The sequence below is a fragment of the Sodiomyces alkalinus genome (assembly GCF_003711515.1).
Source record: "Sodiomyces alkalinus F11 unplaced genomic scaffold SODALscaffold_8, whole genome shotgun sequence".
NCBI classification, from domain to species: domain Eukaryota; kingdom Fungi; phylum Ascomycota; class Sordariomycetes; order Glomerellales; family Plectosphaerellaceae; genus Sodiomyces; species Sodiomyces alkalinus.
The window spans coordinates 1,628,979-1,691,714 of NW_021167086.1; the positions used below are offsets into that span (position 1 = coordinate 1,628,979).

At 41.3% G+C, this 62,736-nt stretch overlaps 2 protein-coding genes across 2 annotated transcripts; both read left to right on the forward strand.

Moving 5' to 3' along the window:
* Window positions 1–38,258: 38,258 nt before the first annotated feature.
* SODALDRAFT_249991 (dolichyl-diphosphooligosaccharide-protein glycotransferase) lies at window positions 38,259–39,366 on the forward strand (the record flags this gene model as incomplete). Its single annotated transcript, XM_028607413.1, has 4 exons — window positions 38,259–38,555; window positions 38,618–38,718; window positions 38,775–39,130; window positions 39,182–39,366. Coding segments are annotated over 4 exons (939 nt in total), but the record flags the coding sequence as incomplete, so codon positions are not given.
* A 17,244-nt stretch (window positions 39,367–56,610) lies between these two features.
* SODALDRAFT_335251 (ribulose-phosphate 3-epimerase) lies at window positions 56,611–57,849 on the forward strand. The gene is made up of 3 exons (XM_028612405.1): window positions 56,611–56,739; window positions 56,841–57,216; window positions 57,323–57,849. Exons 1-3 carry the CDS (start codon window positions 56,624–56,626, stop codon window positions 57,587–57,589), a joined length of 759 nt encoding a protein of 252 aa, XP_028464841.1. The 5' UTR covers window positions 56,611–56,623; the 3' UTR covers window positions 57,590–57,849.
* The last annotated feature ends 4,887 nt before the right edge of the window (window positions 57,850–62,736 follow it).

A 62,736-nucleotide genomic window follows, 5' to 3' on the forward strand; every position in this document is an offset into this window, starting at 1 on the left:
ATTTTTCACTTAGAGGTTTTATTTTATTTTTCCTCTTATAATTAGTCCCAGTTAGTTAACTAGGGTTTCTGCGCTATAACTCTATAATATACATACTCGTTTAAGCTACTCCTTTTTATATAAGAACCAGCTTACGGAGGGGTGTTAATATTAATATCCTTAATATCCTTCGAGTATATCCTTCGTACTCAAAACAAAGGATATCTTCCCGGCAAGCCTAGACCGTTTCCTTTCGAGTCAGTTTATCTAATACGAGTCAGACAAAGGATATGAAGGATTACGATATTACTACGATATCGATCTATATTATAATACTATTTCGATATCGATCCTTTTATAAAGAATAAAGGATATTAACCCGTTCCCTCGGTTCATTTCTTTCCTTTCTTTATTCTTTGTTCTTTATTGCTTTTTTATAATCTATACGCGCGCAGAAATCCTATCTTACAATTCCATTATTACCTTTTATATTTTTCCACTGCTTTTCGTGACTTTTGTCCCTTCCGCTTGTCTAATATCGTCAGATATCTTCAAAAGATAATAGTAGTCCGGTTCTAGAATTCTTCTAGGGGTTTTCCGATATATCCTTATCTTATCCCTTAGTGCCCTTAGTGCCCTTACCGTTATTCTGGTTACGACTATATAAGGTGCTTAACTAGTTTTTCCGTTTATTAGTTCTCTTAGCTCGCTAATAGGCCGGTAATACTAAGCAGAGTTAGTTATCGTCCTTAGTATCCTAGATTAAGGCGACCTAGGCTTCGCGGGCGGCCATATAGAGTTCTTTCATAGACTTCGGCAGGCTTTTAGTGCGGATCTAGTCTTTAAGGGGCTTCCGGAGTATACTATAGACAGATCTTATCGTTAAGAATAATAGGAACTTCCGTGAGAAGCCTATTTATAAAGTCTAGGAATCTATTATAGGACTAGTCGGGTTTCTATTATATACGGTCAAAGAATGGCTACTCCGTGACAGATATCTCTCGAGTACTATCGTCGACTAATAGACTAACAAGAATTTCTGTATATCTTCCTAAATAACGCCTCCTTCCCGGTTTATATAGCCGAAGGTAGTCCTTTAAGACTAATACTCTAATAACTTTATAGTCTACGGGAGACTATTTAATGTATAGCAAAATTTAGGGAGTTTGGTACGAAAGTGATTAGGGTTTATAGCGATCCGGGACTTAATATCTTCGATAAAGATAAGGTATTTGTCGTAAAATACTTTATCCTACTTAGGGATATCTGTATTAATTTTAATACTAAGAAGAGCAGCGTCAAGCCAAAAGTGACCCTAAGGTGCCGTATTATCGATAAAACTAATTCTGATATCGGATTCGGATTCTACGCCCTTAAAAGCACCGGAGACCGATATCGTAGCGAGGCCATAAAGGGCGCGGTGGGTTATATACTATAGGGCGGCCTGTAAGGCTAACCGAACGCGATACTAGTATACTACCGTAGAGCGCCTTGAATACGATAACTAGCACTAATCCAGGGTGTATAGCCTTAGGGGAGACACTAAAATCCTAGGCACTCAGCGGGCTCCTGCTATAAAGCTAGCAGCGTAGGAGACACTACTAAGGGCGAGTCACGCCTCTTTAAGCTATATAGAATCCCGGCCTATATCCTTTTTTACCTTCTTTATAGTGCGTAGTTCTTTTACTTCCGCGCGTATTGCGGGGTTATATTGTAGAATCCGGTTAACGGTTATTTTAGTGTTCTCGTAGAGGGTCTAGCCGTTAAACGCTATCTCCGGAAGAATATAGTAATAGGCGTTAATATCGTGATATGGCGTAGCGTACACTTACTAGGGTTCCCCTCGTCGGAGGGCAGATTAACGTCTTTTAGAAGAAGAACAGTTAGTTAAAGTAGTAGAAGGTATCTCTATAAATACCGTGGTAGTGGGATTCTTAGCTTTATTCTTCCCACGGCCGCCCTTCTTATAAGGCGTAGCCGTGGTATCTAGGGTATCTTCGCCCTATTCGCTTCCGGTATGCAGTGCAGAGAATACTATAGCGCGGTGGCTACCGCGTTTTCCTTAGTCTTTAAGTCTGGTCTCGATATATCGTTAACTAAAGGTATAAAGGTCTTCCGGGAGTAGTTCTTTCTTATCTAAAACGCGTCTCTAGGCTTTAGTCTAATTACGACTAGCGATTAACCGTATACCCCTAAAGAAGTCTACTATCTAAATATACATTACGGGCCTCGATTATACCTCTTAAAGACGTACTAATAGCTCCTACTATCTAGATAACTACTCCTATAGCTGTTTTAGGGTTATTAGCGCTACGCGGATATATTTGTTATAGTCTTCGTAGGTCTTAACGCGGCGGGTGTTTATATAGAGAGCAGTATCTTTTCGAACGGCTTTAAATACGTTTTTAGGCGTTAGATTACGTAGTAGTAGCTTACGGTTATTATCGATAGTCTTAGTCTACTAGCTTAAAACGGCTTTAATACCCTTTATATACCTAGCGTAGTTATCGCTCTGTATTTTCTAGCGTTATATCGCCGAGTCGTAAGCGCGCTGCCTAATAGGTGTTAGATCTAACTACTACAAGAGCATAGTTTCTACTTATAGGGTTACGTGCGACGGCTAAAAGGTAGCGTAAGAGGGTAAAATAGGCTTTTAAGGAGGGGGAATAGAATCGTTAAGGCGTAGAAATTCCTAGACTTCGTTATTAACGGCTATAGCCTTATAGTACTTGCTCTAGAGCTCTAAATCGTGATGGGTTTTGTAGGTTATAGGCTTATATTCCGATATCTTAATGGTTATTTGTTACTAGACACGCTATATCGGCGCGGCTAGATAGCTTCTTAAATCGGTAGTCGTAAAGGTAATAGGGTAGGTAATTTACTTAGTAAGTAAAACTCTTAATTGTTAGATAAAGCCTAGTCAAAATCGTTATAAAAACGGTTAAAATTAATTAAGTTAGTTCTGTATTTATTATAACTATATCCGACCGTCAGAGAATTCCTGCCACCGTAATATTAGTAGTAAAGATTCTACGCGTCTACCCGGATTATAAGCTTAGTAATCCGGCCTATTACGTAACCGTAAATCCACTAATCCACGAACAGGCCATAGTCTATTCGACAAGATATCCGTATAAAGTATCATAAACTTCACTTAGATAAATATATATATAATTCCGCGTACCTTATTGTTGTTCTGATACCTGTAATAGGGCCGCGATTCACGCCCGTGGATTTCGGTCCTAAGGCCGTATCTTCTATCGCACGTCAAATAGCACTTATATAATCAACTTAGTAGAGTATAAATCTCGTGTATATGTATTATATTAAATTCTATCTGTGAGAGTCTCTTATACCCTTAATTTAGGTGGTGAAGACTCTGTTATGGGTACTATGTTATTTAGATCCTATGCGGTCTTTTCCGGTATCCGCCCCTATTATATCCTAATACCCGAGGTCCCCGATATCCGAAGCCCTTAGTTATAGCGTGGATCCCCCCTAGATCCCCTATAGACCACGTCGTGGTCCGTGTACCTATACGATACACCCCCTTAGTTAAGGTGGGTGGAGGTAAGGGAAAATACCTTCGTACAATGGATCTAAATCCGCCCTATTTAACAGTTTAATTTAATTCTATCTTAATTAGTTCCTCGATCCTGATTAGCCGGATCTACTTAATCGCATCTATATCTATCAGATCTGCTACGCCCCCGGGGGCCTTCGTCGTCGCTACGACCGCGGCTTTAGCGCGTTTAATCTCTTCGTGCAGTTACTTCGACTACTCGATACGATCCTTTTAATCCGTTAAATTAAGCTAGTATTATAGTCGTTTAATCCCCGCCTCCGGTAGTGCCTTTATTAAACTATCTGCTATTATATCCTTCGTGTTAATATATATAACCTTAAAAAGACCTTACTATACTAACTAGCGCGCCTACTAGTTATAAATATTGACGTGCCGTAGTCTTATTAGCAGGCGTTATACCTTCTTATTAATAAGGTTAATAGTCTGCTAATTATCGTAGTATAGCTATAATTATTATTAATCTAACTAAAGCTTTCGATCTCTTAATATCCGACTAATAAATAACGTCTGCTTAGCGGCCTCTATAAGAGCGAGTAGTTCCGACTCTATTAATAACGTCGTAACTATCGGTTACTTACCCGCCTTTTAGGTAATAGTACCGCGGACAAGCTTTATCGTGTATCCTTAGGAGCTCTTACGGTCTGGATTATCTCTAAAGGATGCATTAGTTATAGTCAGGAAGAGTCTATTCCCACCGAATTCTAGGTAGTAGTGCCTTATATAATATAAGAATAGCAGCACTTATTAAGCCCTTTTAAGGTAGTTAGAGGAGGGGTTAACGTTATATTAGGAAAGCTTCGAATAGGCGAAAGCGATATCGGGTCTTATTAAAATAGCGGTATATAGAATTAAACCTATTATACCCTAATACTAATAGACCTCGAGAATCGACACGCGTATACCGTCGCGTGGTATTAGCGGCTTTATAGATAATAGAATCTTTAGTGGTTTTCGGTAGAGGATATCTACGTAGTATTTAATCGTAATCTTCTCCACGTATAAGGATTATAATAGCTATAACCTATATATAGCTCTATCTCTTAAGACCTTAATTCCTAGGAAGTACCGGATTTCTTCGCCTCCCGATAACCTATAGCTTTATTTAAGGGCGGCCTCGAGGCTATTAGCGTTAGTCTCACGATCCCTATAGTAGGTAAGTCCGATATCGTTAACGTAGAAGAAAAGGATCCAACTATCGCGGATTATAATATATGGGTTATTAGGCATAGCCGTGAATTCTATCTTCTATAGCGTGCCGCTAAATTCCTCTTACTATAGTAGTGGCGATACCCTTAAGCCGAAGAGGGCTTTCTATAGTAGCAGGACCTTATCTAGCACTTCGTAGCCTTACGGTATCTTTATAAACACTTCCTCGTTAAGGCTAGAATAATAGCGTCGAACTACCTTATCTCTACAGTGAGTGAGCAAAAGTTTCGGGATAACCCAAAGTAGAATGATTCGAACCTTTTGGGGAACACTTTCTTCTATTAGGGCAAAGACCATGTTATGTTGCAAAAGTAACGAATCAGTGGATCTTTGAGATATACTGAAATTATTGCTCACCCACTGTAGATTAAATCGGGCGGTGATCGCTATTAGTATATAGAAGGACCGCGAGGCTAGCATAGTAGCGTAGTTATCTTTAGTTTCTAACCGTTTTATTAATCCCCTCGCACTATAAGGCGTGCCTTGTACTTAAGGAGGATACCCTCCTTATTAAATTTATAGGTGTATACCTATCTATAGGCGAGGACTTATTATTTATTAGCCTAATCACTGCTCACCTCCTACTAATAGCCTATTTATTAGTAACCCTCGAGGTATTTCCCCTTAGCCTATAACGACCGCTCCCGTAACGGGTAAAGGCGTATATCGCGGTAGTAATTTAGTAAAGGCGGGAAATCCTCGCGAGTTAGGCCCGATAGCGGCTAGAAGGCGTTAGAGGGAGAGGGATCTATAGCACCGATATCGCTATCGTTAATAGCTTACTTCCTTATACGTATAGGGTTATAAGTCCTTCTAGCGTTAAAGAACGCCTTCTAGGTATTATTATTCTATACCTTCTTAGTCGTATAGAGGCTTATAATAGTTCTCGTGATAGATAGGCGCGCGGGTAATAAGCGCGCGGCTAACAGGCACCCCCTAATAGTATCCACGGCTACCCGTTTATAGCTATCGTCTTCTTCTAACCTTACGCCCCGGAATACCGCTAGCACTATAAGAAACGCGCGTGCAGGATTTTCCGGGGATATTAGGGGCGTGGGAAACGGTTTAAACCTCGTAGTAATAAACCGTAGAGTATCCGTAACGAGAGCGGTATCCGTAGTAATAGCAGTACCCGTAAAAATAACGGAAGCTTCTTTTATAGTAATAGCAGTATAGTCTATAGTAATAGTAGTAGCCTCTCTTATAATAATAACGACGGTCTCGCCTTCGTCCGTAATAATAATAGCAGCGTCTAAGTCTTCTAAATTAAGATCTAATACGTCTACGGCTATACCCCTTAAGAGTAGCCTATTCGTAGTTATAATATCGTTTGATTAGATAATATAGATACATTATAGGCGTTCCCCGATTTCCTTAGCGGAAGCTATAGCTTATAGCGTTTTAATCCTGCTATGGAATATCTTATCTTAGTTAAAGATTATATCTTTTATAGTAATAATATCCGTTAGGTATAGTAGATAGACACGAAAACTATTCGACGATTAGTATCTAATATAATAACCGATCTATACCTTCGGTTCTAGCCTTTATAGGCGGTTCCTAGCGACTATTAGTATACTGGTAATAGGCCGCGCCTGTTCCCGTGGTGTTAGCGTAAGCTTCTATATTATCGGGGTAAGTGCCTAAACGCTTGCTATAACAAATGCAACTGCCCTACGTTAGCGCTGCGACACTACTCCGACGCTACCGAGGGCTATATACGGTATACCACGAACTATGCCGCGCTCCTAGCGGCGGTTATGGGTGTTAGTATTAGTGTTATTAGGAGATGATATCTGCGACTGTTAGCACGCTGCTACCGAGGCACCGCTACGCCACGAAGAGAACTTATATTATACTACTACTTTGGATTGCTTATTTATATATATGAATTAATGCTTTACTATCCAGTTAACCCGACGCCACCACGCTACCATAATACCACCTATAAAGCACTTATAGTTAAGTTATAAGGGAAAATAACGAGGAAAACTAGGGGGTTTACTATTAGTATAGAGCCGTAACGATAAGCCTACGGCACCGTAAGCGGGCATAGATCGGGAGGAAAACCTATAATAAACTCGTTAGCGTTATAGGAGGAAGAGAGAGGAAAAAAGAGGTACGAAGACCTTATAGGATATTAACTATCTAAATTTTATAATAGGGTAGAGCATTATTCTCCTTACCTGCCGCCGGATATAGCAGGAACCTACCTAGAGGAGGTAGGAGGCGCCTACCTCCTATATACTCTTTATTAACCGAATAGAAGGCATAAAGGGTATAATCCTCGGATATATAGGGAGGCCTAGGCTAAAGCGTCGTAGCCGCCGTACCGCGGAGGCGCGGCGGCACCCTTTTAGCCTTTACTCCGTCGCTAATAATTAGCTTAGGCTAATATATCTAACTACTACCCTGCTATACTTCCCGTTAGCCACTAGCCTAGAGGTGTGATCTAGATACGTAGCAGAGACGTACCGGGGCTATATCGGCCCCGTAGCGGCACCACTCCACCTCAGGAAGTGTATAGAGGTTTTCCCCGGGTCTTACCTGGGTTTTCCCCTCTATAGCCACCCGAGAAGGACCGTATAGCCTTGAAAGGCTCCTATTTATTTATTTATTTATTTATTTATTTATTTATTTATTTATTTATATATATAGATTAGTTAGGATAGCAGAGTAAGATCGATAATAATAATGATAATAGGCGGTTCCTTTTAGCTTAGGTATCACGCGTTTTTAGAAAGGCTTTATAGCCGTATACTTATAAGTATATAAGGTTAGGTTAACGGCGGCAAAGGCCTTTATATAGCGTCTTCTAGTCGTTAATATATCGTAGCGTTCTATTATATAGATATATAGTAGTCTTAAAGATCTTAGGGTAGATTAACGTAGGCAGATTAGCCCCGATCCTTATAGCCCTCGCCCTCCTTTTAACGATACCTCTGATCCGTTCTATAACGCCGTTTTAATTCTATAAAATAGTGCCGATGGCTAACCTATTACCCCCTTAGTAGCGAGGAAAGTAATAACTTCTAGGTGCTAAAATATCTTAGAATCGGCCTATAGGACGCGTGGCCTAATATTAAATTAAGTCTTAAGTAGGGCAAAAACGTCTTGTAACGCGTGTAGGATAAAGCCTTAGTCTCTTTTCTATAGGTAGTAATTCTACGTATAACCTATATATACGTCTATAACGAATATAATAGACTTATATAGGCCGCCTAGCGATTCCAACTCTATTAGATCGTGAAAATTAATAGCCAGGGCCTCTTCGGGCTTTAACGGGTAAAAGGATAGTATCCTCCGGATCTATGTAGACACTTACGATTACCTATACGCGTTATAGTCGGCGGTACACGGTCCTTTTATTCTTACCCCCTAAGTGACTTTAACGATCCTTATAAGGGTATCGGTGCCGTAATAGCCGAGGAGTTTAAACCACCGTTATACTATAGTCTTCCGCGGCTACCGCGGTTATCGTGATCTTCTATACGGGTTATTATAGGGGTACCGAGCCGAAACCGTAAACGCGGTAGCCGTGGCTTCCGCGCCTTCGATTATATATTAGCCGTGGATATCTAGTAGCTTATAGATAGGCCGGTTATCGGCAAAGCTGACGATAGTATCGTTTACAGTATCTTAGCGGTAGCCTTATAGGCGTAGCAAGCGTTCCGAGACGACATTAGTAATAAACTCCTTATAGTATACGATATCACGGAGGCGTAATAGCCTTTTCGTGCCTGATAGAGATTATACACGTAGCTAAACGTCTCCGTATCCGAGAATAGAAGCCTTATAAGTACCCACTTAAAGGGATACAGATAAAGTATTAATAGGTGGTCTAATAGCCGTAGAACGGCCTTAATTATTAAAGATATAGATTAGCGATCCTAAGTCTAGGATCGCGTAGTGTAGTAATGCTTTAGATTAGTTAATAGAGAGGGACGCTCCCTATTATAATCTTAATAGTATCGTCGTACCAGGGCGCGCTACCCCACCTTCTTAGAAGGGGTAGACGCCTAGCCGTATACTCGCGGTTACAGAAAGGTCTTTAAGAACTATACTTACGGGCTAGCCTAATAACCCCCTAATTTTATAGTTACGGTATAGTAGTTATAATAGATATAGTATTATAGAGTTAATCTTCCTAGACCTCTTGTATCTTATTAGCGGTGGCGGCCCCTAAGGCTTCCCGCCTTTTCTATATCGCGGTGTCTACGCGGCTTTTAAAACTATAGTTATATATTTTCTTTTCCATAACCTTTATAATATCTTCACGGCTATACTAGCTATAAGGGCGTATATCCGGCTATAGACAGCGGTAGTATAGGGGTTCTTGTATAGCTTATAGGGCCTCTTGGTTACGAGAGGGATAGCCTTTACGGACGTGTTACTATAAGGACGCTTCTTATTATCGTTATTATTAGTAGTAGTAGTATCCTTAGTATTAGGGAGGTTCCTAAGGGTATTAAAGATGCCTCTCCCGACTCTAGGCTTTACTACGGAGGATTATAGGCTCTTTATATTACTAAGAACCGTTCTTAAAGCCTTTACGAAGTCGTTAATTATTAGGTTATTTTCCGTAATCTTATTATAGTTATTAACTAGGTAGTTATTACTCTATTCCAAGGTAATAGGTCTAATAACTTTTAACGCGTCTTTCGCCTAATAGTCCGCGCTTAATAACTCTAAAGAAATACCGCGTGAGCTCGAGTATCGTTAAGCCGAAAGTGCCACTAAAGTGCCGTAGTATCGATAAAATCAATTCTGATATTGGATTCGGACTTTACGCCCTTAAAAGTACCGGAGACCGATATCGTAGCGAGACCGTAGAGGGCGCGGTGAGTTATATGCTATAGGGCGGCCTATAGGGCTAACCGAATATGATACCGGTATACTACTATAGAGCGCTTAGAATACAACGACTAGAACTAACCCGGGGCGCGTAGCCCCGGGAGAGCCCTAAAAGTCCTAGGCACTAAGCGGGCGTACCGAAGGCGTACTATATAAACTACGTACTTAATTTTCCGGACTACTAGCTAATGGGGTAAGCGCTAATAAGGCGCTAAAGCTAGTATAGAAGCTCCTTTAAATATAATACTACGAGACTATTATAGGGAAGCCGCTATGCTAATAACCCGGTAGCGATATACCCCCCCTTACGATTAAAGGGCTTACCAACACGATGTAATAAGCGATTAAGGGTATACTAACGGAACTACTCGGGGTAGTAGGACCTAAGACCTACGCCTAGGTAGTAGGGAGTATGCCTGTATAGTGTTAATATATCGAGATAGTACCGGTAATAGTTATACCTACCCGATACGCCTAAGAATTAATAGTCCGATACTATTATAGGTGTACTGTAAGGAGTAACAGGCCACTACAGAGCGATATAAGATTACTTAGGGACTAATAAGAACTAAGGAGGGGGTATCGTGATAAGATTATTCGTTAAGTCCTTCCGAGACTCTAGGAACTATAGAAGGCACTCCCCTCTCTATACCTACCTAAGGTCTTCTAACTAAGTGGGTAGTAAAAGGCCTCCTTAGGACTAAGTTCAGGCGTAAGCTAGTTCCTAAGCTAACCAGCTTACTAGATCTAAGCCAACTTCTAAGCTGACTAGCTTACTTAACCTTAACGCGTCGTATCTTTAACGGTCTAACCTAACTATAATCCCCCTATCTATATATAAGTCTAGTACTAGTCCTGTGGCAACGTATAAGCACTGCCTATTCTAATAATATACCCCTCTCCAAAAATACTCCTATCCTTAGGAGCGTAAGTACGGATAATTAAAGAGGGATTAGTTATCTAGTAAAGGGAACCTATATTATTACGAAACTCTTCAGGATAACTGTCTTTATTCAGACCGGGTTCTTTCTTCCCACTTCGAGTGCTTAAGGAAGACAATAAGCATTTATCCTTAAACCGCAGATATAGCTATATCTAACTAAGACGTTATTTAGGCATAAAGGTCCTAAGGGTAGTATAATTAGTTTAAAGAGCGAAGTACAAAGGAATCTATAAATAACTATCGTGTAAGTAAATAATATACCTAAATTATCCTTAAAGCAAGTATATAAAGAGATTACCTATAGTATTACCGTTAACTAGCACGGTTCTTATTATAGTAAGAATAAAAGGATATAGGAGGTCTAATAGTAGGTATAACGTGTTATCGTGGTAGATATAAGGAAGGCATACGCGGTTCTCTAGGGTTAGTTAACCTCTTACTATAATAGTAATAATAATATTAACTATTTTCTCATATAACCTGCCTCTAATTCTTTTCTTTCCTACTCTAAGTATATATTTATAGTTCTTATACTATAGGTAAGTGGTTCTGTATATTTCCCGTTAACGATTAATAAGTAATAAGGGGTAGACTTTATTTATAATACTAAATAATTTCTAATAATAACGCGCCGATAATTCTTACTATTATATCTAATAATATAACTAAAGATTAGCTAGCGCTTATTATAGACTATATAGAGAATTTACGCTAGGAGAATATAGTATTACGGCTAGTATTAGGCTAGTAAAATACTAATACTAATAATAATAATAACACTCTTACTACAGTAGTTAACTAAGGTAATAGCCCTGTTATTAAGCTATCGTTAGATAGCGACTACGCTCCTAATAAGTATAAAGAGAATAATAATAATAGTATTATTATAATTAACGACGATTCCTTTAAGGGGTTTTTTAAAGAAGAGGGTACTAAGGTGGTTATAGTAAACTATAGGGAGAAAAAGGAGGATAAGGACGATACTAACCCGGATATAGTTAATAATATCGATAAGGATAAGGATATAGCCGACGCCTATAAAGGCGATAATAAGCCGTAGGAGGATACTATATACACGGTTAAGGAGGATATAGAGGGCACCTACCCTCGCGCTCCTTATAACCGTTATACGTAGCACTTCCTCCGGCTTAAGCTAGACAGTAATCGCAACTATATTATCTTTAGCGCTTATAAGGAGGCGTATACTATTAATTCGTATAAATACGAGTATTACTAAGGTAATAGTTCGCGGAGTTATATAAAGGTAAGTGATTATAACTCCTTCCTAATAAGCTACTCCGTGGATTACTAATAGACTTATAGATAACTCTTAAGGCGGAGTTACTAAGTAAGCGTATATAATATCGCCTAATTAAGGCTAATAAGCGCGGCTACTATACTAACGCGTAGCTTATAAGTAAACCTTACCCCCTAAGAGAGTATATCTTACTAACTTAGTAATAGGCCGAACTTAAGGAGTTATAGATTTTACTAGGTAAGGCTAAAAGCGGGTATTAGGCCTAAAACTATCGGGGCTTTAATAAGGCTCCTATAGTCCGCCGCGCCGCTAAAGAGGCGGTTTAAGATACTCGGTCTTATTAGGAAACTATAAAGAGTACGCTACTACGTTTCGTAGCTATAGGTAAACGCTTATACGAGTATCTACTTAGTAAGCAGCCGTAGTAAGAGAAGGGACTAGGGTATAGGTGATAGATAGTTACCGAGGATTTATATTAGGGTATTAAGAATTTTACTTTGTTTTCCTACCCGGTATAATAGTAAGTCCTTACGGGGTAATAATTAATTTTCTAGACCCTAATTTAAGAGGTCTACGGGTTCGGTATATAAATTCCTGAAGTTCTGATATATAAGACGTTTCTTAAGCCTAGTATATTAGGATTATACTCCTAAGGCGCTCTAGGTATCTTCCTAGGGGGTGTATTAGGACCTCCTAGCGTGATACTCGCAAAAGAGCGATTCCGGGATATTTCGCGTGGGTTCCTAAGTGTTTTCCTCGTAGCTATAGCCTTCCCACTTAATTAGGTATTAGTAGCGGTTTCTATTATAACGGTAGGCTAGGATATCCTTAACTTCGTATTTATCGGACTCCTAAGGTTCTACCTCGACTTCTTAGGGGACCTAGACGCTATCTATATAAGGACTCTATAGCTTTAGGAGGGAAATAGGAAAAATATTATAAATTCTTATAGTTAATAAAAGCTTTAATTTATAGGCGAGGCTATAATTTCCTATAACTTCCTTAATCTTATAGGGTCCTAGGTACTTATATAAGAGCTTTTTACTAGGCCGTTTATACTTAATATTTTTAGCGGAAAGGAGGATATAGTCGCCTTTTTTAAACCTATAGGTAAGTTTATCGGTATTATAGTACTTCGTATATATATCCTAGGCCTTCTTAATAAGTTCCGTAAAGGCTCTCCTATTCGCTATTAGGTATTTAATATATCTATCGGCTAACACGGCGTAGAACTTATTAGCCTTAGGGAGCGTAATATTATTAGGTCCTTAGGGGGTATAGCCTATAAATACTATAGCGGGGGACTACTAAATTATAGTATACCACGCGGTATTATATGTAAATTAAGCTAATAAGAGCTTATCTACCTAGTTATCCTATTAGTAGGTGTAATAGGTCTATAGGTAGTACTCTAGGTTTTAATATTACCGCTTAGTTTAACTATCGGTCTACGGATAAAATGCTATCGAAAGTCGCCTCTTAAGTCCTAAGCGTCTATATAAGGTAAACTAAAATTTACTCGTGAATAAAGAACCACGGTTAGAAATAATACTATTTAGCAGGCTAAAGATAGAGAAGATACTTAACTATATAAGGTCCGCTAAGCCCTCTATAATTAAACTAGAGCTATACGGGATATATAGGGTAAATTTCGTATACCGGTATACGACGACGAGAATAGTGTCCTTTTTCCTAGTTCCGTGTATTACGGGCGGTAGGCCGGTAATAAAATCGACTAAAATTTCCTGGAACGGACGGCCCGGTATAGAGAGACTCTAAAGATACCCGTAAGGCTTATAATATCTAGGCTTAGTCCTCTAATAAATAGTGTAAGTAGGGATGAAAGTCTTAATATCTTATTTTGTATATTCCTAAAAGAAGGAGTCTATAATACGCCGGAGGGTCCTTATAATTCTATAGTGTTTAGCTATAGGGTAGTCGTGGAACGCCTATAGGATCTATTCCCGGAGACCGGAGTATTTCGGAATAAAAAGCCTATCGCGGAAAAAGACTAGGCCTTATTTATTATAAGACCACGGGTTAGTCGAGTTACCTTCTCGTAGCGACTTATAAAAGGGGTCCTTTTATTAGGCTTCTATAATATTATCCTTAAGACTAGGTAATAACGTTATTATATCCTTATAAGGGGCTAATTTAGGGGTAATAGCATAAACGGGTCCGACCGTAAACTTTTACGTGAACGCTTCTACTAGCTTCTATCGCTCTATACGAAGGTTAAGATTTCCTGCTACGTGCTAGGGCTTCCTTAAGAGGCTATTTATAGGGTGATTAATACCCGGTCGGTATCGGACAATAAAGTTATAAACTACGAATTCCTTAAGCTACCGGGCGTGCTAGGCCTTTACTTTAGGTTTTTCGAGAAGGTAATCGTGGTTTAAGTAGTCTATTAATACCTTTACGGGGGTTTACGCGTAGGCGATATAGTGTCTTTAATATCGAAAAGCCTCTATAATAGCTATAAGCTTAGTATCCGAGGTAGAGTAGTTTAACTTAGGACCTTATAGCTTCCTAGAGAAGAATACTATAGGTCTCTATTATCGGTCTATATTAAGTTAATTAATTACCGCTCCTAGGATAAAACTTAACAAATCCGGCTTAATCCGGTTTAGTAATATTAGGTTAAAATACCGAAGAACGGGCGCCTCCTAGAACTTCTAATATAATAGCCGAAAAGTATCCTACTCCCTAAAGGTTAATATAAAGACCCCTACTCTTCCCCCGTCTTTTAATAGGTTAGTTAGTAGTACTATAATCTTAGAGTAGGACTTAATAAACCGCCGGTAAAACCCCGTAAATCCTAAGAAAACCTAGATCTTCTTAATCGTGTCTGGCTCTTCCTAATCCCGGATAGCTTCTACCCGCTTAGGGTCTATAAAGACACCCTAAGGGCTATAGATAAACCCGGGGAACTCTACCTCTTAAATCTTAAAGATATATTTCTTCGGGTTAGTATATACGGACTATTCCCGTAGCCGTTATAGGATACTTCGTATATATTACCGATACGATACTATATCGGAGCTATAGATTAGGATATTATCTAGGTAGATAACGTAAATAGTGTCTATAAGTCCTCGTAAAGACTTATTAATATACCGTTAAAAGGAGGTTGGAGCGTTATAAAGACTAAAAGGTATTACTAGATACTTGTAGTAACCGTACTTAGTCCGGAATACGGTCTTCTATTTATCGCCTTCTCGGATCCGTAACCGGTAATAGGCGTCCTTAAGGTCTAACTTCGTATAAATTATCGAATAGGATAGGCGGTCTAAAATCTTATAAATTAGCGGGAGTAGTGTGCGGTCCTTCTTAGTTATCTTATTAAGTCCTTAGTAGTCTATATATAGTCTTAGTTTTCTACCCTTCTTCGGAATAAAAAGGATAGGGGCGCCTACTAAACTTAATAAAGGCCGGATCTATTATTTCGCTAAAGTATCTTTAATATACTCCCTTAAGACTACGAGTTTCTCTTCGGCTAAGGCGTAACTAGGACTAAAGGGGGGCGATTTACCTTCATTAAGTTTAATAGCGTAGTCCTACTTATAATACGGTAGGAGGCGACCGGCTTTAACCGTATTAAAAACGTTAGTAAAATCTCGGTATAGTTCAGGGAGGGTATCCTTATTAGGAGGGCTAAGGGGGTTCTAGATATATTCCTAGTAGTCTTAAGGAGGGTTCTGGGTAGTAGTTATAATCTAGCCTAGACGTATAGGATAGACGGCCGTGGTGGTCTATACTATTAAAGGGACTACCATGGTAGCGCGGTTAATAGCCTTCCATAGCTAATAAATCGTGGTAATAAGAGCTAATTCGGACTTCTAAAGACGAAAAGTCCACGTTTTATTCTTTTAGTGGATCCTAGGACTATAGGACTAGAGCTATAGAAGACTAAGGATAATCTAAACGCTATAGGGGTCTAAATCTATAATATGAAATATAATAGTCTCGGCTCGGGTCCTACCCTAACTATCTATAATCTGGCAGATTAATTTTATAATACTATAGGTCTTTACCTATTAACCTAGTACTAACTATAAGACGTCCTTCGTAGGTCCTAAGGGTTTATAACCGGGTAGGAGGCTAGCGTGGGTAATAACGTCTAAGTCCAAACCTAAGTCTATATAAATATATTAGGAGATCTATTCGCTATCTTAGTATATACCGCCTTATTATAAACTAAGTTATACCTTTAGGAGACTATAGGAAAGAGGTACCGATATAAACGGCGCGCGTTCCTATTATAAGAGTTCCTTATAAGGTATAACCTGCACTTAACCTACTATAGTATTTCTCTTAGGATCCACTAATACGGTATTAGTACTAGGCGTCTTATTATTAGTCTAAGGCCTATTAGTATTCTGATTTATCTTCCTAGGGTCCTTTAGGTATAAGGAGCGATAGTAGCCTTTCTCGTAATAGTAGAAATACTCGATTTCCTTAATAGTGGGTAGTAGGCTAATCCGGGGGTTCTTCGGGGGTTTATCCGACGTATCCTCGTCTTATCCTTTAATACCCTTAGTGTTATTCTAGTTACGACCACGTAAAGGGCTCGACTATCGCTTCCGCTTATTATTATGCTTAGCCCGTTAGTGGGTAGGTAGGGAAGAGCGAGGCTAGTGATTATCCTCGGTATCCTAAATCAAGGTAACCTAGGCTTAGCGGGCGGCTATATAGAGCACTTTAACTAACTTCGGTAATCCTCTAGCACAGATCCGGTCTTTAAGGGGCGTTCGTAATTTATTAAGAATTAACTGTATACGAATTTTATCGTTAAGAATAATAGGGACTTCCGTAAAAAGCCTATTTATAAAGTCTAAAAATCTATCGTAGGATTAGTCTAGTTTCTGTCGTATACGGTCAGAGAATAGTTATTCCGTAATAGATATTTCCCGGGTGTTATCGTTAATTAATAGACTAGTAAGGAACTTTTTTATATCTTCCTAAATAGCTCCTCCTTCACGATTTATATATCCGAAGGTAGTCCTTTAATGCGAACGCTATAGTGATTTAGTAGTCTATAGGAGACTATTAAAGGCGTAGAAGATTTTAGGTAGTTTGGTACAAAAATAATTAGGGTTTATAGCGATCCGGGACTTAATATCCTTAACGAATATAAGATATCTATCGTAAGATACTCTATCCTACTTAGGGATATCTATATTTATTTTAATTACCTTATTACCCTACATGGGTATACCTAAAAAGGACCGAGAGGGCTCTTAGGAGGTTATAGGGATAATAGTATCAGGGTCGATACCGCTATATAGAAGTTCGAGTTAGTAATTTCTTTTTTTTTTTAAAGACGTAATTCGAGATAACGAGTCTCTGCTATAAGCTCGGTATCTTAGAGGTTTATCGTAGGGAGACTTTAGAGATCTAAGTAAGCACGTTGTGTTACACGGTTATCCCCTTATTCTTTGGGGTTAGGAATATTAGGGTTAGGGGTACCGTCGGAGGGAGGAGGGGGCGAAAGGGAAGAGGATCCTTCCTCGTTATCGTCTATAGGCCCTATAGGAGGGGGAACTAGCAGATTAGTGTGTTAAGGTATAATAATCTTATAGTATTCTGCTAGGAACTAGTCGTTATAATTCTTATTAGTCGTTATACCCGTGTAGAAGGGGAGAACGAATAAAATATTATAGGTATACTATAAGGAGTAATAGGCTATTATAAAGCGATATAAGATTACTTAGGGACTAATAAGAATTAAGGAGGGGGTATTATGATAAGATTATTCGTTAAGTCCTTCCGAGACTCTAGGAATTATAGAAGGTATTCCCCTCTTTATACCTACCTAAGGTCTTCTAACTAAGTAGGTGGTAAGAGGCCTCCTTAGGATTAAGTTCAGGCGTAAGCTAGTTCCTAAGCTAACTAACTTATTAGATCTAAGCTGACTTCTAAGCTGACTAGCTTACTTAACCTTAACGCGTCGTATCTCTAACGGTCTGACCTGACTATAATCCCCCTATCTATATATAAGTCTGGTGCCAGTCCTGTAGTAACGTATAAGTACTGCCTGTTCTGATAGATATAGAGATGCCGAGACCGACCTTAAAAGCTGAACCCTATAAGAGATTATTAAGGCGGTTAATTAAGGTACCCGCCATGTAGATACAATAGCCGCGCGATAACTCTTAAGCGGTGATATGATTCTTACGTTTAAGAATAGGAACGAATAGTGGATAGCGAACGCGAATAATTAGGTTAAAGGCGTATTCGGTATAGGAGCTATAATACACGAGAAAACGCACTAATTTATAGTAAAAGGAATACTAACGGCGTAGCTACTAACTTACGACCCTAATACGGCGCTATAAGAACTTCGGCTATAGAATAACGTGGCGATTACCCGGATTAAGGCTAGGAAACCTAGGAATAATATATCGTGGACGGCGTTACTAATTATCGAGGTCGCCCGCTCTAAGGACGCGGAGTAACTAATAAAGGAGGGAGTCTTCTTTAATTACGGACACTATAATAACGAACCCTATAACCCCGAGATCTCCCTATAATAGTGCTTTAAGTGCCTCGATTTCGGATATAAAGCAGGTTAGTGCTAGGCGATAGAAGCGCTATACGGGTATTACGGCGGTATAGAGTTAGCGTATTAAGGGGGTTTCGCGGCGTACGAAGCTAAGATAGACCCGAAGAAAAGGCGTTACGCCGCCTATAAAGGGCTATATACGGTATTTAACGCTAAATACCTAAATAAAGTAAAGGAAAGGGCGCGGATTAAGGAGGTCTATACTAATAGGGTAAAGGGATTTAACCTTAGCTAACTCGAGAAATATAAGGCGGAGAGGGAGTATAGTGTTTTTACGGCGTTATTAGATATAATAATAGCCCTTAAACCGCCCGAGAAAAAGAGAAAATAGAAGGGACGCCCCCTAGGGTCGCGGAATATCCTCCTTAGATCGTGTACCGCCTTCTTTACGCTTACTTAGGATAATAATATTACGAGGTTCCTCGCCTCTAATATTACCTTCTAGCCCCTATAAAGCCTTACCCCTTACCCCCGGTCTATACCTAAGGCGTAATTATAGAGTGAAGTAAGCGTGGCATAGCCGCCCGAGATAAATAATTAGAATCGCTTACTAGAATATAGGGGGATAGCGGGATAGAGTATAGTAAGCGCTTTATAACCGTAGCGGGTATAATATAATAGCGGTAATAAAGCCCGGGTTAAATAAAAGGAAGAACCCGATTTACTTAAGAGGATATAATTATAGGATAGTATAGGGGAGTAGGCGCGCCCTGCTTTATATATATAAACGGTATAAGGCCGCTACGATTACGTGGTATACGGGTAAGAATTAGGCCTAGGCTATAATTAGAGTCGGGATATAATAGTAGGAGACGAATATATAGATAGTATACTTATTATACTATAAGGGAGGAGAGTAAAAGACCCTAATATATAATCTCGCGGCTGAACTAAAGCGGTAGCGTACCGTCTTAGTAGAAGACTTTAACCCAAAGAACCCCTTTTAGGACGGGTATAATAGATACGAAAGATAATCGGAAGACTTTATTACGCTCGCGTACTAATAGTAACTTAACCTTATAACCCCGAAAGGATATATTATTAGGACCTTAGCTAATACTAATCGATAGTATAGTATACTAGACCTTACTTAGGTTTTAGCGGACCTTATATACGTATACTAGGGGGATAATCTAGACCTAATGGGCTTAGACTATATAGCCTAGGTATTTAATATTAATATAGCGTAACCGTGCTAGCGTATGGCTAGTAAAGGATAGAGGTAGAGGAAGTTAGACTAGGAAGCGGCCTAGAGAGAGGCCTAGAGGCTAGACTATAGAGAAATACCCTTTACCCCGGAAGTAATCGATTAGGTAGTAAACTAGATATCATAGGACCTTATAAGTATCGCGGACGTTACGGCGTTACGCTATAAGTTAGCCGCCTTCCGTGATAGGCCGCTATAATAGATATAGGAGATAGTAAAGGCGAATAAAGAGGTAATAAGGCTAACGCGGCGTTATTATAGACGGAGGTTACGCGGTAGGTGGAATAAACTTACGGAGGTAGAAAAATATCGTGATATTTTAGTTAGAATAGTGAAGCGGAGGAGCTAGCGCGGCGCTATTAATACGATAGTAGTAGACTAGAAAAGCCTTTAGGTATTATAACGCTAGGCGTAGACGGTAAGCTACCTGCCCCTAGACCTCCTATTTATCCCGCCTTTATAGCGTAGCGTGGGCGGACCGGTCGTGATAATATATAACGGGAAAGCGATAATCCTTATAAAGAAGTTTATCTACTTATTATACCCTATAGAAAGTGGGCGTATTAGCGGCGCGCTAAGGATAGCGGTAATATTACTTACGTAAAAGGTTACGGAAAAAGAGGTTTAGTAGGTTATAAAATAAATAGTAAAGTAAAAGGTACCCGGGGAGGATAGCCTACTAAACAGATTCTTACTCGCCTATAGCTAATTACTTTATAGGCAATTAGTATAACTCTTCTCCGCGAGCCTTAAGGCCGTATATTTCCTATAATAATACCGTACTATAGAAGTAGTAATGCTTAAGAAACTAGGTAAACCGAAGGAAGCTTATATAATAGCCTTAGGGTAGTAACCGATATTACTCCTTAGCGTAACAGGGAAGCTCCTTAAGAAGATAATAGTAGGGAGAATTATAATTATAGCGGAGGAGTACTAACTCCTCCTTACCGGATAAATAGGTAATCGTAGATACCGCGATATAATAGTAGCGGTTAGGGCTATTATAAAGGGAGTATACGCCGTGTAGGAGCGTGGCGGGGCCGTAGCGTAATTAAAGCTTAATATCCAGGGCGCTTTTAATATAGTATTATACTAAAAACCCCTTAAAGTCCTTACTTAATATAGCTTCCCGGACTAGGTTACTAAATAGACTTAGTTATACCTTATAGCGTGTACGGCGCGCCTACGCTTTAATAGTAATACGGCGTATTAGGTAGAAATCTAGGTAGGAGTCTTTTAGAGATCCCCCTTCTCCCCGATTCTTTTTATACTATTTATTAGAATATTTTACTAAGAACTAATCCGGATACCGCGGGTCACGGTAGTCGGCTTTACCGATAACACGAATATTATAGCCTTTAGACGTAATAAGGCCGTATTACGGGCGTACTTTAAACGGGTATAGTAAGTCTACTAGACCTAGGTATAGAGGAATAGACTATAATTCGAGCCACGGAAGTATAAGCTCTTTTACTTTACGAGAAAATAAGAACCGTTACCGCTCCTACTACGCCTTAAGGGCGTACCGGCGCTATAAGTTAGAGAGATAAAGGTCTTAGGGGTTATCCTCGACTAGAAGCTTATATTCTGTCCCTATATTAAGAAACTTAAAGCTAAACTCCTTACCTAAAAATACGCCCTTACGCGCCTTATAGCGTTAGTATAGGGCTACTGTATCGGGGACGCGCGTAAACTATACTAAATAGTAGTCCGGAGCGTTATACTATACACGGCCCCGGCCTTCTATACGATACTAAGAAAAGGGGAGAAGCCGAGCGGAGTTTTTAAAGGATTAGCTAATAAGTAGGCGTAATACCTATATATTATTACTAGTATATATCAGGCTACTACTATAAAGGTAATTAAGATAGAGGCGGGGGTCCCCCCCTTTAACTTATACTATAACGCCCTAACCGTATAAGTAGTGCTATAGCTAAAGGATACTTAGATAGAGTAAGCGATACTTTAGATATAATAAGTAGCCGAAGCGGCTACGTAGCGTAGAAGACGCGGGGGAGGGGTTAGGCCTTACCTAAGGTTTTAGGGGGTATAAAAGTAGGAGGTTAAGTCCTAGCTCCTCGGGAGGTAATTAGCCTAACGCATTTAAGAGGAATAGGCGTATTAGTAGAAGCGTACCTTACTACGCTAATATAATAGTATAGCTATAGCGTGGATACCTTAATTTGACTACGCGGCGCATAGGAAATATAAAGGCCTTATAAAACTATAGAGTTTTATCCTTACTTAGATTCGAATAAAGAAAATAGGCCTTCGCTACTTCCTTTTTATAAAAGGCATGCTAAAAGCGGCGACGCCGCGTTACTAGTACGCTAATAAAGGGCCGGAGATTGCGGAATATATCGCGTTATAATACCGAGATATATTAGGGGAGATATAAGAGCGCCTCGCGGCCGATACGGGCGCGCGCCTACTAATAAAATAGGACTCGCTCCTAGCGCTCCGGAGTAAGGAGACCGCGGGGAAGGTCGCGAAGTAGTTCCTATAAACCGGGCGCCTCCTAGACTTCCGACTAACACGATAACTAGAAGCGGAGGCGTAGTAGAGCCCCCGTAGCATTAGAACCTCGGGTATAGATACGGAGAGGTAAAGACGACTACGAAGGGAGGTAAAGACGACTACGAAGGGAGGTAAAGACGATTATAAAGGGAATAAGTAAAGGGAGAGTAAGATATTTATTAATAGCCGCTATATAACCGCGTTATAGGCGCGCTACGTTTACTTCTTATTTATATACTTATCGGACTTATTATTATTATTATCGGAGCTAATCGCTTTACTATCTACTAGGATAACTTTATCCTTACCTTTACCTTTATCCTTAGTGGCTAAGGCTATAGGGTCTCCCGATAAAGGGACGGGGATACCCTGCGATACGCGTTAGTAACGAGGTTAGCGCGGGGTCGGCGCGGGGTAACTTATAAGGTAGGCGAGGATAAGCTTTAATATCTCGCTATTACGAGCGTAGCTATTACTATAACTTTACGGGGGCGTGGCGGCGGGGGCGGCGACTATACTAATACTACTAGCCTAGCGGAGGGCGGCGTGGTACGCCCGAAGGGCGTGAGTCTAGCGGGTAGCCGCCTATTAGTGCTTCCGGATATTCTATAATAGGATTAGTAATAAGGATATAGCGTATACAGTATAACGGAGAAGGGGAAAACCTATAAAAGGAGTCGGGGCGGCGTGGGCGGCGGCGGCGGCGGCGATAAGGGCGGTAGCGGCGTTATTATAGGGGGGGGGGAACCTAATAGGAGGATTAAAGGAGTAAAGACGTAGTAAGGGCGTAGCGGGGATAAACCGGGGCGTAATAGCTACTACTACGATTACTATTAATATATTTAATATAACGGGCGCCGGCTCCTAAGTCGGGTTAGTAAATACGGTATAGAGCGGGGGCGCTACGGGGGCGTAACGGGAACGCGATAGGACTATATACTAAGAGGGTTCTAGTAGGGTATAGCCTAGTAGTCTTATACTAAGGACACGACGCACGAGGTATAGGGCGATAAGCGGATAATAGGGGTAGCGGCGGACTATACCGGGTTAAAACACGAAGCGGGGGCGTAAAGGGGGCGTGATAATAATAGAACGAGGAATTTATAGTAGAAGGCTAAGGGGTAGCCGGCCTTTTACCCTTATAGGTGCCGGTATTAGCTCCCCCTTTAGTAATAGAGGTCTTATTACTAGGTATTTAAAGGGGTAGGAGAGTTAGATTAAGGCGGGCGTTACGGGAGCGGAGCGGGGGCGGTATAAAGATATCGTGACCCGGGACCCTATCGGATCCCCTACTATATAGCCGAATAGCACAGGGGATCCTGCACGGGAATTCTAGGGCCGTACCTATATCGTACCGACCACGTAAAACTTACCTTAAGAATAATAGCTTAAAGGAGGAAAAGAGGAAAAGAGAGGAAGAGAGGGAGGGGTATAAGAAAAAGGAGTAGTAGATTAGCCCTATAAGTCACCACGCCTTTAGGGAACGGTAGCTACGCCTAGCCTATACTATAGCGCTTACCCCGGAGAGCCTATATAGCGCGAGTAAGGGAGGTATATAACTAAATAAGGGCCACTATAAATAGCAGGTATATAAAGGAGGTTTTAGAATAAATAATAAATAAAGAAAGGAGTAAGGGAGGGGGTAGGCGTGCCCCCCCCTTATAGAAGGGAGGGGGGGTATAAAAGGTGCCGCGGTGAGGGAAGAATAACCTCGCCGGATCCGGAATAAAGGAAAAGACGGCGGCGAGGGACCGTGGCGATAACGTACTAAGGGCGTGTGCGACCGATATAGTACCTACTAAACAAACTAGCCGACCTCTATTAGCTACTAGCCCGGAGGTAAGATCCGGTTTTCGAATAGCGATAAAAACAGGGCCGTGGAGCGATACCGTAGCGGCTACGCACGATAAACCTACCTATATAATAGGAGTATAGGGGTTTTTATCTATTAACGGTTTCCCCTCGAGAATTAGAGAAGGACTATTACCTAGGTAGCTAGTCTAGCTTAGCTAAGCGAGAGCAGAGTAATAAATAAATAAATAAAATAATAGCTCTAAAACGCCTATATATTTATAGTATATTGTCGCTATTTTCTAGGTTATAACCTACCCGTCTATATTCTTAGGTATAGCCTTTATAGGCGTAGTATATCGTCGGTATAGGATAAGGGCTTCCTTATAGAGGTCTATAGGGGCTAGTCCTATATACGTATAGAGGAGAGTAATCTAGGCTTATAGGTTATTTACGGTGTTATCCTATAGCTAGGCGAGGAGGCTATACAATATAGTATAAGAAGTACCTTTAATATATAAGTATACCTCGTTAAACTCCTTCTACTACGCTTTATAGTCTGTCTTTTCCTCGCAGTATACGCGGCGATCTTATAGGTAGCGCGTACGCCCCTTTTTAGAGAGGTCGTCGATAAACGTAGGCGTCCTAGTTAGTAGTTCTTTTATTACGGCTATAGTCTTCCGGCGGACGGCCGTCTCCTTCTTACCGGCGGCCGTGGCCGCGGCCATAGTAGCGGCCGTAGTAGCTATAGTACCGGCGGCGTCCGTAGTATCGGTAGCCTTATCGCCCTTTAGCGTGATAGTGGAAGATAGGGTAGCCGTGGCCTGCTCCGTCGTGTTAGGGTTAACGATAAGGGCTTTGTATTTACGGATATTAGATAGTATAGGCTTAAGGAGCAGGTAGGCGTTAGCCTTCTTATCGCTTAGCTTTAGATTAAGGTAATTATCCCAGTAGGAGGCAGATTTACCGCGTATAGCGTGCTCCTATATCGCCTAATCCCTCTAGTTAATAAGGGTAATAGCGGCTACCTTTAATTCAGTGTTAGAGACGTTTGAAGTTATCTTTGCTTACTTATTAGTTAATTAATTAATTAATTACTCCAATTAGGTTAATAGTAGTTATTTAAGAGTGCTTATATAAACGTAATTACTTTTATAGTGGAATAGGGGTAGCCTTATTAATATCTATCGTTTAGGCGTTATAAACCAGGCTTATAACTATTAGATATTAAATAGTATTTAAATAATTAACTTAGTAGAGTAGGAATCTCGTGTATATGTATTTTATTAAGTTATATCTGTGTAAGTCTCTTTTACCCTGAATTTAGTTGGTGAAGAGTCTATTATAGATACTATGTTACTTAGATCCTATCCGGTCTTTTCCGGTATCCGCCCCTGTTATATCCTGATACCCGAGGTCCGAAGCCCTTAGTCAGGCATAGATCCCCTATAGACCACGTCGTGGTCCGTGTGCCTATGCGATAGTATCTGCCTGTCTGTTTATTTATATTGTTTATGTTATTATTGAAAGCTACGCCCGCGGGGACCGCGCGCCTAGCTTTAGGGCCGAAGATAGAGAGGAGAGAGTACACTCTCGACTATCTTTTAACAACACCCCCCCGCGGCCGATTTTCAGCCTCTTTTTTTATCTCTTTAGGTATTCCTCTTTTCTTTTTACTTCTATTAGCCTAATCAGAACAAGTACTATCGAACGAGGCCGTTTTTAAAGCCTTCTAGGCCGTTAGTTGTTTAGTTTTTGATACGTGGTTTTGTACGGCTATATCTCTGCTATCCTCTTTTTTAGCCTTCCAGTTTCTACCCCGTTTTTGCACGCCTTATTCCTATATGCCTCCGTGGCCTGTATTATTCCCGATTTTCTATATCTTCTATTCTTATTCTTTTTCTTCTATCTTTATTATTCTGCTTAAAGGAGTGCCGAGCCGCCTATCCTATCCTTCCTATTCTTCCTATTCTAGTGCCTTTAGTTCTTCGGGTATTCTTTCGGTTCCGACGATTCCTTCGAATCCTGCCACGGTATATAACGGTTAGCTTCTTCCGGAAAAGACTTCACGATTAGAGGAACGCGTGGAAGAGATTTAACCTGCCTGCCTGCCCGCTACTACCTTAAGGGGAACCGCGCACTAAGGATGCTGCTGCTGCGTTGCACGAAGACCGCCCGCCGGACCTCCTATATTAGTTACCCTACGTAGGAGAAACTGCTACGCGTGGAAGAGACGGCTAGGAGAGACGAGAGAAGGATACAGTGCTTTGAGGGGCCCTTAATCAGGGTAACGAAGATGTTATTTATGCTGAATTATTATTTGTGCTGGATCTGCGCGTTATTTTTAGAATTATCGTAGCCTTAAGGGCGAGGCGACGATAATTAGGGCTGTATTATAACCGCGCAGATCGGTTATTAGGGTTAGGATAACTAATTAGGTCGGCTGTACGTTTTCTGACTAATTAGGTTAGTGGTCCGAACCGGTTAATCGGGTTAAATAGGTGCACGTGACCGATCCGGATTATATAAGGAGCGTTTTATCCGATCTTCCTGTGTCTAGACTTTTACCTATTATCTATTATAATTTATATTATCTAGACGATCTAGTTTTGTGCTATTACGGCCCTGCTCTGTTATAATAATACTTAAGAAACCGGGTAAACTAAACAAAGCTTATACGATAGCCTCGGGGTAATAACCGATATTACTCCTTAGGGCTATAAGGAAAGTCCTTAAGAAGATATTAGCGGGGAGAATCACGATTACGGCGGAGGAGTACTAGCTCCTCCCCGTTAAGTAAATAAGTAATAGAAGATACCGCGACACGATAATAGCGGTTAGGGCTATTATAAAAGATGTATATACCGCGTAGGAGCGCGGTGGGGCCGTACCGTAGTTAAAGCTTAATATCCAGGGAGCCTTTAACACGGTACTATACTAAAAGCTCCTTAAGGTCCTTGTTTAGTATAGGTTCCTGGACTAAGTTATAAAATAGACTTAGTTATACCTTACAGCGCGCACGGCGCGCTTACGCTTTAATAGCGATATAGCGTATTAGGTAGATATCTAGGCGGGAGTCCCCTAGGGATTACTCCTTTCCCTAATCCTTTTCATACTATTTATCGGGACGCTTTACTAGAACTAATCCGGATACCCTAGGTTATAGTAGTCGGCTTTACTAATAATATAAATATCCTAGCCTTTAAATATAGCGAGGCTATACTACGAGCGTACCTTAAACGGGCGTGGGTAGTCTATTACAGCTATTTGTAAAGAAGCGGATTGTAATTTAAGTTACGGAAATATAAGCTTCTCTACTTTACGAGATGACATAACCCGCTATTACTCTAGTTACGCATTAAAAGCGTACCGGCACTATAAGTAAAAGAGATAAAGGTCTTAGGGGTTATCCTTAACTAGAAGCTTATATTCCGCCCCTATATCCGGAGACTTAAAGCTAAACTCCTTATCTAGAAATACGCCTTTATACGCCTTATAGTATTAGCGTAAGGCTAATATATCGGGGATACACGTAAGCTATACTAAATAATAGTCCGGAGCGCCGTACTCTATACAGCCCTAGCCTTTTATATAATAATAGGAAAAGGTAAGAAGCCGAGCAGAGTATTAAAAGTACTAGTTAATAAGTAAGCGTAATACCTATATATTATTACTAGTATATACCGGGCTACGGCTATGAAGGTAATAAAGATAAAGGCGAGGGTCCCCCTCCTTACCTTATACTATAACGCCCTAACCGCGCGAGTAATATTACGGGTAAAAAGCACTTAGATAAAGTAAATCATACTTTAAGTACGATAGATAGCCGAAGCGGCTATATAGTAAAGAAGATAAGGGAGAGGAGTTAAGCCTTACCCGAGATCCTAGGGGGCCTAAAAGCAGGAAGTTAAGTCTTAGCTCCTTAAGAGAGAGCTAGTATAGCGCCTTTTAGAAGAATAAACCTATTAGTAGAAGCGTACCTTACTATACTAGTATAGTAACGTAGCCGTACCGTGGACGCCTTGGTTTAACCACGTAGCGCTTAGGAAGTATAAGGGCCATATAAAGCTATAGAGTTCTATCTTTACCTGGATTCGAATAGAGAAGGTAGGCCTATATTACTTCCTTTTTTATAAAAGACATGCTAGATACGGTAATACCGCGCTATTAGTACGCTAGCGGAGGGCCGGAGATAGCGGAATATATCGCGTTATAGTGCCGAGATATATTAAGGGAGATATAAGAACGCCTTATAGTTAACGCGGGCACGCGCTTATTAATAAAACGGGATTAGCTCTTAGCGCTCCGGAGTAAAGAAGCCGCGGGAAAGGTCGCGAAGTGGTTCCTATAAACCGGACGCCTTCCGGACTTCTATCTAGCACGATAACTTAAATTAAAGGCGTAGTAAGGCCACTATAGCGTAGGAATCTCGGGTATATATACGGGGGGAGATAAGAGACGGATACGAAGAGGATAAATAAACGGCGAGTAAGACTTTATTAGTATAGCCGTGATACGGCCACGCTACGCGGTAGTTATTATTTACTCCTCCTCTATATACTTATCGGAGCTATTAAAGCCGTCGGAGCTAATTACACCCTTATCCACTATATTAACCTTATTGTTAAGCTTACCCTCCTCCTTAGTAGCAGAAATAGTAGGGTTACCGGCTAATAGAATACGAATTTTCTACGACGCGTATTAGTAATAGGGTTAATACGGGGGAGGGGCGGGGTAACCTATAAGATAAGTAAGGATAGCGTTTAATATCTCGCTATTATAAGCGTACTTATAGCATTATACCAGAGTAACGACTATACTAACACTACTAGCCTAGTATATATCCTTCTTACAACTCTCTTAGGGAGACCCACGTTTTACGCGCAAACGCTCTAAACCACTTACAAGCTATATCAATCGATAGCTCTTTTCAAGCTCTATACGCCTATCTATAGCCCCGTATCGCGCAGGCGCTATTTAGGGCGTAAAATAAGTGCGAAAACGCCTAGAAACGCACCTATAGGTGCCCCGCGTATAGGGGAAAAATCTAACGTGGCCCGTGCGCCGCTGACAAAGCAACCGCGTAGAGCCGTAACCACTAGCGCTTCACGACCCCAGCACCCCATAAAAGACCCCAGCCATAACAACAGCCACAACACCAGCCACGACACCAACCATAATAACGCCCTAACCCACCATAACGCCCCCGGAACTAACCCTGAGCCCCATATAATTATAGAGGGCTTAGGGGAGTTAGAAATAGGGGAATCCCCTAAAAGCCCTGTAAATACAGGGACTTCTACCTTTATTACGCCCCTTAATTCGAAAAGGCAGCTTAGCCCTTCGACCCCAACCCCTAGAAGGTTTTCTAGGACCCGAACCGAGCCCCCCTCTGACTCTAAGGCCCAAGGCCTCTTTAAAACGCCCTCTAGGCCCCCTGCGGAAAAACAGGGCCTTATAGGCTCTAAATAGGCTAAAAAGACCCCTGGAACTGCTAGAAACCCCTCTACTACGCCCCAGAAGTCGACTAGTTCGGCTAGTAAGGCCTAGGCTAAGGGGCTCCTCCAGCAGGCTTTTTAGCTACTTTAACAGGCCTACGACCTCGACCCTACCCCTTAGATTAAGGCTCTTTCTACAGGGCTTAAATCTACTATTAACGGGACCTAGCCGCCTACCCTCGAGCAGAAGGTCGACGAACTAGCGTAAGCAGTTCGTAGGCTCACAGAATAGCCTAAACCCCTTTATAGCGAGGCTTTAAAGGGAAAAACAGGAAAAACAGACTCCACGGCACCCTAGGCCCCCCTAAAGGCCTTAGCACCTCTAGCCCCCCCCGGCCCCCCTCCCTATAGACCCTAAAAAGGCCCCTAAGGTTATTTTACAGCCTATAGCAGGGGAAACGATCCCCCGATAGAGTTTCGACCCCCTTAAGCTTCGGAATAGATTAAATAAGGCCCTAAAAATCCCTCCTATTACGGCTATTAGCCTATTAACTAATAAGAACCTTATTTTGACCCCGGGCCCCGAAATACAGCGTTTAGCAGCTCCTAGACTCGCAGAATCAGTGGTTTAAGAAGCTAAACCTGCCTCTTCAGCCCCCCTAACCTATAGGCGACTAGTTTAAGCTTATTATTAAACAGGTGCCTACTAAAGCCTTTAGAGGGGGGGAAACCCTACTATCTAACCGTTCGGACACACCGTAAGAAGCCCTAAACCGCAGCCTATAACAGGGCCTAGGTTTAAAGGACCTAATCACTAAGACCAGTACCTTTAACCCTATTAGGGTAGTAGGGAAGCCTCGGTGGCTAGGAACCCTAGACGGGCCTTATAGCACTATTATAATTTCAGTGCTAACTACTAAAGAGCAGAAATACTACTTAAAACAGGGGCTCTATATAGCCGACCAGCGGCTAAAGGTCTATAAATATAGGCCTACAACCCCTAGAGCCCAGTGCTCTAACTGCTAGAAATTCGGGTATACCCGAGGGATCTATAAGAGCCTAACTACCTGCTCTATCTACGCTACGGAGGGCTATAGCGACGAAGACCACTACTATAACGAGTGCGAGGAATACGGCGACTACGAATACAGGACCTATAAGTACTATAACTACGAGGGGGCATACCCCCCTTATAGTAAAAACTACAAGGTCTTTCAAGCTATTAAACCCTAAATCCTATAAATAAAGGGTCTTTTAGTTCGAAAGAAATCCGGTTTATTCAACACAACATCGATAAACAGGGCCCGGCGCAGGAAGCTATCCTAGAATAGGCTTTAGAGGCTTCGGCTAATATAGTCTTTATTCAGGAACCCACCTGCGTCCCGAAACCAGAAGGGTGGTATATTCGAAACCACCTAGCCTTCTACACTATCACGCCTACGTCTAGGAAAACCCAGTTTTTTCCTATTAAGCCTAGGGTCCTTACTTATATAAGAAAGGGCTCGGGTATCGATTTTTCACACCGCGAAGACCTTCTAGATAATATAGACGCATAGCGTATAGAGGTCCATTATCCATAGACCTTCTATATCCTAAACGTCTATAATTAGACAGAGCAGGACCCCGAGATAATAGGTAGAGGGCCTATAAGGCCTCCTAGCCCTACCTCCTCTACCTCTTTAACTTCTTCTTCTTCTTTGTCTTCTTTTCCTTCTTTTTCAGGCTCTAGAAGCCGATCCTAGACCGAAGATCGTGTGCTATAGGGCCTTTAGGTCCCTAAACCGACCCTTATTATAGGGGACTTTAACAGGAACCACTAGTAGTAGAACGGGGCTGCTACGAATCAGGCCTTTATTAAGACCTAGGCCCTAATAGACTAGTTAAACAGCCTCAAGGCCACCTGTTTAGTGGACCCTAAAGAAGTTAACCTAAATGGGGGGATCTTTTTTAGGTCTAATCTTCGTTAAGAGTCGGTTATAGACCTAGCATTTTACACGCCCGGCTTCGATCGTCTCCGCTTTTATAAATGGGAATATATCGAAAACACTCCCTCTCTACACCGCGCTATCCTGATTTCAGCCTCTATTCTAGGCTCTAAAGGTCCTATAAATAGATCCCTTCCACCGGCCTATAACAATAGGCTAGCGGACTAGAACCTATGTACTAGCACCCCAAAGAGCCTAAAACCTAGCCTCGACTAATAGCTATAATAGGCTATCGACGCCTCGGACTAGGATTCTATAGGTCGCTACCTATCGGATACTATTTCCCTAGCTATTAAGGCCTCCGTGCCGGAGCTAAGGGTAGTAGAGCGTTCGAAACCGTGGTGGACCCTAGAGCTAAAAGCCCTGCGGAAAACAGCGAATAGGGCTTTTAGGGTTTTTAGAAAAGCTAAAAAGGGGGCCTCGGCTACCCGACTAGCGGCTCTAGAAACTAACTGGAAAAAGGCTCGAAACGCCTACTATAGGGCAGTAAGAACAGCAAAAAAGAACCACTAAGAGGCCTTCCTAGCTAACGTTTAAGGCCATAACGTTTTTAAGGTATATAACTATACCAAAAGCGGCCTAAACGCGAAGATTCCACCGATTTAAACGCCTACGAAATAAAAAGCCTACGCCTTCGATAAAAAATATAACCCCTTCTTCAGACCCTTTTTCCTCTTTCTCTTCCTTCCGCCACGGACGCCCCTAAAGCCCCTGTATTTATAGGCCCTTCGGGGGACCTAGGCCACTCTAACCCTTCTAACGGCCCCTAGAGCCTGACTAAATCACGTAGTAAGGGCCTTAGAAGACCGTGGGAGTGGCCTAGCCTATAGGCTACCGAACTATAACACGCTATCTTTAGAGCTGCTAAGGGGAAAGCCCCAGGGCCTAATAGGATAAGCTTATAGCCGATCCAACAGGCCTATAAGGCTATTCCCGGGCCCTTCTTAAAGGCATACATAGCTTTATTTTTAGCAAGCTACCACCCTACCTACTAGAAAGAGGCCTTAGGGGTCGTTCTACTAAAGCCGGGGAAGAAGGACTATTCTAATCCTAAGTCTTATAGGATTATAGCCCTTCTAAACTGCTTAGGTAAAGTCCTTAAGAGGGTTATAGCTGCTAGGCTAAGCTTTTTAGCTAATACCCGCGAGGACCTTCTACACCCTAGTTAGATAGGGGGTAGAAAATAACGATCTACTATCGATACGGCCCTTTTTCTCCTCCACTATATCGAAAAATAGCGTAAATCACGGCAAAACGCCGTAATTTCTACGCTATTTTTAGATATTAAAGGAGCCTTCGACCACGTCGCCCGCCCTTAGCTACTAAGAACCCTTTAAGAGCTCTAACTACCCTCGAATCTAGTTAAATAGGTAGTCTCCTTTATAGAAAACAGGCGTATCCAACTAGCCTTCGAGGGTTAGGTTTAGCAGCCTACCCCCCTAAATATAGAGGTCCTATAAGGCTCCCCGGTTTCCCCTATTCTATTTCTAATTTATATTAGGAAGGTTATAGCGGGGCCGGATTTTAAAGGTCTTTAGTTATCCTATATAGACGATTTTCAGCTATCTATAGCGTCTACGTCTACTAGGAAAAACTATAAAATGCTAGAAAGAGCCGCGGCCTCCCTTTTCGATATAGCGAATAAGAACCACGTCCTTTTCGACCCGGAAAAAACAGAGCTTATTCACTTCCACGGAAGACGCTATATAGAAGACGCCCCGGTTAGTATCGGGGGGCACCTAGTTAAACTAGCTCTAGGTGCTATTAGGTGGCTAGGGGTCTAGTTTAACCCTAAGCTATCTTTTAAATCCCATATCGAAAAGCGCCTAAATTCAGCTTTAGGTGCCCTAAACCGGCTTCACAGGCTAGCTAGTTCGCAGAGGGGCCTTTCTTTTAGAGCCCTACGGCAGCTATATATAGCCTATATAGCCTCGCTAGCTAACTTCGGCTCGTAGCTATAGTAGGACCCTAAATCACCTAAAAAGCACCTAGTCGACCGCCTAAAACGCCTATAGTACGGCGCTCTAGTCAGGGCTCAAGGGGCTTTTAGGGGGGCCCCCTTACGGCCTCTAGAACTAAAAGCAGCAGTGCCCCCAGCGTCGATTCGGTTAACTAGATCTAATAGACTTTATGCCTTTAGGTCTTTAAAGTTCTTACCGAACCACCCTATAAGACTCTAGCTTCTAGGGGAGCTAGGGGAAGACCTCGCCCGCCTATAAGACCTATAGCCCACTATATAGCTCTATAGGCTAGGCCTAGAATTAGCCGCTTTAGTAGGGTAGTCCTAGGAAATAAAGGGCCCTACAGCTAGGTAGGAGGCCCCCTAGGCCTCCGAACCAATAGCAGACCTTAGACCATTTTTCCCCTTAAAAGAATAGCCTATAACCGCGGAAAACACCGACTCCGGCACCCAAGACCTAAAAACAGCCCACCTCGAAGCCCTTAAGGATATACAGCAATCCCTAAGCGAGTAGGCCTTAGTTTTCTACACCGACGGCTCCCTAAGCCACCCTATAAGGCCTCCTACAAGGCCTCTACAGGCAATAGCCGCTATAATACTGTGGGCTAATACCTATAGGCCCTGTAAAGCTATAGGCTTTAACCTAGGGACCTTTGCCGAAGTCGCCGACGCCGAATTATACGCTATTCTTTAAGCCCTTTAGACTGCCCTAAAGCAGTCGCCTAGGCCCCTAGAGTACTATATTTTTAGCGATTCATAGGCGGCTATTCAGAAGCTTTAGCGCTCCTCTTAGTGGGCTATAGAGGCTAAGACCCTTATCTAATAACTAAAGTAATAGGGCACTTTAGTCTCTGTGTAGTGGTGCCCTCCGTATATAGAGATAAAGGGGAACGAACTAGCGGATAAGGCAGCTAAATAGGCGTTAGACCCTAAAAAAACTGCCAAATCTATTAGCTTAGTTACCCTTAGTCACTTAAAGTGTCGTGTTAACGAGACCCTAGTTTAAGACTAGAAGGCTTTATAGAACGAAGAGAAAGAGGCGGAAAGAAGGGGTAAATCGGTCCGATTAGGCCGCCTTTATAGGCGCCTAGTCCGAGATAATCTCCGCTTTTCCCGACAACCACTGCCGATACAGGGCCCTAGGTAGGTAAAATCGGCTTTTATTTAGTTAAAAACCGGCTTCGGGTACCTAAAATCCCACTAAAAAAGGGCCCGTAAATACGCTAACGACCGCTATCCCTATCCCGGCTCCCCTATACAGGATACAGCCCACCTTATCCTTTCCTGCCCTTTTTATACAAACGAACGAAAAGCCCTGCGGGAAGCCCTAGCAGGCCTACCGCTATCTCTACCGCTATTATTCAGTACTAAAAGAGGAATACAGGCTTTAGAGGCCTATCTTTTAGCTACTAAAATGGCCTCGGCAGAGTGGTACAGGGCGCAAACCTCGGATCCTGCGGTCTAGTTATCTGTTTTGGTTTTTACCTGTTTTTCGGGATATTAAGCGGACTATTAGGGAGGATTTCCTTTATTTATTACTACTACTCCACTCCTTACTATAGCTTATTCTAGCCTCTAGCCTATAGGGCAAAAGGCGCCGCGCCATAGCTTTAGGGCTGCGTGCGCGTAATGAATAAAAAAAACCGAAAAAAAAAACGAAAACAAAAAGAAAAGAAAAAGAAAAAAAAAAAAAAAAGCCTAGTATAAGGCAGCATAATATACCCGGATAGTATAAGACTAATAAGTAATAGCTTACTTATACTTATAGACGTTTTATAATAAGAGTTAGTAACGAGGATATAGTATATATAGTATAATAGCGAGGTAAGAAACCTATAAAAGGCGTTAGCTTTTTACGAGTATCGGTAACGGCGTTAATAAGAGTATTAGCGGTATCCTAGTAAGAAGGAGGGATTTAATAGGAGGATTAGCGGAGCGAGGGTATAACGGGGATATAGCGGGGATAAACCGGGGCGTAGTTATAGGTGCTATAATAACTATTAATATATTTAACATAGCGGGCGCTAGCTCGTAACTCGGGTTAGTAGACACGGTATAAGGCAAGGGCGTAGCGGGGATATAATAAGGATATAATAGAACTATTTACCAGGGGGGTTTTATAGGGCGCGGCGAGGAAATCTCTTACTAAGGACACGATATACGATATATAAGGAGATAAGTAGAGTATAGGCTTAGACTATACCGGGTTAGGATATAAAGCGGGGGCGTAAAGCGGGCGCTAAAATAGTAGCGCAGGGAACTTATAGTTAATAACTCGGGGGTAGCCGGCCCTTTACCCTTCTAGGCGCCGAAACCGGCTCCCCCTTTAATAGTAATACTTTCTTTATTCTTAGTAGGTATTTAATAGGGAAAGAGGGTTAGACCGAGGCGGGCGCTATAGGGGCGGAGCGGTAACGGTATAAGGATAGCCTGACCCTAAACCCTATAGGATCCCCTATACTATAGCCGAATAGTACTAAGGGAATCCTACATAGGAGTACTTTAGGGCCGTACTTAAACCGTACCGACTACGCGAAACTTACCTTAAAAGACGATAGCTTAAGGAAAGGAAAAAAGGAAAAAAGGAAAAAAGGAAAAAAGGAAAAAAGGAAAAAAGGAAAAAAGGAAAAAAGGAAAAAAGGAAAAAAGGAAAAAAGGAAAAAAGGAAAAAAGGAAAAAAGGAAAAAAGAAAAAAAGAAAAAAAGGAAAAAAGGAAAAGAGGAAAAGAGAGACGAAAAAAGGGAGGTTTATAAGAGGAGGCGGCGGCGGATTAGCCTTATAAGTCACTATACCTATTAAGGAATAGTAGCCACGTCTAGACTGTACTATAGCGCTTACCCCGGGGAGCCTACGTAGCGCGAGAAAGGAAGGCACGCGGCTATCTAAGGGCCACTATAAATAGCAGGTATATAAAGGCGGTTTACGAATAAATAATAAATAAAGGAAAGAGTAAGGGGGGCGGGCACGCCCCCGCCTCTATAAAGGGAAAGGAAGGCCTGAAGGGTGTTGTGGCGAGAGTAGAATAACCTTACCGGATCCGGAATAAAGGAAAGGACAGCGGCGAGTAACCGCGGCGGTAGCGCGCTAAGGGCGCGCGCAAACCGACACGGTATTAACTAAACTAATTAGCCGGCCCCTATTAGCTATTAGCCCGGAGGTAAGATCTGGTTTTTGAATAGTACTAGGACCGCGGCCATAGAGTGCTACCGTAACGGCCCTGCACGATAGAACTTTCTTATATAGTAAGAGTACAGGGGTTTTTATCTATTAACGGTTTCGCCTAGAAAATTAGAGAAGGACTATTACCTAGGTGGCTAGCCTAGCTTAGCTAAGCGAGAGCAGAGTAATCAATAATAATAATATTAATTTTAATTACCTTATTACCCTATACTAGGGCACCTAAAAAGGACTAAGAGGGCTTCTAGGAGGTAGTAAGGGAAATAGTATTAGGATCGATACCGCGACGAAAGAGTTTAAGCCGGCGTTCTTTTATATTCCTCTTAAGACGTAGTTCGAGATAACGGGTCTTGACTACGAGTTCGGCGTCTTAGAGATCTATAGTAGATATATTCTGGATATCTAAGCGAGTATATTACGTTACCTGGTTATCCTTTTATCTATTAGGGTCGGGGGCGTGTATTTTATTAGGGTTGGGGGCACTATTATTGGTAGACGGAGGGGGGGGCGAAAGGGTAATAACTCCTTATTATCGTTTATAGGCGTTATAGAAGGGGGTAGCGGGTTAGCGCGTTAAGGCATAGTAGCCTCCTAGTATATTCTTATAGATCGGTAGTGTTATAATCTCTATCGGTTATTATACCCGTGTAAAAGGGGAGAACGAATAAAATAGTATAGGTATACTATAAGGAGTAATAGATAATTATAGGATAATATAAGATTACTTCGAGTCTAGTAGAAACTAAAAAGGGGGTATTATAATAAGATTATTCGTTAAGTGCCTTTTTTCCTTAAGACTCCTTAAACTACAGACAACACTCCCTCCTTGATACCTACCTAAGGTCTTCTAACTAAGTAAGTAGCGGGAGGCCTCCTTAGGACTAAGTTCAGGTCTAAGCTAGTCTTCTAAGCTTACTTCTAAGCTAACTAGCTTACTAGATCTTAACGCGTCGTATCTCTAATAGTCTAACCACGATCTCTCTATCTATATATAAGGCTAGTGCTAGTCCTATAGCAACGTATAAGCACTGTATATTCTGATAGTTAGGTACCTATTAAGGGAGGACCGGGTTATTAGGGCGTAAATATCTCTAAACGTTATTAAACGTGGCTACCAATTTATAGCAGCGGCGTTAGGGTGCCTAGTCTTATAGGTATAGTAGACTATAGGGTTAGTCTTGTTTATCTTACCGAAAATAGGTTATTAAAGTAGTTATTTCGGTAGGATTATAACTAGTTCTCGGCTTACTATAACGGCTCGGCTAGTATAGATATTAAAAGGTAGTAGGATAGGTAAAACGATATATTATTACTTAGTAAGTAAGACTCTTATTTATTATATATAGCATAACTAGAACCGTTAAAATTAGGGTTAAAATTAAAGAGTAAATTAATTAAGGTAATTATATAGTTCTATCCCCTATAGGACCGTCAGGGAGCTACTACCGCCGTTTTATATATAGTCAAAATTCTGCAGGTGTCCGTTTGCCCGGACTACCGAGGTTACAATCCTTCGGTCAAGTCCGTGCCCGTTACGTAACCGTAAACACTACGGTCTATTCCACACTTCCAGGACCCCATCCTCGCAGTATGATACGTATTCCAATTTCAAAGGTATCTACGGAGTAGTCCTCACGACTGAATTTGCTCCTTCGCATTCCCACAGAACCAACAAGCAAAGAACACTCACTTGACGCCTATACGATATAACCTAGAGATTGCGATCACAATGCGCTGGCTTGCCTCGGTTCTCGCCGCCCTTTTACTGTTGACTCTAGGGTCACCGGTAGGGGCGGCCAAGAAGTCGTCAGTGGAGCGTTTCCAGGAGTTTCACACGAAAGCTCTCTCTTCCGCGCCCGTGAAGCTGGACGATGCCGCCTTCAAAACCGCAACATCAGCGCCACGCGACTACACTGTCATGGTTCTATTAACGGCCCTGGATCCTCGGTTCGGCTGTAAGCTCTGCACAGAGTTCCAACCTGAATGGGATATCCTGGCCGCGAGCTGGACCAAAGGCGATAAGAAGGGAGAATCGCGTATAATTTTTACAACCCTTGATTTTACAGATGGACGTGACACGTTCATGTCCGTACGTCAACGATCCAACTCATTCCCTCGGCTAGGAAATCACTGCTAACGCTGTTAAACCAGCTGGGTCTGCAAACCGCGCCCGTCCTCCTCATGTATCAACCCACGGTCGGCATTCATGCGGTGGCTGCTGTTGAACCTTTACGATATGACTTCACAAGCGGGTCAGTCTGACGGTCGTAAGAGAACCGCCGGGGAATACGTAGGCTAACTAAAACAGTCCTCAAGTTGCCGAGCAAGTTCACAGCTGGCTCAGTCGCCACATGCCAGATCGACCGCATCCCCCAGTGAGGCGACCTATTAACTGGATGCGGTGGATCTCAAGCGTCGTCGTTGTCTTGGGGCTTGGTACAGGTCTTGTAGCGGCGACTCCCTACGTTGTTCCCGTACTCCAGAACCGAAATATCTGGGCTGCCTTAAGTCTCATTGCGATACTTCTCTTCACCAGCGGGCACATGTTCAATCAAATCCGAAAGATCCCATACGTAGTGGGTAATGGCCGTGGCGGGGTCACTTACTTTGCCTCTGGATTCCAGAATCAGCTTGGCATAGAGACCCAGGTGGTTGCAGCTCTTTGTATGTTTCTTCTTCGACAGTTGTCGTTGGTTTCTGCTGACAGGTGGTCAGATGCGATTCTTGCGTTCTGTGCAATCTCCCTCACCGTTAAAGTACCCCGCATTGGAAACCCGAAGCAGCAGCAGGTCGCAGTTCTAGCATGGGGAATCGGTCTATTTGTCGTTTACAGCCTCCTGCTTAGTGTCTTCCGGATCAAAAATGGGGGATATCCATTTTCACTCCCCCCATTTATGTAGACAGATTGCCATGGATAAGGCTGTGGACACTGTGGAAATTGGGGCGACACGCACACCATGGGCGACGACTCTCACTTGATAAACCCTGCTAAGAGACATGCTGAAGCTTACTGTTATGCCAATCCATTGGGAATTGGTTAGTAAGAGGGATAGAAATCCCATTTCGTGAGGCGATAACATGGTATACTTGAAGTTTGTGGCACTTGGCTTTCTCGACTTCTGGCCAACTCTGATTGCTTTACTCCGTACGCGTCAAGACTCTCTCTAACTTGCCACTCTCAGCTGATGTCAAGCTACTTAAATTCTTTCCCGCTGCAGCGGGTCATTATCGTGCTGGTTGATTTATGAAGTCAAAACTGTGAATTAGTATCATGGACTAGCAAGTGTTGTTGAACAGACCGTAGTTTTTATAAACAGGGCTCTAGGGAACAGACCCTTAAGGGCAGGCTATGCTAGAATAAAGTCAGGCACACGCCCCTAAAGTTAGGACCTTATACCTATCGCATGGGCACAGCACCACGACGTGGTCCCTAGGGGATCTATGCCTGACTAAGGGCTTCGGACCTCGGGGATTAGGATATAATAAGGGCGGATACCGGAAAAGACCGGATAAGATCCAAATAATATAGTACCCATAACAGAGTCTTCACCACCTAATTTAAGGGTATAAGACACTTACACATATATAACTGAATATAATATAATATATATATATATACATATATAAGATTTCTACTCTATAAGGTTTACTATTATAAGTGCTATTTAATATACGATAGTTATAAGCTCGGTTTATAACGCCTAGATAATAGATATTAATAAGGCTATCCTATTATACTATAAAAGTAATCACGTTATTATAAGCACTCCTTAAATAACTATTATTAACCTAATTAGAGTAATTAAGCGATTAATTAACCTACTTACCTACCTATTAATTAATTAACCGATAAAGAAGCAAAGATATCTTCTAACGTATCCAACACCGAATAAACGGCTACTACCCTTATTAACGAAGGGATTAGGTAGTGTTGGAGCGCGCTATACGCGGTAAATCTGCCTCCTACTAGGATAACTATCTTAATCTAAAGCTAAGTAATATAGAGGCTAATACTTATCTGCTTCTTAAACCTACGCTATCTAATATTCGTAAATACAGAGCCCTTCTTGTTAACCTAAACGCGGCGGAAGAAATAACGGCTACTTCGTCTTCTACTATCACGCTAAAAGGCGATAACGCCACGGATACGAGCTAAGACCCTATTATAGCCGCTACTATTACCGCTACTACCACGGCTATTACGGCTATCGGTAAGAAGAAGACGACCGCTTATAGGAAGGCTACGGCCGTAATAAAAGAACCACGGATAGAGACACCTATATCTATTAATAACCTCTCCGAAAAAGGACGTATATACTATCTATAAGATTACCGTACATACCGCGAGGAAAAGACTTACTATTAGTATTATTATTATTATTATTATCGATCTTACTCCGCTATCCTAACTAATCTACAGGAGCCTTCCTAGGCTATATAGTCCTTCTCGGGTGGCTATAGAGGGGAAATCCAGAGTAAAACCCGGGGGAAACCTCTATATACTTCCTTAGGAAGAGAGGTGCCGCTACGGGGCCGATATAGCCCTGGTTCTTCCCTGTTACGTATCTGGATCTTACTTTTAGGCTAATAGCTAATAGGAAGTATAGCAGGCTAGTAGTTAGATAAGTTAGCCTAAGCTAATCTTTATTATTAGAGCGGAGGCTAAGGGGGCGTTACCGCGCTTTCGCTATACAGCGGCTACGGCTCTTTAGCCTTAATCTCCCTGCGTCCTTTAAGGATTATATCTTTTATTCCTTCTATTCGGTTAATAAAGGGAGTAAGGAGGTAGGCGCCTCCTGCCGTCCCTAGGTAGATTCCTGCTATATCCGGCGGTAGGTAGGGGGATAGGGCCTTACCCTATTATAAGAATTAGATAATTAATATCCCCCGAGGCCTTTATATCTTATTAGATGCCATAGCCACCTTATCGGGGTGTGACAAAGCACATTGTGTTAGACGTGTGGAGTACCTCGCTCCTATATATCCACCCTTATTTCCCCTGCTTTTTCTGTATAGTTAGATATCCCCGTGAAGTATCATAAACTTCACTTAGATAAATATATATATAATTCTGCGTATCTTATTTATATTCTAATAGTTATAAGCCCGGCGTTCTAATAAACGAAGCTATTCCGATCGATCCTATAGCTTCTAGGCTATTAAAATCAGCCTTAAGTCTATACCGGGTAGTTTAGTATTATTAGTAACGTCCGCCTATTTTAGTTTTATTTAATCGTTTTATCGTTTCTACCGCACTACCGTTTAAAGCGTTTAGTATAGTTAATTAACCTTTTTATTTACCCTATTCTACTGCTTTTTATTAGTATAACGATAGCTTCCACGGTAGTAGTGCCTATTATAGGCCTCGTAACGCTTACCTCTCCGAAAGACTAAAGGCCTTAGATTAAAGCCGTGATAATTATCGCGTACTCCCACGATATCGCCGACCTCGTTAATCCAGACCTTAAAAAGGCTAAACGGCCTAAACGCCGTATTCGAACCGATCCACTATAACCTCCTACTATAGCCGAAGAACGTAACGCTACTAATTAGGATATACTGTTTAAGATCTAGCAGGTGGAAAAGGATCGGTATAAGGCTAAAAAGAGGGGGATTTAAGCACTCTATGACTATATCGCGAAGACGGTTAGCCCTGCTTTAAAGGATTAGTACGCCGGTAAAAAGGAAGTTAAGGATATCCTATATACCCTTAAGACGCACCTTAAGCTAACGAACGCCGCCTAAAAGTCACTAATTAAGAGACGCTAGGACAAATACCTCTAAAACGTTAGGCGTATACCCTATAAGCGCTAGCTAGAAGACTTTATAAAGCTATACCGCGACGCCGAGACGTATAAAGTTCGAGAATACGATACTAAGGAATAAATAGATAAACGGCTTCTTTAACGCTATCGGCTACGTAGTACTAGAGTAGTTAGAAGGACGCTTTATATAGCTTATCCGGTTAGAAGAGCAGGACCTACCTTCGATTTAATCTATCGTGGGGGAATATACGATATAGCTTCGTCGCCGCTACCCGTACTAACTCGATAAGAAGCCCACCGTAGTATCCTTGTATACAGTAACCTTCTTAGGTAAGGATAAAGAAGGTAAGAATTAGCGGGTATAATCGGGATAATAAGATAATCAGTAGTCCTCTCTATAGTAAAAGAAAGAGGGGGTAGTATAGGTTAAAGTCCCCTATAAGGATATAGCGGCCCCGTAGTAGTGCTATATCGAATGTATCTTATAGGGGTATATTCTAGGGGATCCTAGCTAATTAGTAGTTCTCTAAGTATATTAACTACATTATAAGGGCGTTATCTTTAGTCCTAAATATAACCGTGTAGGTATCGCGGTAAGCCAGCTATATCTATTTATACAGCGGGTATCTCTTATATATATATAGGAGGGCGCGGCCTTCTCCTTAGATTAGCCGATATACCCCTTAGGAGGGGTACGCAGGGCTTTTCGTGAAGGGGTTAAGGCTAGGTTCCTGGACTACTATTATATCGTACTTAGCGCGGCACCGAATTGGGAGCTCCTGCTATACCTATCTCCTCCCTATATTCTATAAAAGGATATAGATTCTTATTAGTTAGTAGGGAAGGGGGGTTAAGATAATATATCCGGTATATCTAGGGTCTAGTTCTAGCTTTATAGCTCTTACTACGGTGCTTTACTAGCTCCGCGGGGGACTATATAGGTATTTATTAGACCCGATATCGGGGAGCCCTCCTATCCTCTAGTCCTTTTCGAGGGGTATCCCCGGTCCCTATAAAGGGGCCGGTCTTAGTCCTAGGCGATAATAATGGGGGGAAAGATCTACGGCTATTATAGGTATACCGCTTTAGTCTAACGGGTAATATAGAAGTCTCTAGCTTAGTACTTATATACTTCGCGAGTTTTCTCGGCCTTTTTCCTTAATAGTCGGTATAAATCGTTAAAGATATTATAGTCTCCGGTATAGGCGGTATAGCGATAGGAGCGGCTAGGTGCTATAGTGTTATAGTATCCTAATCTCTATAAGTACGCCGATTTAGGCGTAGTATACTAATAGTATACCCTCTTTACTATAAGGTAGCTATTAGACTTATAGCCGAAGTATAGATATTTGTAATACCTTAGGGAGCTAAGGTTAGGATTATATAATTTATAGATATAGCTACCCCTTTCGAAAAGGAGGGTATTCCGGATAAGGCTTACTACCGCTTCTAGTAAAGCCGATTCAATAAGCAGAAGCGTTACCCTATTAATACCGTGGCGGGGTACTTGTTATTATACTTAAAGGATTTTAGCCTCGGGGTTTATATCTTATAGGGATATTAGTAAGTCCTCCTTAGATAGGGTAATAAGGACCTCCCGGAAGATAGCCTTAATAAGTATAGGGTAGGGTTATATAGCTAGGGTAGCTCCTTTACTAAAGGTATTCTTAACCTATTATTCCTTATAAGTAGTCTACTATTATATTTTTTCGGTAAAAGTCAGGTAACTATCTCCGCTAAGTAGTTTCCGTGCCGCTACGGTATTATATCGGGTAGTCGTGGCGTTTATAGCTTAAATGATTTCCTTTAGGGTCCTAGCTCTAAAGGGCTAGTTTTCGGGGAGGGTTCCTTAGCGGACTATTAGTTCTCGGTAATACCTAGTAGGGATTATTTTAGGGGGGGCGGTGTCCCGTAGCGGCGCCGCCGCGGGTACTCGGGCTATAATATTAGCCTAGGTCTCTTTTATACTACTCGTTCTTTTTCGGAGTTTTTTACAGATAATATAGCGGACGGATATATATAGGTATATTAGCGGTGGCGTGCTAGTATTATTACAGATATTATATATTATAATTAGTGCCTTTACTAGCTCCACGACCTATTTAATTATATTCCTATTAGCTAAGAAAGCCTAAATTTCTGTCTTAATCTTAGCTACTCTTAGTTCCGGGGGGCGCGGTAGTCCCCTTTTAGTCTTATATCGGTTCCGCGCTACGTCCTGCCACGGGCTGGGGGGGGAACGCTTATATTACGAAAAGTGGGTCTATTACGAATTCTATATAGTCGAGGTCGGGATAACGCTATCCCAGGACTCTTCCGGCTATACCGTAGCGCCGGTATTACGGTACCGCTATAATAGTATCCTAGGAGGGAAGAGGTAGCTATAATCTCTATCTCGGTAGTTTTATCGGTTTTACTCTTATTACGCGCCCGTGGTTAATAAGCGTGTTAAAAAATACTTATTATTATTAAAAGACTTACTATAAAGTATAGTAAAAGGAGTTTAATAAGGTATACTATAACTTGATAAAGACGTAGTGGCATTAGATGGTTAAGATAAAGATTAGATAAAGAGGTTAGTCTAGCTAAACCACGATATATAACCAAAACATAACCAACACCACTATAACCTTTAGCGAAGAAGTAGATCGGTAGTTACTATTCTAATCAGGGTAATATAAGTTAAACTAGAAAGATACCTTAAATATAGAATACGTAATTATAAAAGAGGATAATAATTGAATAATAGTCCCTTAATAGGGATATCCCGAGCCTGTCTAATATACCCTAGCCAGGTAAATCCCTGGCTAGCTAGCACTATCGGACCTAGGGAACCTAGGATTTAGAGGGTGACCTTTACTATAGTAAATAGGGTATAATAAAGATATCTTCTCTAAACTAAGAGGTAAAGCCCCGAACTAATATATCTACGGGGGAACCCCGGGGATAATTCGGCTCGGTAACCGTGGAACACGGTTCTAATAGTAGACCGCTATGAAATACAGTTCTAGTAATAGACCGCCGTGGAACGCAGTTCTAATAGTAAACCGCCGTGGAATATAGTTCTAATAGTAGACTGCTATAGAACACGGTTCCCGTGCCTTATCTAGTATCTATAGTATACCGTAGACGTATTATATATCCTGGGCTATAAAGCCCTATATCCTATAGGTTTCTCCACTGTATAGCCGTAGAATCCGGTATATCCTATTTAGGACACGGGCTTATAGCAGATATCCCGATAACACAGAGTTAAAGGAGAATAAAAGAAAATTACTTCGCGCTAGTAATGCGCGGCGCCCTAGAGGCGACCGCTATTAATACCCTATAGTAGCGCTATATATAAGCGAATAGAGTAAAAGAAAAATAAAAAAGCTACTGTTATTTTCTATAGCGGTAGGACGGTGATAAGGCTATTAACTACCTCCTATAGTTCGGGACGGGTAGGTAAGAGTATATAGAAAGAAAAAGGAAATACACGGGACTATAATAGGGAAAACCGAAGAAGAAAGAACAATAAAAGAAAGTAAACTATACTATAATAGCGCCGGTGCCTCTAGCGCAAATCCCCTATATTCCGAGCTTATTCTATTATATCTATAGTATCCTCATCGTTATCGAGGTTTACCGACGGTGTGTATAGTAGGCTGAGACCTAGTATATCGACGCCGTAGATAATAGCGGCGTCTTCTAGGGTAAGCGCGTCACGCTACTCCGCTAACTCGGTAACCGAAATATCGTATAAGGCGAGGAGGCCGCGGTCCTTATTACGCTCGAAATATAAATAAAAAACAGCGTAATACTTTACGATATTCTCCGCTAATTCTCGGTTATTAATTAGACAGGTAGCGAGTCTTTTACGGCGATTAGCAGATAGGTTAATGCTATTATTATCTATAGGGGCGAGTTAGATAAACGCCCGGAGGCGTTATAGTTTAATAAATAACTACTAATCGGCTACGCTTTATATAGGGTCCTAGGATATATAGTTTTTACTCTATCCCTTAACGAAACCGGCTACCGCGATTATTATACCTATAGTATACCTACGCTACCCTAAAAGGGTAATCTTTTAGCCGTTATCTAGGTTTAGGTACTATAACTATAGTCGCGCGGTATTAATAGGCACGCGAGGAGTGATATTATGGGCGAGGTCTTACTATACCTTAATCTCTCCGGATCTAGTTACTATACGAGGCGTAGGGGTACCGCCGTTATTCTCCGCCCGGCGCTTAGCGTAGGCGGGCCTATTATTACTAGCGGCGGTGATAGTCTTAATAAACTACTACGCGAGCGAGGCCTTAGACCGGGTATTATAACGTTCCCGTATAAGGAATAGATAGATATCGCCGGCGCGACGGTCGGCCTTTATAGGCTATAGAGGCTATAACGCGGAGGAACTCCGGTCTAATAATATCCCCCCTATTCAAGTCCGCGATATTACTAAAAATAGTACGGCATTCGCCTGTGTACTTTTCTAACTTCTCGAAAAGCTCGGTGGCGAATATAGTGTTAGTGTAGGAGGGCGAATCCGGGGCGTCCCTAGTAGTAAGATCGATTATCTCCGTTACTAGGGGAGCGGGCTACAGAGTAGTTCTAATAGTGGTCCTAGTAATAGTGCTAGAGGTATCGTGGTACGCGATTACTTTAACTAGGGCGGTAAACGTTACTCGCGTTTATATACTTAGGGGTACTAAGGAGCCGTTAATAGTAATATAAGCTAAATAGCGATAGCGCTAGATGGGCGTTTAGGGGGCGGTATTAGTGAATTACCCGGCGGCGTTTTAATAGGGCGCCGGTAGGATAACCTGCTTATTGAATATCTAGTCGGGTCGCACCTAACTAGCGACCTCGATAACTAGCTATCAGGGCTAGGGGTATTAGCGCGCTAGTAAGCACGCTGTTTCTTTAATAATAGCCCGGGAAATATAGACGCACGAAGGCGGTATATAGATTATACATTCTAACCCGCGGGTCCGCGGGTTATCGTAATTCTATTAAATAACTTTATCGCGTATTTACTTAATCTACGCGGGGTTATCGCGGCGCTACTAGTTAAACTTAGCACCGATAGTATAGAGCCTATTAATAAGTTTCTCCTTACCCCTATATAGTTATAAGGCTTAGAAGTACCCGTCGATACCGAGGTTAGTCCCCTAGCGCCGACCGCGGAAGGCGCTCTCGAACCGCTCTTAGTAGATATTATCCTTAGATTTCTAGTTACCGGCTAGCTCTAGCGCGGCGAACTATAATACATTAGCTATAGACGATATAATAGTGCGTAAAATAGGAAAGCGGTAACGGGGGGCAGGAAATACTAAATCGCCTATCTATTAAAGGGTCGCCGCTATACGTATTACGAGGAGGGCAAAGTAGTACGGGGACTTTGGAAACCTAGCGGTGACTTAGTAGGATATAGGATAACTTACTAGAATACGAGGCCTTATAAGAATATTTACTATAATATGGCGTATTAGAGAAAAACTTATTATACGAAGAAGTTATAGGAGATTGTGGTAACGTTAAAACTTAAAAAGCTATAATAACATGGTAATAGCTTAGGTTTTACGAGCGCGTTTAGTTATTACTTTAGCGTTTACGTAGAGCGCAATAGAAACTACGGCGGGGAGATTAGATAGTTCGGGTTATAAGTGTATTATAGTCTTACCGTTCCTTCCTCCTCGGTACTCCGAGTAACAGGGCTTATTTTATACCTCCTGACCGCTTTACGGATTACCATGGTATTCTTTAGATATCTACTACTACTTAGGGTAATCTAAGCGTCGCCTAGAATAGCGGCCTTTAGTGCCTCCGTCTTCTTTAATACTTCGCGGAGGTTATTTAATTAACTTCTATGTCTTTATAGCTTCTTATAGTATCTATACGTTCTATTAATCTAGCCACTCTTCTACTAGACTAAGTACTGTATCTGCGGTTATCCACACCCTTATACGGCTCTCCTATAATTACGCGACGCTATAATACCTATCTGTATCCTATAAATAGTCTATAAACTACTATCTCTAAGTATCTACCCTGGGCAATAAAAGCCCTTCGTCCCGCAGGCATCCTCTCGCGGGGAATAGTTATAAGGTAGTGCTGTCGCACGTCAAAATAGTACTTATATAATCAACTTAGTAGAGCAGAAATCTCGTGTATGTGTATTCTGTTAAGTTATATCTATATAAGTCTCTTATACCCTTAATTTAGGTGGTGAAGACTGTGTTATAGGTACTATATTATTTGGATCCTATCCGGTCTTTTCCGGTATCCGCCCCTATTATATCCTGATACCCGAGGTCCGAAGCCCTTAGTCAGGCATAGATCCCCTATAGACCACGTCGTGGTCCGTGTGCCTATACGACAAGTGCCGCACGGTGACTACTTAGTAACCGTGGGCGGGATAGTGTTTATAATAGGAAAGGAAGAAGGGAAAGGAAAGAAGAGAAAGGAAAGGAGTATATATTATAAAATAACGGAGATACGCTAAGGAGAGATAGTAAACCGTGATATTCTATCACGTCGCCGGTTCTTCCGCTCGATAGGCTATCTAGCTATCTAAGGACGTTACGCCGTGGAGAATCCGAGAATAGTGCCACGGCCTTCCACGGCGTTATCCGTAAGGAGCTTAGGGTCCTAGTCAGAAATAATAAATATAGCAGATTACCCGGTTCCTAAGCTCAAAGCGCTCGAGGTAAAGATAAAGCCTAATCCGGCGGTATACATGCTATAGCCCGTGGATAAGGGCGGCCTAAAAGCGAGTCGAAAGCGAGTAAAACTAAGGGAAGCCCTTCCTCTAATAGGGAGGATAAGCTAAGGGACCTCGGGTAAATCCGATAAAGGCTAGTAGAATAAGGGGAAGCCCTCTCTCTAATAGGGAGGATAAGCTAAGGGACCTCGGGTAATCTGATAAAGAAGTTTTAAGTCTATAGCTTATAATTAGGCTATTTCTCGGGCGTATAGCGGAGACTCTAGTACGCCCCTTATACCTTAGGTAGCCTTTTATATAGACGCTGGTTCTACGCTTTTCTTTTTAGGGTTAGTACGCCGATAGCCTTAGATATTCTCGGCACGTTAGTAGCCGGTTAGACGATACTAAGCCGCGTGGCCTGCTTAGAAGGGAAATATTCTCTGCGAAGTGCGGATAAAGGGAAGATTACGGTAAAGGGAGGTCGGCTCCCCTTATACTCCGCGGAAAGAAAAGGGGGAGAGGGATTATCGAGTAGCTTAGTGCCACGGTAAAGCTAGTATATAGGATAGGACAGTCGCTATTCTACGCCCTTTAGTAATCGTGGGAAGGTTATCGCTAGCGATTATTAGGAAGATTAGTATTATATTAGAGCTAGGGATCTATAATAGGGGCTAGTATAAGTTAGTATAGGTGTTATTCCTGCACTTAACTAGCGACCGTAGATTCCCTAGTATACTCTACGCCTAGACTTAGTAAAGGGGAGGCGATTAGGGGGTTAGTGCTCTGTGGTTCTATCGGATAACGTATCGAACGGAAGCGTATAGGTATACTAGCGGTATCGTACTAGCGTCCTTACGGGTACTATATATCGTGATTAATTCCTCTACTAGCTCTACGACCTACTCGATCGTATTCCTATTAGCTAGTACGGCCTGAATTTCTGCCTTAATCTTAGCTACTCTCGGTTCTAAGGGGCGCGGTAGTCCCCTTTTAGTCTTATATTGGTTCCGTGCTATATCCTGCCTTAGGAGGGGGGAGAGCGTTTATATTACGAAAAGTGGGTCTGTTACGAATTCTGTATAGTCGAGGTCGGGATAACGCTATCCCACGACTCTTCCGGCTATAGTATAGCGCCGGTATTACGGTGCCGCTACGATAATATCCCGGGAGGGAGGCGGTATTTATAATCTCTATCCTAGTGGTTTTATCGATTTTACTCTTATTACGCGCCTATAGTTAATAGGCGAGTCGAAAATGTATTAATCTATATTATAACACCGGGCTTATAACTATTAGAATATAAATAAGATACGTGGAAGTATATATATATTCATCTAAGTAAAGTGTATAATACTTCGTGGGGATATCTAACTATTAGCATATAAATAAGGTACGCAAAAGATATGTGTTTGCATTGAATAAGAGTAAAAGTCACTCAACGCAAATGTCTAACTATAATGTAGAAGGAGGGGAAATCGATATACATACATCTATTGGAAGTACTGTATCCGTGTATATAAATAGCGTAAGTCATACCCTGAGAAGGTGGCTATAGGTATCTAACACACACCCCTAGAACTGCAGGATTAATCCTGACTATTCTTCTTAATTAACGCCGTAAGTCTAGGGTAAAATAGAGCTTAGATATTAATCTAACAGTTAAACGGCGTATTAAAAAGCGCGCTCTTTTTATTCCTAAAAACCTTAAAAACGTGTAAAAACAGGTGGTTAAATTAACCCTAAAACCACGTCAAAACGCCAAAAACTAGTGCCCAAATAATACTCTAAAGGGCACTTAAATAACAGTTAATCTAGGCTATAGATTTTAAACTTAGCACCGCGCCTCTTATAAATTACCTTAAGCCCCCTAGCTTAGGACCTCTATCCCTAACAGATATATAAACGCCTTATATTTTTACGGGGGAAGTACCTTAGTCAGCCTATTGCTAACTATCCCTTAGGTTAAGATCTATACGATTAGGAACTTTTTCTATTAGACGATCTAACGCATCTAAAGGGCGTGGATATCTAGATACTTTAATCTAGATATAACCTAAGGGCGTGGAGCTTCTAACAGAATCCTCGTTTAGTCGTTATCATAGTATACCGTTAGTAGTTCCTCCTTAAAGGTTAAGGTCAGGTCCTTAACTAAACGCTATATCGCGATATACTGCCTAGTAGTAGCAGAAAATACTATAAGCTCGGCTTTAGTACTAGAGGCTATAACGCTTATTTACTTATTTACCTTCTAGTCTATAGGGCCACCGAGTAATAATCTAGTATAGCCCTAAAAGCTATACCGAGTCTTATAGTCGTCCCTAAACGCCGCGTCTAAAGTATAGTAAAGTGCGTGCTATAGGTGGTTATCGCGTAGTCTAAAGTAAAGGCATAAAGGCTTAGTTAAGGCCAGGTACTTTAAACACCTGTCTACGGTATCGTGATATTATTTTAACGAGTTAGTATTAAATTCCGTAAGCCTTAAAGCGGCTTTAGAGATATTAGGCCGGGCCTAATAGGTGGTGTAATTAATAGAACCGACCTTCCGTAGATATAGGTGGATTAATTCTATAGAGACTTATTGGTTGGTAGTAGATAGTTCTAAAACGTTAGAAAAGGAAGAGGGCCTTTAATTCTATTCCCACTATAATCCACCTATAACACCTTAACCTTTTCGGTAATATAGTTCTTAAGGGAAAGCTAAAGTCTACGTTACTAGCGATTTCGAATAACCCTAATCCCTAGGAACTATCGAAGTAAGCCGAGGTCCCTTATATAAAAGTGCTGCTATATCCGTTATATAAGAGAATTAGTAGCAGATTAATATTCCTTTCTATAGATTAGAATAATATTGTCTACGTAGAAGAAGACGATTAGTTCCTTACTTTTAAAGACGTAATCGTCTTTAGTTAGTTACTTTAGGTCGTACTTACCTAAAATGGAAAAGAACTATTTGTCCTATAGCTTAGGGGAGCGACGTAGGCTATATAACGCCCTACGCAGGCGTTATATGCCGTGCGAGGGTGGTCGTGATAGCTTTAAAAGAGGCTCGAGGTTACTTTTAGATATACCTTTTCCTGCTTAAAGCAGCGGCTAGCCGGGTAGATTCTTAACGTAAATCTCTTCGTTAAGGATAGTATTAGTAAAGGCGTTAACGGTATTAAGCTAACGTGTCTCTAGGTTAAAATAGGTAGTAATAGCTATTAACGGCCTAAAGGTCCTTCCTGCGAGGGTAGAGGCGTAGGCGTGAAGGTGGTTTTCTAGGCTATTAATCGCCTCGTATATATAACCTCGTCTTAAACTTACTAACGTACCCCGACGGGTTAACCTTATACTTAAAGACCTATTTAAGGTCTAAGGCACGTTACCCACCCTAGGGTAGCTCTGCTACTTTAAAGGTATCTATCAACCTAAGTGTATCTACCTCTTATACGGCTGCCCTAAGCTATTACAGCTTATAAGGGCTCTTTAGTATCTAAGCCTAATTTAGTGGTGCCTCAGGTATCTCGCGGCGTAAGAGCGGCTTTTTCGGCTTCTCGAAGGTATAGTGGGAGACGTAATCGTCGTATCTAGAAGGAGTTCGGCGATTACGAGTAGGCTGCCTTATAGCGGTAGGCGTTAAAGCTAAAGTAGGCGAATAGGAGGTTAGCCGTGAAGCAGGAATAGTAGTAGTAGCAGTGGTATTAGACGTAGCTACTTATAGACTGGATTAAGGAGTAGTGGCAGTGGCCTCTTTAAGAACGGATTAGTCAGGTAATAATAATTTTATTCCGATAGTATCGTCGGTGGCCTCGCCTATAGTAGAGGAAGAACCTAAGGAATAACCGCTGGTATCTTTAGATTCCTCTTAATCGCTGTGTTTAATTAGAGAATCGTTAGGAGGTGGCGAAAAGGGCGTATAAGCAGGCCTTGAAGAAGAAGAGGTTGTTAAAGAGGGCAAAATTAATGCCGTTATTAAAGAGGGTGGTAAAATAGCAGTTAAAGAGGAAGAACCAACGGCAGGCATAACGGCAGGCACGGTGCCTGCCGTAGCCGTGGCAGCCGTTCCACGTAATACCTCTTAGTCAGCAACCTATTAGTTTTCAGAGGCGTTTTCGGTCGTTTTGATCCTTTAACACTACCGCCGGCCACCCCCCTAGATCTTAACGATTAAGGCTATTATTAACGCCTCCTTCCCTCTTTTAATGTCTCTATCGTGGAGTTCTGCTATATTACCACAGGTATACCGAAATTAACGATATCGGTTATAACACTAAAAGGATCGTGAATCCGACCTTAATCTAATAGTAGATTAAGCTCTTTATATAGCTCTAAAGGCATATTAGACTCCTCCCCCTGTTTTTATAAAGGACTAACTTATCGAAAACGACGTCCCTTATACGCAGGATTCTCTATAATTTTAGCACCTAAATCCGAAAAATATTAGCGCCCTCGTAACCGATTAAATAACCGACATATGCCCTTAGCACGAGCTTTTCTTTCTTATGCCTTCCTCGTAGGTAGTTAGCAGTTAACGCATACGCCTTAGAACTATACCTCTTTAGGTAGCTAATAAAGAGATTAGTGTTTATAAAGCTAGCAATACCTTCCTTTTATAGCCAGGCGTTTAACGCTCCCTCGGGGGTTTTCTAACCTAGGTCCCTACGCGGAATCCGGTTATACAGGTATATAGCGACTATAATAATCTCTAGCTATAAATCCTACTAAAAGCCTAATACCTTTACTGGTACTCTCGCGATAGCAAAGGTAATACCCCTATACCATTCAGCCTTAGCGTTCTATACGGCTATATATAAAGCTAATCTTTCTAGCAGAATACCACGATCTAAAGACTAGGTATCCAGCTTCTTCTATAACTCCCTCTTGCCGTCGAGTCTAATTACACTAATAAGCAGCCTATACTACCTCTATAAGAAGAGTTCGAAATTAGCTATCGAGGATAGTATATATTTATATCCTAGTATTATTCTAGTCACGTTTTTATATATACTAGGATTATAGAATAGGGTAATAGTATCATCGCCGTTAGCAGTAGGATCTATAGAACACAGATCTACGTTAATCCTCTAAAAAGGCCTTATTAGCCTATAGGTGGGTGGATATCGCAGTATTATTCTTTTTACCTTACTAATAGCGTAAGCCTCGTAGTCCACTACTAAAGGTGCCGTACCTCCTTTTAAAGCCACGATACCTCCTATATAGCCTTTTAATAACTACGCTAGTGCTTAAGAGTTAGCGTGCTCTAATCTCTCGTGCTATAAACGGGCGTCTACCACGCTTATAGGCTTTAGTTCTCTTGAGCTATTAAAATAGCTCTGCTATCACTGCTATAAGCGCTATAGCGTGCCCTCTATCAGTTTAAGGGTATATTAGCCGTTAATATTAGTTAACGGCAGGCAGGTATATCGGTCTATTACTAAGATATCTTTACCGGTTATAAAAACAGCGTTCTAATCCTTCTATAACCTACGTATCGCTAGCAGGGTAGTAGGGTATCCTTTAATAAGTACCACGTTCTTTAATATAAGGGTATAAGGACGACCTTTAGTATCTTTAACCTAAAGACGTAGCGTGCTATACCCCTTTACTGGATTACAGATGCCGCCACCTATCTGAAATCTAATAATAGTGGTAGCAGGGTAGAAGTCCTTAAGCAGGTGGCGTTAATTGGTTATATACCTTAGGAACCCTGAGTCGATTAAAAGCTAACTAAAAAGGTTACCGCTAACCACCTATTTAGTCTATAGAAGCGAGAATATCGATCGCGAGGTTAACGAAGATCTATTTAAAGAGGTAGTTAACGCCACCTTTTCTCCCACGAAATTAGAGGCAAAATATATATCGTAAGAGCTATTATCAGAATCCTCTTCCCTATTATTAACGAAATTACATACTTTCTTAGACTGATCTTTCTCTAGTAACTTAGCTTTAGACTCTTTTACCTTATTTTTCGCCTTATCGATATCCTTTTTAATATACTCCCTAAACCTTTTTTGCTTAGAAGCACTCTAGGTCTTAATAATGCGGTCGTAGCGTTCTACCACCTCCTTTATTAGCGTAAAGCCCTTTTAGCAGCGTGTCGGATTAACGTTCGGGTAGCTACTCCACGGAAAGTAGTAGCGTTTAGCGCTTCTTATCTTAATGTAATCGCAGATAAATTCCCTTACCGAAGAATCCTCCTTTTTCTATTACTGCTAACCTCCCTAATTAATAGGCTACTATCTACTATCTTTATCCTTTCCTAAGAACGTCGCCGTGTAAAACGATAACGCTATAGACTTCTTATTAAGCCTATAAGGATACCTATAGCGTGACTAAACCGTATATTCGTTTATAAACTCTTCGATAGTCGGTTAGTCTTCTTTATCTTCCGTTGAATCTTTATAAAATATACCTCTAACTACTCGAAAGCTATAATACTAATACCCCTAAAAACGCGTCGAGTTAATCCTCTTTAGTATTAGAAGATCTAACGCTATAGAGCTTCGAATCTCGGTATAGCGATATAAAGTCCTAAAGCTAACGCTCGTAGGGTATCCTCCATATATTTTATATATATTCTTCCTATCTCTTCTTAACTAGGGACTTCTAGGTAGCGTTAGTAGGTTTAAGATACTCTTTCAAGGCGATTAGGATATCTTTAACCTCCTTCTTCCCTGCGTACTAATCTTTAAGGTTAGGATTAACCGTCTTTGCGATATAACCGTGAAGAGTAGCTAGACCTTATTACTATTACTAATACTTATTCTCTTTTACCTGCTATAGCTTAAACTTACTATCCATATATCCTCATCCTCTTCTATTATTTTTAGAGGTTCCGAGGATTTAAGCTATTAAGAATATTTAGATTCCTCGAGGTCTGGATTAATAAGGTTAGAGACCCGGTTAGCGTAGGCTATCTATATAACAGCCTCGATCTAATAACGCTATTCTTTTAGTAAGGTAAGGATCGTATAGCCTATTATAGGTAATACCGTAGTTAAGGCTGTTGTCTAACTAACTAGGACTATAAGGAAATAAACTATCGAAACCGACTATAACGATTGACTAAATAAGGAGCGATTAAATAAGATAGAATAAGATAGGGCTTAAGCGAGTTAAGCAATTTAAATAGGAGGGGATTAAGCAATCTAATAACGAAATAACGGTTAAAATGAACTAGGCGGATATAGCCGATAATAATAAACTACCTGCTATAGACTTAAGGCTATTTTGAGTGCCTTAAAGCTACAGGATCTATCGGAATAGCTTCGTTTTATCAGAACGCCGGGCTTACAGCTATTAGTATATAAATAAGGTATATAAAAGATATATATATATATTAAAAAAGAGTAGTACTCTACGGAAATATTTAACTATAAGGTAAAAAGAGGGGAAATCGATATAGATATATCTGCCGGAAGTACTCTATCCGTGTACATAAATAGCGTAAGTCACACCCCGATAAGGTGGCTATAGGCATCTGACACTAACTATAGGGAAAAAGCAGGGGAAATAAGTGTGGATACATAGGAGCGAGGTACTCCACACGTCTGACACAATGTGGTTTGTCATACCTCGATAAGTGGCTGGTGGTATCTGACAATACCCATGCAAACTGGTTCCTTGTACCCTTCGTCCCCTCTTCTCCCTTTATCGTTTCCTACGGTACCTTACCTGCCTAGCTAGGTATACCGAGTAACCACGGTCCAGCACTCTATCATCATGGCACCAAAAGCGATCATAGCTCCCTCTATTCTCTCCGCCGACTTCGCCAGCCTCGGTCCCGAGTGTTGTCGTACTATCCAAAATGGCGCAGACTGGCTTCATGTCGACATCATGTACACAGGATAAAACCCACACCCTCCCCTCTACCCTTTATAGGAGGGGCTCCGGACAGCATGCGATTGAGCTGACACAAGAGCCCGCCACTTTCCTCTAGGGACGGTCACTTTGTGCCAAACCTCACATTTGGCCCGCCTGTCGTCGTCAAGATCCGCAGCCATGTCGTGAAGCCCACTGAGGACTACGGCAAGGGTACCTTCGACTGCCACATGATGATTGCGGAGCCCAAGAAATGGGTCAAGGAGTTTAAAAAGGCTGGCTGTGACCTCTACTGCTTTCACTACGAGGCTTCCATCGACTCTTCGGCCGCCGAGAGCCCGGAAGAAGTGACTGATCGTCGAAGCTCACCCCGTGAGCTCATCCAATATATCCACGAGCAGGGTATGTTAGCGGGTATCGCTCTCAAGCCCGCTACACCTGTTGATGTGCTTTGGGATATCCTCGCAAGCCCCGAGAAGCTAGAAAGGCCAGATGTAGGTCACCCATGTCCCCATTAGTATTATCTTCGCCAACTGCACTACTTTTCCTCTCCGGTCGATGCGCCCAGCCGCTCACATTTCTATTGTGCATCCGCGACAGATGGTCCTTATCATGACGGTCGAGCCCGGGTTTGGCGGTCAGAAGTTCATGGCGTCCGAATTGCCTAAAGTCCGGGCTCTACGGAGCAAGTATCCTGACCTGAACATCGAGGTCGATGGTGGACTGGGTCCGGGAACTATTGACCAGGCGGCCAACGCCGGCGCCAACGTAATCGTCGCCGGTAGCGCCGTATTTGGGGCGAAGGACCCCGCCGAAGTGATCAGCCTCCTTAGGAATTCCGTAAATAAATGCCTTGGTGGCCACTGAAGAAGGTTTCTATGCATGGAGGAGCTTTAAATTCCGTCTCGAAGAGCAGACAAGAAGTATGAAAATAAACCATTCATAGGATGGGTTTGCAAACAACTCCAGAGACGTACATTCGAGTTCCTACTCCAGGATATCGAAAAGTAGGCCGTCCAACTCTTCTAGCCCATCCACCATCGGTGAACACTGCCTTACCTGTAGCACAGACCTCCCCAAACGGGTGCGGAGGCGGAATAACCTAACGGCCGAAAACACGTTTAGGCACGGAAGTGGATATTGTTAATGTTACATGCCCTTAGCCACCTTATCGAGGTGTGATAAACTATATTGTGTTAGATGTGTGGAGTACCTTGATTCTATATATCTATAGTTATTTCCCCTATTTTTTTCCTATAGTTAGATATCCCTATAAAGTACTATAAACTTTACTTAGATAAATATATATATATATATATAAGTAAGAGCCGTTATTCCGACTATTGTAACCGGTTATTCCGATTATAGTTTGGTTATAGACTTATAAAGTTCCTTTTTCGGAATCCTATCTTCTATATATAAACATAACGTATATATAGTTATAACGATCGTATATAACAATAATATCGTTTTCAAGCTTTATATATACGAACTAATTTAACCCCTTTAGTTGATTAAAGGCAGTAGTAGGTATAATCTTATTAACTCGGATTAAGACCCGTTATTATATTTTATAATTAAATCTAACTAATTAAGGTTATATTATAGAATCTAGCTCCTTATCCACCTATTACTCGAATATCTAAACTACTACTACTATTACTATTAGTATTACTATTACTATTATAATTAACAGATTAGTTTATTATAATCTGATAAAGACGTAGTGGCACCAGATCGTTAAGATAAAGATCAGACAAAGAGGTTAGTCCAGCAAAACCACATTCATAACCAAAACATAACCAACACCGCTATAATCTTTAGCAAAAAAGCAAATCGGAAGTCACTATTCTGATTAGGGCAATAAAGGTTAAACTAGAAAGATACCTTAAACGTAGAATAAGCAAATATAAAAGAGGATAATTATTAAATAATCATCTCTTGATAGGGATATCCTAACCCTATCCTTAATATATATATAGATAGTAGATCTAGCGGCCTTAAAAGGGGGGTTATATAACCGTCTACTAAAACCACTCTAATACCGTATCTACACGGTTATAATACGGCCCTAGTTATCTCGTTTACGCCCTTGTAGCGTAGATAACTCCTAAAAATAAATAGATATAAGTAAGTAAACTAAGCAAAGAGCTATTATATACCCTTATTTCTCTAATCACCCCGTCCTCTACGTATACCTAGTTAGGGATCCTCTAAGTTCCTATTCCTCTATATATACTATTCCCTTACTATCTTTACTAGCTCTTTTCTTAAGACGGTATTTATCTAATCCTCTATATATATCTTTACTTACGCTTCTATGAAGTCCTTCCTCCGACTACGTAATCAGGCTCGCAAGCCTTCTTAGCCTCTTAATTAGCGATAGCCTTATTAGCTTTCTATTTAATCTCCGCGTTATAATAAAGCTATCCTTTCTAAGATATTACTTAAGGCGGCGGCAGATATGGCGCGCTATTAGCTACTATATCTTAGAGGCCTGCTTAGTATTGGTTATTAAAGGACTTAACCTATTCTTCCTTAGTATATAGGCTTAGGCTAATAGGACTAACGCGCTTAGCTAAACGCCGTATATCTACGAGTCTATAGTAGAGAAGGTAATAAGGTATCTTAGTGCCCTTAGCCTAATACTTAGCCTCCTCTTCCTATTTATCTTAGATATTATAACTCCTCTTCTTTAAAACGCTAAAGGGCTTAGACGACTTTAGAGTCTTAGGCGTCTTCGGCGTTTTAGGAAACAGCGCTTTCTTAACGGCTAAAGGCGTCTTCTTTGTGGCCTTACCCTTAGGTATCTAGAGCTCGAGACCACTAAACCTATATCTTCGATATCACTACTATTATTAGATAGCACTAAAGGGTCCTAGAAACTCTAACCCGGTGTACTAATACGGTCTATAATCTCGGGATTAAGGGAACCTATAAGGTTAATAGACTCCTCCTCGGCTTTAGGCGTTTTAAGTGTCTTGGGACTCTTAAGCGGGCTAACTAGTATCTATTTCTTAGTCTTATTAATAGCTTAGAATCTAATCGTCTTAGGGGCTTTAGGAGGCGGCGTCGTGGGCTTTATAGCTAGTTCTATAGAGTAACCGAAGCCGAAGAGTTTACTAATATAAATAACCTAGCCTTCTTTAATATACCGAGTATATTCTCCTATATTATTCCCGTGATAGCGGCCTTAAATAAATCTATAAATCTTAAAGCTCCAAGGGAATAAATATCCCTCTTAGACTAAAGCTTTAATCTATTCTATAATAAAAGGACCACGGAGTAACTATCCTATTATATAGGGTTAGGGACGATATAGAATGTTTTAGCTATGGTATTAACTACTTTTTTAGGGGCTCCAATAGATATTAACATTAGTATTATAAGGCGGGCGACCTCGAGGAGGCGTTATTTACCTTTACCGTTAGACTATATACTATCGTATCTATATATAATCTAAGTCTCCTAGTCGATAATTAGGCTAATAAAATAGTTACTATTAACGTGGTAGATTATAAGGATAAAGTGGCTAGTTTTAGTATATCGCCGCGCCTTATCGGTAAGAGTTATAAACTCCGGCTTACCTTTAGTATCCACTCCCTAGGTCGGGATTTTATTAAGGAATACTATAAGCCTTAAATCTCCTTACCTATAGCTAATCACCGCACTTACCACCGCTTTTATAGCGCCCTTCTCTTACCACTTATCGGCCTTAATATCTTTATATAATAGGTAAGCTAATATTAAGATAGAACGGACTTTAAGGTACCGCTCGCTATACGAGATTATTAAAGGGAACTATAATACAGCTAGTCCTATAATCTCCACGTCTAACCTATCGCTCTTATTATAACCGCGCAGATACGGTGTTAGTGTGGTGTCGGCAGCCGGTTATATAACCCCCTTTTTAAGACTAAGGGATCCGCCTCCTATATATATATTAAGGACAGGCTCTAGATATCCCTATCGAGGGACGATAATATTTAATTATTATCCTCTTTTATAATTACTTATTCCACGTTTAAGGTATCTTTTTAGTTTAACTTATATTACCCCAATCAGAATAATAACTACAGATCTACTTTTTCGGTAAAGGTTATAGCGGTATTAGTTATATTTTGGTTATGCATCGCGGTTTTACTAGACTAACCTCTTTATCTGATCTTTGTCTTAACGATCTAATACTACTACGTCTTTATCTAGTTATAATATAGTGCTCGGAGGCGGATTTATTCGGCGTCCCTAAAGTATTCTAAGCCTAATTAGAGTAACGGAGGCGCTCGAGGGAGGTTCCGGCCCTCCTAAACGGACTAACCGTTAATAACCCTTAAAGGATATAAAGATAATAACCGAGGAAGGATTTAACGCTTTAAGACCGAGGGGAGATTTACCCTAATAGATTTAGAAAAAGAAACGACTATATAGGTAAGATAGGAAGCACCTTTAGCAATTTTAATTATAAGACCAGCCGCCATGGAGGTAGTAATTATAGGAACGGAAGAAACCGATTAGATCGTGATAAAATCGGATTCCGGATATAGAATAGACTCGATAGGGGGCTTATAACCCCTATTACTAATTAAAATAAACTCTCGTATAATAGCGAAAAAAAGATAAGACCGCCGAGAGTAACTTACCCGGATTAGGGTAACTAACCCCTAATAAACCTAATAAAAAGCTAATACCGAGCGTAGGAGCGAAATAACGACCCTTATATAAGGACCCGATAGTCTAGTAAAGACCTTTACAGACCCCGTAAGTAAGTTATAATACTCCTTTATAAGACTTAGTGCGTAATATTACTAATATTAATATCCGTGAGTATAGCCCTTTTACTAATACATAATCTCCTAATCGTAGGGGGCCTTTTCCTTTAAGGTAAGTTAGAAAAGCTAGACCCCGAAGATAAATATCACGGAGCGAACTCTAGGACCGCTATTACCCTCTTATTAAAGACTTTATTACTCTTATTAAGATAAGATAATATATATACTAACCTAGCTAGTATCTAGAATACCTATAGGATCTTCTTATTAGACGATTAATTCGAAGAACCTTTCCCTAAACGCCTTAACCCTATTATTATTATTCGCTTACCCCCTTATACTTATACCTAAAATACTATAGATACTTAGACTTAGTACCGCGAGCCTAACCCTATTATCGTCGTTAGCGACTCCGATAATAAGGCTCCCTCGCCGGCTATTCCCCTTATTCTTACGCCCGCTACTTCTATTACTCCTAATTAGGGGAACCACGATATCGGGGCTATAGCCTTACCTCCGCCCGCTCCTAGGCCGACTACTATATTTACCGCGGCTCTAATAGCTATTTTAATAATTGCCCCTAATACTACCCCTACCTAGCCTATCTTTACTACTTAGCCTGCCCCTAAATATTAGCAGCGCCTTACTACCGCTAAAGGCCTAATTAAGCTACTATAAGCCCTAAAACGCTATAACCGAGAAACCACTATTACCGAGGTCGTTAAAGCCTTACCCCCTATTACTACTACGTTAAGAGTACCCCTAAATCCCCTCGCTACTAAAGGTCCCCGCTTTAATAGTAAATCCCTCTCTATATTGCTCTAGTAGTACGATAACTATACTAAGCTTAACCGCCTTAGTAAAGCCGATAAGATTACCTATATTAACTTATACACGGATATAGCTATTCGTCCTACCGTTAAACACCTAGTTAGAGAGGTTCAAGCCGCTAAAGGTAGTTAGTCTAATCCAGTTAAGAAGCTCGTTAAAAAGTACTCTTATCTAGATCCTAACTACTAACTTAACTTCTCTTATAAGGTTTATTAGCTTCGGGTAAAATATAAGACGTATAAAATTAATAGCGTTTATTAGGTTAAGGACTTACTATAGTAAAGTACTATCTAGAAGGCTAAGGTAGAGCGGGTTTCAAGCACTTTTATCGAGGACTCCGAGCTTTACGGTATCGTCCTTACTATTCTGTATAGGGATATCTATATATTTATCGCTAATAAGCTTAAGATCCGA

What these genes read in the sequence shown, in the direction of transcription:
- SODALDRAFT_335251 (XM_028612405.1), top strand. Translation starts at nt 56,624, where the DNA reads ATGGCACCAAAAGCGATCATAGCTCCCTCTATTCTCTCCGCCGACTTC. An exon ending in TGGCTTCATGTCGACATCAT is followed by an intron (nt 56,740 to 56,840) that starts GTACACAGGATA and finishes ACTTTCCTCTAG; the next exon opens with GGACGGTCACTTTGTGCCAA. An exon ending in AGAAGCTAGAAAGGCCAGAT is followed by an intron (nt 57,217 to 57,322) that starts GTAGGTCACCCA and finishes CATCCGCGACAG; the next exon opens with ATGGTCCTTATCATGACGGT.